A 72,089-nucleotide genomic window follows, 5' to 3' on the forward strand; every position below is an offset into this window, starting at 1 on the left:
GAGAATCGACTACAAGGATTTCGAGCCGAATAAGGGTCGCAAGTACAAGAATTCAAAGGAAATAGACCCAGCTACCGGAGAGCCACGCACAATGTGAAGATATAAGGCGCCTAAAGACTGTCATGAGATCTATCACGGCGAGCCTTATCTTCCCAACACTCTCGGAGACTTTATCGACTGGGAGTTTGATAATAAAACCGGTGAGGCCGTCATCCATTGCCGTGATCAGCACGAGATTAGAGTGTTTGACGAGCATGAGCTTATGGGTCTACACATTGAAGATGTGAAGAAGCTCTACAACAAGCCACTGGGAACCGTCGAGGACTTGGGACGTCAAAACACAGACCTGATAGTTGAAGCTTTCAACAAGTTCGTCCGCAGACTTGTTGAACTTCCACTAACAGAGGACGAATGTTTGGTTTACGACACCGACGGGTTTCAATACTAAAGACTAGAGGGAGATTGTTAGGCCCCGTTTTGTATGATTAGTCTTTTGTATTGTTTTGGTTGTGTATTTGGGCCGATTGGTCATTTTGTACGTATCTGGGCCACGGTCCATTGTAAATGAGCCCATTGGGCCTTAATGTAAATGAAATATACTTCTCATGCATGCCTCCCTATAAATAGGGAGCATGCCATGAAAAGAAGAGACTTTTGACAAAAACCAACCTCTTCACATACTATCTATCTCTCGGCTCTCTCTCTCTATCTATCTCTCTCTCTCTCTCTTTCCTTCTCTTCTAATAACCGAACATAAACTCTCAAGATCCGAGACCACTTAGGTGACTTAGTGTGATTTCCGCTAGCACTAAGTTTGGTTGATCCAAACACGTTGTTAGATCCACCTAACACGGGACCTACAATCAGCCCTACTATCAACGTAGCCAACCAGATTCTTTCTGACCAAGAATGGCTCAAGCATAGTCATTGTTTGTATAGTTGCGCGAAAGTATGTAAACTTTCATGTAAGAGATTAGGCTAAAGTGTTTTGTACTTTCAAATCAAATCCAGGCAAAAGCGTTGTGAATTTTCGGTCAAGAAAAACTTTGTAAGAGCAAAATTTTCTAAGAAAAGCCTAGTAGTGTCATAAGTGAAAGTTTGTAAAGTCGTTGAGCGAAACGTTGTATGGGTTCTTAAGGGAAACTTTATAAGGACGAAACCTTGTGTGGGAAACTTTGTAAGATTTCTAAGCAACACTATGTAAAATTTTTGCCGGGTATATCACACGAAAGAGAAGCGGTAAGCGAACGACGCAAGTTAGGGGTTAAAAGGTTTTACCAACGGCGACGACGACAACGACAATGATGATTTTGGCAAACGATGATGTTTTGCAGCGATGCCTTGTGAAGATGGTGATGTTTGATAAAGTTGCAGCGAAACACAGGTATAAAGGCGGAACTTGACCGGTGAAATTGAAAAAAACAATTAAAAGCGATGTGCAGCTTCGGAATATGGCTCGAGACGACCAAAACTAGCTGGAAATAAAGAGAACAACAACCGATTTCGCAAGGTTTGACAAATGATGATCCATCGCGATTGCAATGTAAATTTGAGGGTCAATGGCTGGAATACCAAGTAGAAACCCTTAAATGTGTGTAAGCAAAGTTACAAAGCTGTAAATGTGATTTGTATTGATAATTGTGTAATTAGCATTTACCAAGATAATGGTTGTATTTTTTTAAGCTGCCAATGATTCCTTCAAATAAGCTACCGGCAAAATTCATCACATCTGGATATACTCGTCAACTTTTGATAAGGGAAAACCCTCATCTAATGCCAACAACCTTGAACACTCGCCTAAATGCACGACTGTGTGGTGAGATAAAATTCATTCAGTTCAAGATTCCAACTAGTGAATGTCATTTACTCACATAGTCTCCCATAATCAGTTGATACCGCTGAAACTAAATGATAGGACAGGAATCAAACCTGAATCACATGAAACATCAAGTCTCTTTCTACCACTTTACCACCAGTTCATTCGCAAGATAATGGTTGTATACTGTAACCTATATTACAATCATCTTTATTCCTACCATTAAAACTAATATAATTTATACTATACTTTATATATATATATGAAAACACATTTGAGTTGTGAAAACCTTATGTAACATCGTTTTTTTTTGTTTTTGTTTTTTTTTTTTTTTTTGCATATGTAATATATGTTGTTACATTTAATACAAAACATCAAAAAAATTTGTTTTGCTATTTTTTAACATTTTTTTACTAATTTTTATATATGTTTTTAGGAGGGAGCAAAAGTTATATTTATATTTATATTTATATTTTTTATTAATTTTAATTATGGACCACAACATTCAAACTTTAATTAAAAACATACGGTTGAGAATGAGTTTTTATAATTTTCACAACTTAAGTGGGTTTTTATTTTAACCTAACCCTATATATATGGGAGGGATAATTTGAGAACCTTGTTGAGTTTTAAGAATTTAAGAACTTCATTATTAACCACACATTTAATTAATAGATTAGATTATGTGGTTGAGATTAAATTTGATTAAAAAATTAAGTAGGAGGGAGAATAAAGATGTACAGTGATTATACTAATTTAAAGGTTCGTTACACCTATGTAAAAAGTCAACTCGGTGCGTAAAAAAATCCGTAATTTTTCTACATACATGTAACCTACATATATTATGTATATGTAAAAAAAACTCAAAAACAAAAAAATTGTTACGTTGAGTTCTTAAAACTTAAAGTGGTTCTCAAAAGAAATCAATCACACACACACACACACACACACACATATATATGCTAAGTATAAAATGAAAACCCACTTAAGTTGTGAAAACTCTAGAAACTCATTCTCAACCACATGTTTTTAATTAACGTTTAAATCTTGTGGTCCATAATTAAAGTGAATAAAAAATGTAAATATAAATATTACTTTTTCTCTCTCCTGACAACATATATATAAATTAGTAAAAAAATGTTAAAATATAACAAAACATTTTTTTTTATGTTTCGATGTTTTGTATTAAATGTTACAACATATATTACATGTAACAAAAAAAAACGATGTTACATAGGGTTTTCGTGGGTTTTCACAACTCAAATGGGTTTTCATTTTAACCTTACTCTCTCTCTCTATATATATAGGCTAAGTATAAAATGAAAACCCACTTGAGTTGTGAAAATTCTAGAAACACATTCTCAACCACGTGTTTTTAATTAATGTTTAAATCTTGTCGTCCACAATTAAAGTGAATAAAAAATGTAAATATAAATATAACTTTTTCTCTCTCCTGAAAAACATATATAAAAATTAGTAAAAAAATGTTAAAAGTAGCAAAACATTTTTTTTTATGTTTCGATGTTTTGTATTAAATGTTACAACATATATTACATGTAACAAAAAAAACGATGTTACATAGGGTTTTCGCAGATTTTCACAACTCAAGTGAATTTTCATTTTAACCTTACCCTATATATAATTATATATATATATATATATATATATATATATATATATATATATATATATAAAATTATATATATATAAAAGTCGGTATATCTGCCAAATTTTGATAACTTTCATTCGTATGTCTTGCAACTCTTTCCTTCTTTTTATATATTGCCAACTTCTAAACATTCTCTTTACTCAACTTCTACACTCAAAATGGCAAAAGTTTCAACTATTTTCTTTGCATTTTCTATCATCATATTTATCGCAGGTTATCAGGCAAACTTATTTAGGCCCTTTTGATTTTTATGATTACCATACGTACGAACCGAGGGTCTCCCTGAAAGCAACCTCATAGCTTTGGTGTATTTTTCTTTTGATTTGATTCATAGTATATGGACACACTTTGTAAGTGTGAGTGTTCATGTTCATATTTTTCTCCACATAATCTTCACAGTAACCAATTACCGATTTTAATTAGTAAAAGTACCATATATATGGAACCTCGACTTTGCTAAAATCGATTTTCGGTTACATAGCTGGGAGAAATACAAGGTACATGAAGTCGCACTTTCAAAGTGATGACTACACTATACATCAAGTTGAAACAAGATACACTAGAAGTACAAAATTGTTTTCAAAATATACATAATGATATATACACAAACATTGGGTTAAATTGACTTGTTTTTCTCCTGTTTAAAATGCTTGATATACAAATGTTTGCTAAGGAATAAATAGCCTTGTTAAAAACTTATATGATTATTATTATTAATATTACTGAATGTGTCTCCATTTAATAAATTCAATCACATCTTCTCTTTACTTTTACTCTAGCTAAACTCCATTTTTCGAATGACATGAATAGAAAGCACGCCGGCAAAGATATGCGACAAGGAAAGCACATATTATCGGGGAAACTGTGGACTTGAGACGAAGTGCATTGATAATTGCAAGAGATTTGAGAATGGAGAAACAGGATATTGCCTCCAAGGTGAAGGGATAGTAATTTGCATATGCACCTATGATTGTACCAGGTATAAACCCCAGCTTCCGGCCCCTCCCAAGAAAGGTCAGCCTCCATCTCCTCCGAAAAGCGATAATCCGATGCTTCCTGGACAAAAGAATATTAACTGCACCCAGTGTGGAAACCCTTTAATGTTGTAGTTCATCTAGAACTATATGTTGAAGTTTGAAGAAAAAGACGATATAGAGAATAATAGTATTGATATATTTTTAGATGTATCTTTCATAGGAAAAGTGTACAATATAAATATATGCTCTTTTAAGCATGAATAAGGAAATGCAATAAAGTAATAAAAGGTTGAAATCCTTTTTTGATGAGATTTCAACGGTCTTCAATTTCCATAATTCCCTTGATTTCTTTGCTGTCATAATCTTCCAAAATAGGAATTGATGTCATATTGATCTTATAACTTTGTATTTTCTAACATTCCCCCTCAAGTTGAGTAGTGGGATCTCCGATGCTCAACTTGTCTACACAATTGGTAAAGATTCTTCCATTGACAGCTTTTGTTAATACATCTGCTAATTGGTCTTCTGATCGAACAAAGGGTAGCTCAATAATTCCAGCTTCGAGTTTTTCTTTGATGATGTTTCTGTCGACCTCCACATGCTTTGTGCGATCAGGTTGAACGGGATTCTTTGAAATTTGTATTGCAGCTTTGTTATCACACATGACCTTAATTGCTTCGGTCTGGGAAAGCCGATCTCAGTCATAAGTCTACGTATCCACAATACCTCTGCGATGCCTCGCGCAATCCTTCAAAATTCAGCTTCGGCACTGGATAACGCTACCACCTTTTGTTTCTTGCTTCTCCATGTAATAAGATTTCCGCCAACTAGTGTAAAGTATCCAGATGTTGATCTTTGATCGTCTTCGTCTCCTGCCCAGTCTGCATCAGTGTATAATTGGATCTTTAAATGTTTATTTGGCTGAAAGAGGACCCATGTCCCGCTGTTCCTTTGAGGTATTTGATAATTCTCCATACTGCTTCCATGTGAGTTACTTGAGGTTGATGCATAAATTTACTGACCACCCCAACCGCATATGCAATATCTGGACGAGTATGTGAGAGGTATATCAGTTTACCCACCAGCCGCTGGTATCTTTCTTTGTTTACCAATTCTGCTTCTTCTTCCATGAGGAGTTTGTGGTTTACCATCATCAGAGTGTCAACAGGCTTGCAATCGATCATCCTCGTCTCGGCTAGAAGGTCAAGAACGTATTTTTCTGATATATAAAAATCCCTTGCTTAGACCTTAGTACCTCAATTCCCAGAAAATACTTAAGTCTTCCCAAGTCCTTCATCTCGAACTCCATGAACAAATTTCTCTTCAAGTTCTTCATTTCTTCCTCATCGTTACCTGTAATGATCATGTCATCAACATATATAATTAAACAAGTAACAAGTTTACCTCTTTGTTTAAGGAATAACGTATGATCGGCGTTGCTTTGTCGAAATCCATATTTTCTCATTGCTAAAGTAAATCTTCCAAACCATGCTCGAGGAAATTGTTTAAGCCCGTAGATGGATTTCTTCAACCGACATACTTCCTTTGTCTTGAAGGTTTTCGTGAATCCTGGTGGAGCTTCCATATACACTTCTTCTTTTAACTCTCCATGTAGGAAGGCGTTCTTAACATCAAATTGATGACGGGGCCATCCTTCATTTGCAGCGATTGAAATAAGAACTCTGATTGTATTAATCTTGGCTACTAGAGAGAACGTCTCTGAGTAGTCAATCCCATAAGTTTGGGTATAGCCCTTAGCTACTACTCGTGCTTTATATCTTTCAATGGTTCCATCCGGTTTATGTTTAATTGTAAAGACCCAACGACATCCTACTGGTTTCTTTCCTGAAGGCAAGTCACACTTTTCCCATGTATAATTCTTCATTAATGCCTTCATCTCTGAATCCATTGCATCCTTCCAGTTCTTTGATTCTAGGGCTTGCTCCATAGAAGTTGGAATTTGTTCAGCGTATAGAAAAGAAGTAAATGCTTGAGCTTCTTTGGATAAGTTTCCTTCGGCTATGTTTGCCATAGGATATTTAGATGCCTTAGATTGTTTTTCTGGAGAGTATCGTTTAGGTGGGATTCCTCTATTGACTCTTGGAGGAAGGACATATCTCTCGATCGTTTCTTCTTGTATTACCTCTCCCTACTCTTCTTGCATTGTTGTCTCTTGTATAGGATCACCTTGTTCTTCTTGCATTGCTTGTTCTATTGTTATCTCATGGTTATTAAATATATTATTATTATTATTATCTTCATGCGAATTACTTACCTCAAACGTCAAGTCGGGACGATTTTGGGTAGGTACACTGAGTGTTGGTTCACTAGATTGCTGGGAAGCCTGTGACCCATCTTGGATACTGTGATTAACTTCTTTTGATGAAACCCATTTTGGGACCCATTTTAGCCAACTCAGTGTGTCATTGTTCACTTTCTCCTCTTGACCACTATGTTGGGATATATAAAAGAATTCGGTTTCAAGGAAATCACAGTTCATGGTGGTATACATATGACGTCTTTTTGGGCTATAACACCGGTACCCTTTTTGGTTGACCCCGTAACCTAAAAAACACACATTTTTCGGCACATGGGTCGAGTTTGGTTCTATTTATTTTGGGTATGTGGACAAATACTGAGCACCCAAATATTCATGGTTGCAATGTAAGAGCAGACGGTAGTTTCGTAAAATTCGAAGAGCTTGTAAGGGAGTTTTTAGGTCAAGAGCTTTTGTTGGTAGCCGGTTAAAAAGATAAGTAGCAGTAGCCAAGGCTTCAGGCCAAAAAGACTTAGGTACTTGAGATTCAATTAGAAGGGCTCGAGTTATTTCTAAAAGAATACAATTTTTCCGTTCGACAGTGCCATTTTGTTATGGCGTATGGGAGCACGACGTTTGATGAATTATCCCTTTGTATTGATATATTTTTAGATGTATCTTTCATAGGAAAAGTGTACAATATAAATAGATGCTCTTTTAAGCATGAATAAGGAAATGCAATAAAGTAATAAAATGTTGAAATCCTTTTTTGATGAGATTTCAACGGTCTTCAATATCCATAATTCCCTTGATTTCTTTGCTGTCATAATCTTCCAAAATAGGAATTGATGTCATATTGATCTTATAACTTTGTATTCTCTAACACTATAAGCAGCAAGAAAGATAGACATATCTAATGTTTAAACACCTGTATTTAAATTAAATTATTATCAATGTGAAATTTTTATAAAGATCTGGTCATTGGTTAAGAATGGCTCCTGTTATGTGTTAAAGATAATGAAATCCAATGTGAAAGTCAATACTAAATGGCTTTTGGCCTATCACACGGTTAGATAAGACTTTGTGTTTTCAAGTGACGAGGATTCAAGTCAATCTCGTTGTATAAAAGCATCATTTAAGGTGGATTTTGAGAGTTTGTGAGTAGCTATTCTTAAAAGTAAAGCATGCCAAACACAAGAGGGCAAACTCGATGCAAAAGGGTCAGGTCCGGGAGGTGTTGGGCCACTTGATCCTGATGTATCTATCATCATCGTGCATGTTATAGTAATGTTGGAATGTGTTAGCTTGATTATACTACAAGGACTGATGCTGTAATTTTCTATAGTTGCTGGTTAGTTTGGTTACTTAGTGTTAAATGCTTGTAACATCAGGGACAAGACTTGCAGATCTTAAAGGATATTGGTTGTTAGTCGTTAGAGCTAATTTGGGGATAAATAGACCTCAGTTAGGGTTTGTACATTTATTATGTTTTCATTCTGGTTCATCCCTGTAATCACTTTCGTTCTTCTTTTATCATCAGTAATACTTGTTCTTAATTTCATCTTGTTCTTGATTTCATCAAATACTGATTCAATTAGTTACAATTGGTATTAAAGATTCGTTCGCTCAATCCAAAAATGAATCAAATTCTCTAATCCGCAATTGTTGATCAAGATGGCTTCCTCGAAGTTCAGTCTTGAAAAGTTTGATGGTCAAAATGATTTCAGTCTATGGCGTGATAAGATGCGTGCTCTTCTGGTTCATAACGGGGTTGTAGATGCCCTGAGAGGTGAAGAAAACTTGCCAAAAGGTCTGAATGAAAAAGAGAAGAAGGAGATAATGGAAAAGGCACACAGCGAGATCGTCATGAGTCTCGGAGACCATGTGTTGAGGGAGGTGTCAAAAGAAACTACTGTTGCAAGAATTTAGGCCAAATTGGAGTCATTGTATATGACCAAATCCATGGCTAACTGCTTATACTTGAAGAAAGGGTTGTATACCTTTCACATGACATCTGCAAGACCCTGGAAAGCCACACAGATGAGTTCAACAAGTTGGTTCTTGATTTAGAGAATATTGAAGTTGAATTAGATGAGGAAGATCAAGCCATAATATTCCTCACATCCTTGCCTTCATCCTATGAGCATTTTGTGGACACCCTCATGTATGGAATGGAGTCTTTATCTATGGAGTATGTTCTTGCTGCACTCAATACAAAAGAATTAAAAATGAAGAATGAAAGCCAGAATGAGAAGGGAATGGACTGTTTATAAGAGGGAGGCCAGATCAAAGAGGTCAGAAATCTAAGGGGTTTGGAAGGTCTAAATCTAAGTCTAATTATTGATCTATGACATGGTTATTTGTTTAGGATGGAAAATAGTTGCGAGGTTTAACCATAAAGCGACACGTGTCCAGAATTTTTTTTATTATAGTAGGTAGATATATATATATATATAGGTGGATTAAAGTAAGAAGGGATAGTTTTCTAAAAAGAGTAAGAATAGATCTAGGCCTTTGGATATAGGATGTACGTAGTGGTTGAGAGATTCACAACCCATCCGTTATCTTCAAATCCATAATTGCACTAAAATCACTATCATCTCTCTTCTAATTTCAATTAAATAATATTTTTTTACCTTCATCATTACATTTTTTTGTTTCCTCCACTCATAGCCACTTTCAAATTAAAAATATTAAAAAATTATACAAGATAAACAGTATCTTTTCAAATATACAGAAAAATCATTACATTTTCTCTCTCATTTACTCACAATACCCTAAGCCACTCTCTACATTATAAAAATTTTCTCTCACAAAATTTGATGGATTGAATGTGAATGCTCTGAGATTAATAGTTTCCAAAATACCAAATAGTTTTCTAACTTCAAATTTTATGCCCTTCTTACCATATGATTAGCATAACCGAGTTTTTTTTTAATGAAACCGGGATGCTAGATAAACGTTTTTGTTTTTGTTTTTTACTTTTTTTTATTTTCGCATTTGTTTAATTTGGTTTTATAAATTTTATTATTTTTTTTTCTTCAAGGTTTTGTTTGTGGTCCAAATAATTCTAAAAGTTATTAATTTTCAAATGATTCTCACATATATATTTATATATTCTAAACTATCTGGTGATGTGGCTATTTATGTGACAATTTGTAAAGATGCCTCGCGTTCGTTCTAACAAACCTTAGGGCATCACCAATGGTCTGATGTGGCCACATTTTGAATTCCAAGCAAAACCCACATATTGGATGCCATCATTGGAGGTAACATATTCATTCGGTGGGTAAACTCAGGTGTTGGTAAAACCTGAGTGTTATGATGGTGAATCGATGTGAATTCGGTCACTATCGTTTACATTTGTTACGGTATAAACAACGTTGGTAAAATCCGAGCGTTAAAACTAAAAAAATAAATTCGTCAAATTAACATATGAAAAGAGTAACATATGAAAAAATAAAATTTTTAAAATGACATTTATTTGGTTGGTAATCCGGACGGTAGTAAAACCCAAGCGTTATTCCCGAGCATTGAGGTGATAACTTAACGTGAATTCGGTTAGTTTAGGTTACGTTCGTTACTATATCATAACTAAAACAAAAACAAAAAAACAAATATAAAATTTGAGTTGGCCAATGGGGTGGCGTGGTTCAGTAAAATTCGGCGAGTCTATACGAATTCGATATGTTTATATCACACTCATTATGGTGCCGGAACTAAAAAAAATTGGTGTTCGGTCGATTTTGATCACGTTCTTTGTGATACCGAAACTAAAACTAAAGATTAAAAACAAACACCAAGACGACACCAAAATTCTAATTCTAATTTATACTATAGTAATAATGGTCCGTTTCTTTTTGAGCTATATATGGATGCCAATTAGCCAATTTTGTGGGTTATCATTTCCCCACATTTTCTCTCTAAACTCCGTTGTAAATGTTTATTCATCTTCTTCATATTTTAAAATGACAAAAACGTTACCCATTCTCTTTGCTTTATTTTATATCCCCATCTTCGTTCTTGTTATCTCAGGTGCTTAAACGAACTCATTAATGTCTTTTTTTTAATTTGTTATTATTATATAGGATTTTTGCTTTAATTACATTCTTCTAATTTGTCTATAATATGCGATGATAAAATATCTCTCTATTATAAACATGATGTTAAAAATTTGTATTGAAACAGTTACTTTTAAGTGTAGCAGTGAACAATTTAAACCATGCATGCCAAAAATGTATGTTCAGAAAAATAGGTGAAAATTTATTTTTGAATTACTTTAAACAGATATAATTATATCATTATATGATATGCATATATAATTAATAATTTATAGTTTTTTTTCAAAATACCTGAAAATTTATTTTTGTATTATGTACATATAATTAATAATTTAAAGTTTTGCATTCTCCACAAACAAAGCTTCGTTACAAGCTAAAATGCGTTCAAATTGAAGCTAATTTGATGAGAAATTTTTGTTTAAAATAATTTGTTTGACAAATAAAATTGAAAGAAGTAGAAGTTGGGTTAAAATGAATCCAATACATAAATACATGTAAGTGAGCAACTTTCGAAATGAGCTAACTTCCTACCCTATGCTTGATTACACAAAATTCGGTTAAATGGGTTGGAAAGTTAAAACTTGTACATGCCCAAAATTCTGCCCTGACAACTTACAGTTTCGTACTGATCTGATACAGTCTTGGCTATTTTCTTCAATGTATGTTAACCAATTATGGGGTAGTCTCTAATTCTATCCTCGACAGGCGTAAATATTTGTGGGTCGTTTAAAAGTATGAGTAGGATAGATTGTCGTTAAAAAAGTAGTATATTAAATATAATTAAAACCATTTAATTGCAATTAAACACTATTGAGCAAATTAATTTTAAAGTTTTGGCTATGTCAAAATGAATTTATTTCCTTAAAAAACAGAAACCATGACGATGAAGTATTGTGACAAGGAAACCACATATTATAAGGGACAATGTGTTGAAGATAAGTGTGCTGATAACTGCAAGATATTTGAGAATGGAGAAACTGGATATTGCCTCCAAGGTGATCAAGGGAAACTACTTTGCATATGCACCTATGATTGTGTTAGGTATATACTTCCGGTGCCGGTTCCTCCCAAGAAAGGGCTGCCATGGCCTCCCCCAAAAATCGAAAACCCGACTCTTCCTGGACAAAAATATATAAATTGCACCAAATGTGGAAAGTGTACAAGGTTGTAGAATATTAGTAACAAGAAAGATGAGCATATGTAATGTTTAAACTTTAAACACATGTATTGAGACAAACTTATTATCATTGTGAAATCATTTTAAAGTTAGAAAAAATTTACATGAAGGAGTGGATAGCTAGGTGAGTGAAGGTTCATTAACAAAGTTATTATCATTGTGTTTAGTTTTTATTTTTTTTTCGGCTTGATATTTCAGTATAACTTTTGTTTAAGACGAAGTTGTATTTAAAATGAAGTTTTTTTTTATCGTAGATATATTGGATGTCGATAATGTATTGTTACCTTGACAAACCAAACCGATTACACTACATCTAACAGTACCTGATATAATATGTCGAATATAGAGCGACAACATGTCGTTGCAAATGGTTTTGTTCTGGCGAACCCTTTAGCTATGGCACGTGGTCACTATAGAGTCAACCTGATAGTTAATTTTTATTATTACAAATAATGAGTTAATATAATTAAATTTTGGTATTTACCGACGAAATTCGTTGCTAAAGGGTCATCTGATTGTTGATTTTTTTATTTAAAGAACTAATTTCTAGTAGCGACGACACATTGTCACGGACGGCCCAATGGATTTTTCTATTTAGAAATAAAGATTAGTTTAAATAGTTTTCAAACCTTTGTGAAGACGTCGTTTTTTTTTTTCGAACGGTGACTTTCTCAGTTAAGCGATATCACGACCGCTTTACAGCCCCTCCACCCCACTCAGGCAAGACTATGTTGACATTATGGGATCCACGCTGACATCCAAGTTTGGCTTAGCGTTCCCGGTAAAACCTAGTTGGCTCACCCTGCCCGAAGGCACGACAGGTTTTAATGCTCTGGGAAAATCCGGTCGGCATCAAGGATCGAACCCAGGACTACCGGGTCTCCCATCACTTGCCTGGCCAATTGAGCAAGCCCAGCTGGTTTTGTGACGACGTCGTGTAAAAAGTCTTTTTTTCCTATATCGTTTTTCTTATATTTATCGAAGAAATAGATAATAAGAAAACCATAAAGAGGCAACATGGTCGCATATTCTTTGTACTAATCAACGATGATTACAATATTGGATAACCCTATCATATAATTAATCCCGCCCAGATATGTTTGCAAATAAGATAATTGTCGTTTCAACATAGCCGCGTCTCTTTTCGAAAAACAGTTGAGTCCCCCTATTTTTTGTTCGATTCTCAAATCTCTAAACTTATGAAGTCTCATTTTTGTAGTGGACCAATTTCTTAACATATCACCGAGCCATTTTTTATTAACATAGTGAAATCTAGCTCTTATTGCAGCCTATGCTACTGAATCAGCTTCTTGATTTTAGTGTCAACAATTAAGAATTGTTTTCCCCTACTTGCTACATCAAAAACCAACTAACATGCTTATGATAAAAAATTAGAAGTTCTTAATTCAAATTGCATACTATAATTAATTGTAATACAAAAAAACAATCATCTTCGTCTTTATCTTCATCTACGATCAACGACCCACGTTTTTTGTTTGATTTTATATTATTAATCTCGGCATTCGTCTGCATCATGTTTTCATTCATTAGGTGGATAGTTTCTTCCATTTCATTCATTTTTAATACTTGGCAAATTGAAAATAAATAATCTCACATTTTGTATATTGGCTGATAATAAATTCACCTTTAAAAATCACTACAAACTGTCCAACTTTTCAACTATTTTTGTCTCAATGGTCCTCCGTTAAAAAACACTTAACGTCATTAAGTTTGTTCCGAGTTTCAAAACGATGTTTTAGGGCTTTTGATTGGAAGAATGATACAAGTCGAGTGATGTAAAACTTATCTTGAAATGATGGTTCAAATGGCTTGATTTTTGTTAATTAAAAATTCAAACACCTGAATTGAAACACTGTTTCGTCGTTTGGATCACCGCTTCGAGATAAGTTTTACATCATTCGACCCGTGTCCTTTTTCCGATCAAAAGTCTTAAAACATCGATTTGAAACTCGAAAAAAAAAAACGTAACGGCGTTAAGTGTTTTTTTAACGGTTGACCATTGAGACAAAAATAGCTAAAAGGTTGGACCGTTGGTAATGATTTTTAAAGACGGAATTATTATCGGCCAATACACAACATGTGGGATTATTTATATCCAATTTGCTTTAATACTTTATAACATTTTGTGTAATTTTAAGATTTTTTGTGTTGTCTAAATTTTAGCCCCCTAGCTAACAAAGCTCATTTGGTGTTGTCTAATTTATTTGGTTTTCATATCTATAAAATGCTAAAAGTCAATGTTTTTTTAGTAAAAAAAAAAAGGTGTATCAAAATGTTTATTTTTTTCTAATTTTCCTTAATTTCATAAATGCATAGCGTATGGTGGATAGTATAGTTTGGCTTGTTAGGGACTGAAGTGTTTAGATAGGTCTGGTTTCTTTTTATATCCGTCTAATTCATATTGCTAATTAGGTATTTATCCTAACATTATTGTCCAACAACATATGTGATGGTGATTCATTCTATTTGACAATATTAACATACGATTTCTACACGTGCTTTTTACGATTTAGTAAAATTAATAAGTTTTTATAAATTGTTTAAATGGAGTTCTTTCGAGTCAAAATATGTTGAATCATTGAAGTTGAAGAGTTTATAAATTTTTTTTTGTGTACTTTTAATAAAGTTACCCATTGTGTTTCCACGGGTTAACCAACAGATATAATAAAAATTGCAAGTATTAGTTGAACCGAGTAACTTAAATACCCATTATATAATGGGGAAAGTGAATACGGTGCTGTCATACACCTAAGCTTAGACGCAAAATCCTCAAAACTACGTAGTTTTGATAAAAAAAATCAATCAAATATCTCCACTTCCAATTTTATCTCCATTGAATGATAATTCATTTTTCCATTAATTTTGCTATCTGTTGTTCTTCTTCCCCAATCCCAAATCAACTTTATACATATCATCTATTTTGGTCACCATTTTAATTTCATAGATTCATAGTTCACACGATAGGAAAAACGATCTCCAATTGTTTAATAAGTGGAAAAGATTTGTTACTGCAATTTGTTGTTTTATTCTAATTATGAAAAATCAATTTTGATTAAAAGTTTCAAAAAAAAAAAGAGAAAATCTTCTTGCTGTAATTTTTGAACGTCCGCCGAAAATATTTAAATTCTTGGCTAAACTCCATCTTCTTGGCATCGAGTAAGGGAAAAAAATGTGTGATGCATCAAAGAAAGAGGAACTCTTCATATTGATTTTGGGAAAAATGAGCAGCGGCTAAATTTATGTAAAAAGGAATGAATATAAAAAAATGTTTCGTTTAGATTTTATGGGTTTTTTGTTTCTTTTTAATATCAAAAGTACGTAGTTTTGAGGGTTTTACGTCTAAGCTTAGGTGTATGACAGCACCGTATTTACTTTCCCCTTTTATTAATATATAAATCAGTTCCAAGATCTAGAAGTGCCCGATCAGTTTTGACATCTCCAATTTGAATTGATAAAAGTGGCACTCCCGGGTCTTGGAGTTTACTTGAGGTGGTATTATTCTCCACCTTCTCATCATCCGTGTTGGTCAATTTGGCATTTAAACATTTTTCACAAATGCAATTTTCACAAAAAGTTGATTCATTAGAGTTCGATTTCAATTCATTTTGAGAAATTGTATCCTTTTGACCAACACATTCATTCTCATCATTAACATCATTCACCACCGCCTCAACAAACTGCGGTGGTGACTCAACTTCAACACAAGTAATTTCAAAATGAGGTACAAGACTTACCGCGTTGATGTGCACACTGTTGCTCTTCTTCGAGCTTGAGCTGGCATGTTGCAGGTTTACTGTGGTATCGCTTGGTGGCTGACCCGCGTTCTTCTGAAATCTCGCCACGTCTGCTGCGAGATGACCAATCTGCTTTGACATCGCTTCTGCTGACTTGTCTCTCAACTCGAACTGTCTCTGAGTTTCCTTCTGGTTATCTGTCACAAGCTTCAACAATGCATCGAGTTTTGAATGAACTGACTCATCTGAATTTCCCAAACTACCCTTCTGTTGGTCCTGATTCTGATAACTCGACGAACTGTTACCCCGGTAACCATCTCTGTTATATCCCCGACTGTTATACTGACTGTTCGAACCACCCTGACGGTAGCTGCTCTGCTGTCGGTTCTGACTGGACCCCTGAAAGTTTGGGTTCGACTGGTTCGACGCGTTCCCGTATTTGAAATTCGGGCGATTCCTTAGGCCCGGGTGATAAGTGTTCGAATTGAACCCTTGGCCCTTGGACTCCCTGTACGCGTAACTGACTTCCTCCTCGTCGGGATACTCGTCCTCATCAAACTCAGGGCAATTTTCTGTCTTATGCCCCAACTCACCACACTCTACACAAACCGGGAACTTCACCCCGACTTTACCAACCTCTTTCTTTTTCTCTCGTCTATAAACCGCGAGTTCCCTTTCCAATTCCGCAATTCTTTCTGACTCACTCGAGGCTGATTTGACTGATCTGGTGACCCCAACTTTTCTACTTCGGTCTGCAGCTGCCTCTGCCTTGGAATCTTCACTCATAAACTCCAAAAATTCCCAATCATCTTCCTCAGGTTGATTCAACAACTGACCATTACACGAAGCTTTCAAATGCTTTCTGTCTTCATGTGTCAGCCCGTCAACGAAACACTTAACCAACTCCCACAACTCAATCTGATGATGCGGGCACTTCCTAATCATTTCCTTGTAACGAGTAAAGGTCTCGTGAAACAACTCACGCGGTAACTGTGAAAAATGTCTAATCTCCATTCGGGCCTCGATAGTCTTCGACTGTGAATAGTACTCGTTAAGTAAAACCTGCTGCATCTCGGCCCAGCTCTCAATACTGTGCATCGGTAGCGAGTTGAACCAGTATTTTGCTTTGTCTTTTAATGAAAACTGGAACAACCGCAACCGGACCTCATCTTGATCATAAGTACCATCACCAATAGACCCGCAAATAGCTGAAAAATCTGACAAGTGTGAATACGGGTCTTCAGATCCCAGTCCGTGAAAATGGGGAACTATGTTGATGTAGGACGGACGGGATTTGAATGTCGGTTGTCCCTGTATGTGAACCTGTGGGAAAATCGGTGAGGCACCATCTGAAATAGCTGGTCTGAACCGACTGTTAACACCCTGAACCGGAGGCCTGTAATTCCTTTGTCTGGCCCTCGGTTCCTCAAAACCTCCCTTGTTAACCTGAATCGGCTGTCTGCGTTCCTCCCGAAATCTTCTAATACCACCCTGATCTGGATTTTTGTTCCTCCACCTGTTACCTCTCACCCTAACCGGTTCCTCAACCTCATCATCTGTGTTTCTCAGCTCAAACCCGTCATTCCCCGGTTCTTGTTCCTCTTCATCTCCCTCTTCTTCGTCTTCAGTATGGATACTGGCATGGTCAAAATCTCTGATAATCTGATGTCGGTGACGAGGGGTATTGTTCGGGACTGATAGTCCGGGTCTATCAAGGTATCGGTTTCGGTTTCGGGATTGTTGGGCTGAATTTTGTGGTTGTGGATCGGTGTTTATTGGTGGTGGTAGGTCATTATTTGGTGGGTTCTTGTTATGTGGTGGGTTAGGCTCAGGTTGGAAAACATTAATTTCGGGTGGTGGGTTTTGGTTTTGGTTCATGTTCTGACCATCCATGTCTGGATGTTTGATCTGAGCTCGGTTCTGCCGAGCTATACGTTCAATCTCTGGCTCGTAAAACAGTAGGGAATTTCTTCCTGAATAGCGGGTGTGCATAAACCTGTTACCTGCACAAATAACACACCCTGCGTAAATGGGAAAATAAAACTAAACTAAAAATAAAAACAAAAACTAAATTAAACTAAACTAAACAAAGAAATCAATTAATCACAAAAACACTAAACTTACTAACTCCCAGGCAATGGCGCCATTTTGATGACCGTCGTTTGAGTCATGCAAAAACCTAATTAACATAAGCATCTAGGGTAAGTCAGGTATCGTATCCACCAGGAGTATGTGGTCAGTGTGAAGTGAAATCAATTTCTAAACTTATGAAGTAATTCAATTAAAGTGCTGATCACACTAGCAATTGGTTTATAAGTTGTAACAAGCAAGCAAGTAATCACGTGTTCAATCAATTAACAAAGACAAATCACACCCGGGAATCCAAGTAATTAACCTAACAGCAAACTCATGCAACTTAACAGATTAACAATCACTGATTAACACCGACTGACTAACTAGACAAACCTTAGGCATCAACGCTTACTAACACACGGCACTGGTTATCAGTCCCTGCCAGTGTGACTCAACTAAGGGAAAGCGTATGCTTCATCACATTCAACTAGTCAAAACAATCCTATAAGCAATTATCATAGCAACTGGCACAATAATCGTTCTGATCGAAATAAACCTAAACCGACTGAGTGCACAATAATACTAGACACCAATACTCATAGATTAATCAAAGATCATTACAATCAATTCATTCTAAATACATGAGAAAAACTGAAAGATACAATACTCTACATCCCGGGTATGACTCGAAGAAACTAGCCGCGCATCGGCATCTCTCGGGCCTCGGTTATGATCTGGTAGGCCATGTAGGACACTTAGAGATGATTGGGGATGATCGAGACTTGCTCTTCTGCTCTGGAAATCGCCTGGAAGGTGAAGAATGGCGTTTAGGGTCGTCAAGAACGTAATATAAAACAAACCCTAACTTTCACGATTCTGGGGACCATCGCGTAGCGCGATGGCCTCCTCTCCTGGTCCATCGCGCAAAGTCAACGCAGGAACTTACAGGGCATCGCGTAGCGCGATGCCCCACCTTCAACACCCATCGCGCTACACGATGGGCCTCTTTTCTCAGCAACTTCGTTTAACTGCCTCGGTAAGCGTGTTGGACATCGCGGGTCTTCATTCCATGCTCATGCAGGTCCAAATTAAGCGTGTTAAGTACCTGTGACCTGAAACACAATAACCATGTATGAAGTACCAAAGTTCCTAAAATAAACGAGTAAAACAAATACGTTAACACAAATAAATATGTACAAATAAACCGAACATCACGTACGTATGGTCTTGAAACTATATATTTTCAAGTATAAATATCTCATTGTCACGACATGTTCTTCACTCAACTAGATCGAAAATGGCAAACAATTCAGTTTCATACTTAGTATTCTTGTTGCTCGTCTGCGTTCTCGCAATCTCAGGTGATGCTTAATGATTCTTATTATTTCCTACTACTACTACTATTACTATTATTGTTATTATTATTATTATATTCAAATTTCTCATTGTTTTTATTGTTAAAAGAATGGAGAACAAATGTAAAACTTGAAGCTAATTCATATATAAATATCATGGGTGTTCACAGTTAACTTTAAAACCGTGAAACTATTTAAACCGGTCACCGGTCTGGTTTTATTTTCGATTTTTACTAAAACTTTCGATTTGTCGTTTCAAGTTTTCAAACCATAGTAAACAGTTTGGTTTATGGTAAATGCCAAAAACTGGCTGTGTGAAACTGGACGGGACCATATGATTGTATTTTATTTTATTTATTCTTAATATATTTCTATGTTTATTGAATACATGCTTTAACATCCTCATTCTTTGTTTATAGACAAATTTAGTACATATACTAGTTTTGAGGACCCACACATTGCGCCGAGTAGGGAAAAGCAACGGGACATGAACAGCGAGTTTAACGAAAGAACACTTTTAGTTCATAACTATTTGTGGTTCCTAAATATTTGACCGGATAAAAATCATATTGATTTGAGCAAGAATTCAAGTATGGATTTGAGAGAATTTTGTGAATCAGAATACTATCGTATGACCAAAGAACGATTATAAGGGTTTGGGTCCTTAACTGCCAAAAGCAGTTATCATGTATTAGAATTTCAAATACAAAATCATATGCTCATATTTGAATTTCGATCCAAGCCAGGGGCTACCACCCCTTGGACCTACTACAAGGGGTGCTGCCTCGGACCCCGCCCAAGGGGTGTTTCTTTCTTGGGACCCTCATTACAAGGGGTGTTTCGACCCCTAAGTATCAATAATATTATAAATTATAATAAGATCAACACGTTAATCTCTAATTACACTAACAATAACCATGATAATGAAATTATCTCAGCCTAAAAATTAACCGAAATCATAGACAAACAAAAACTAATACATGCAAAACACCAAAACCCACAAATCACCTTAAATTAAACAACTGAGAAACCGTCTACCACTACCTAAAATCGAACGTAAGAAACACAGCAAATCGACATACCTAAAAGAGAGACGATCCAAGAGTGCATACGATCTCAGAGACCATGAAGAAGAAGCAAACAGTCGATTAATCGCTTGTTGAAGGAAGACGAAGCGAGTTTGTACATGGTTGTTAAGGTGAGAACTAAAATTAAAACCTTAATAAGGATAAAAGGGTTGAAGTTTATGTACATTCAATAGAGCTGAAAGTACAATCCTATAAGCCATAAATTAAATGAATAGTGAAGTCGTGTGTAATAGTGTATAAGAAAGGTTACAATTTAATATATATTATATATGAATATAAATATGTAACTACATATTTAACGATCTACCCGTGCGAATCAAGTAGTGCACTTATATATACAAGTAGTGTAATTATGTGATTACATTTTATCGTGTAATTACACTACACTAAAATTACACTATGTTGTATATATAATAATTACACTACTTGATTCCCATAGTTAGCATGTTAGTTTAATTTGTATTTGATGCAAACGTTATAAATATAATAACTTTAAATTGAATTCCAATTCTATTAATTAATTGTGATGTACATTAGGTTTTTTAATTGACGTGTATCTTAGGTATACAATTCTTATTTGATGAGGTAGTGTTTATTCAATGATCTAATAGACATACACTGCATGCTAATTAATTATTTCATTTCAGAATTTGTAATCATGCATGCATACACAAAAGCATATACATCTTATGAAGCTTCAACCCTAAAAACCATAGAAGAAACAAACCGTTAGTAACAGTTTGGCTTGGTTATAGTTTTCAACAGCTCATTTTGATTTTCGGTTTTGTAAAATCGTTACTCACGGTTTAACCTAAATTTTGTCAAACAAGAATTATTTATATTATTTGAAGTTAGCTTTAATGATGTGAACAGAAGTTGCAACTGTGAAAGGAAAAAAATGTGAAAGGCCTAGTCCAAAATATGGCGATAAACCATGCAATAGCCTCTATGACACAAATATGTGTCATTTGAGGTGCACAGAAGAGAATAGTGCGTATGGAGATTGTAAAGAAGTCAAAAACAGCAAGAAATGCGTATGCTTCTATTATTGTTGGTAACAGCAGGAAATGCGTATGCAAAGACTTCAATGTTGTAGTTCATTTAGAATTAGCAATAAGAATGATACAAATATATATTAAGTTATTATCCTTACGAAGTTGTTTCTAAAGTTACAAATACATTCACTGGTTAAGGATGACTATTGTTATGTATTAAGGATAGTGAAAATCAAATGTCAAATGTGGTACCAAGTGGTTAGAGTAAAGCTTTCCGAGGGCCGTCTCCGAGAATTTATATACCTCGGCCGAGTCGAAATAAAAGGCTCGTAAACCTTAACGAGTAACCAAATATATAATATATAAGCTACTTTTTTTAAACGAGATTAAATTTATTACAATAAAAGTGTCAAATATATAGTAATAAAACCAAATAAAATAATAATTAACAACTAACCGATGATTCGTGAAGCTCTCCTAAAATTCTTGACAACAAATTGTTTGATCCGCTCTTTGCAATTTATATTATCTAAGATTTCGCTCTTGATAGCTATCATCGCCAATCCAGTAAGTTTTTCTTGGGACATTGTGGATCGTAAGTAAGATTTTAATAATTTCAACTTTGAAAAATCTTGTTTCTGCAGATGCCACCCTGACCGGAATAGTTAACATTATTCGATACGTAATCCTTGCATCTGGGAAATTTTCTTGGGTCTCGTTCGAATGCTTCAAAACGTCAGTAGGAATTCTAAATTTCATGGTATACAATGTGTCTAATGAGCTCAACGCCATATAAAGTTTCTGGCCATCAATAATCCGATCTTCCTTCAAACTTGAGTGCATTTTCAAGAAATTACAAGACAACTTAAGATTTTCATCATCAATGCGCCTCAAGTTACGTGGAAACAAAAAACCAGCTAATTTCTCATAATTTTTGTATTAATCAAATCTTGTCTTAAGAGAAGCAATAGCTTGATGAATAACATATAAAACATAATTTACTCTAAAAAAATTTTCAGGAGTAAATGAGGATCACAATCTTGGCTTGCTATTAATATTCTAGAAAGAAAAAAAGAAAAAAAAAACCTGCAAACCACAATCCACATGGTTCCGGTTGTAATTTATATCATAAATTTAAATTGTCACATAGCAAATTGTTTAAAAGAGGACAAACCCGATGCAAACGGCTTCCGCATGTGTAGGTTCGGGAGGTATCGATCCACGTGATCCTGACTTACGGGTCCTTAACTTGCATTTCAATTTGTACGACTCAAACATGTGGAAACAACTTGAAATTTCAGTCACTAAAATTATGCCGGTCATAGTGAATAGTCATATTAATCATTCATATATAGATAGGCATTCGCGACGGTTTGGTTAATTTTAATTATTAAATTGCCCTTTTTGAAATAAACAAGTAAATTGACCGATTTTCCCTCATGTACAAAACGCCAAAACACATAACCCGATTTAACGAGAAAAACAAACTGAGTTAGGGTTAAAGGACAAACAGTTTAATATTTGAAAATGTAAAGGTTAAACTAATCAACTTTAAAAATAAAGGACTACTAGTGAAATTTGGTACAAACAAACATGCCTCTTGTTGCTTTTTCCTTTTTCAATTTTATGATGGGCCGGTTAAATTGATACCTACATCATCACAAACTTTAATTAAGTTGCTGGCCCTATGCACCTATTTGAACTCGATGGCCCACTAGTAAAGAAAATAGTCAAAAAGGCAACAATTTCCTTTCTTAATTCACATGTACACCTTAGCATTTGTTATATTTTCTTATAAAACTTTTAATTGTTTCATGTAAATAATTAAATATGACCACACAATATTGTTAATTATTAACCTTAAGTGACAAAAGACTGGTAATTATAATAATTAGATATTTTAATCATATTAGCTCGTTGTCTTATAAAACCTTAAAACCTCATATGAACCAATTAATAATAATATTCAATAAAAGCATGCCTCAAAAGTATAAAGTATAAGAAATGCTTATACAAAAATAAGTATATTTTAAATCACATTGCTTAATATAAGAACAAGTATTGTCCACAGACACGACTTTTACTACTCAATGCTTTTTAAGTTTCCAATAAATTTGCTTAAGGTGATTTTAGAGATTTTGATGAGTTTTTGCAATGTAAAAATAACAATATAAAATACAGATAATAATGGGGTGGTGGCCCAATGATAGATACAAAATCTCTTAACATCAAGGTATTGGGTTCAAGTCTCACCACTAGCAAAAAAAATTTACCTTTAAAGAAAAAATCAAGATAACAAACCGTATTTCTTGGGGTGGAATCTACTTGGAATAAATTAACGGTAAATTATTAGTTTAGTGATCTGGTTGACATGACAATTTATTATGTAACCTACCAACAGATTAAGGTTATAATGAAAATTTTCCTTTTTCTTGATAAACAATCTTTCTCCAACCTGGTATTGACATCAATTTATTTATTTTACTTGTATGTTGAACTTGTTAAGATCATGTGTAGTGGTTCAAGTCCTTTATTGGCATTTTCTATCATATAAACGCCATGTCAGCATAGAAATTTTTAGCCAAAAAATAACGGAGTGGTTCAAGCCTCTTTCATGCCCCCTTCAGTCATTATCAAATAATAATTAAATACTTTTTATAATACTTTTATTCAGTTGTTTTCTAAATTAAAATGAAACCCAAAAATACTTAATAAAAAACATAAACTACTTCATTAAAAAATACAATGTTAATGAAACATAAAACATTTCATCCAAATTAAAAAAAAAGGCATATAACCAATAAAAATGAAATATTCCGTTTGTCACCATCGAAACCATATTTGTTTTTGATTCGTTCAAGCAATTTTAAGGTGATGTCATGTTTCGGTCCTGAAACATCGAGGATGGGTTTCGGCAAAATTTCATAGTCATTTGTCGATCTTTTTTTAGTTTAAGACACTCTTTATTTTTCATTCTTGTTTCAAGATCCATAGCCATTTAATAGATCACTTTCAAATGTTAACATGTCGTTTACCTTTTGATGATTGAGTCATACAGAAATTGATATGGGTGTAATTAATATTTGTTATCTTTTCGGAAAAAAATTGAAGTTCGAAAAATATAAATTCTCAAATGGTAATATGTTGTAATTAATATTTGTTATCTTCTAGAATATATGGGATGCATTTAACATTGCAACGGCAGTTTGTTGTTTCCAAAAAGAATATGGAGGCGTTATTTTAAAGAACGCCACAAACATTTAACCATCATTTAACGTCTATGTGTAATGGTTATGTGGCGTGTTCTAGCGTGAAATATGTTGTTTAACGCCCTATTACATATGGTCTAAGAGTGTATTACAATTAACAAGCAAACATTGATGTTGCGCTTGCAGTTGTTACTTTCATTGGTCTCTTTACCCTTGTTTGAAATACTTACGCTATAAAATGAGTGATTGATTTTATTAAATGTGCGGCATTATAATAATAGGACATATACATACATATTATATATATATATATATATAAAATATGTATACTCCTAACACAAGTTAGCCAACTCTTTGTTCGCACAAAAGCCTAGCGTATAGAACGTGCAGACAGTGCCACGTAACCAAGTGTTGGCTTAACACCAGAGCCTAGCATATAGATAGTGCAGGCCCTAAGTATAGCTTGTAGACGAGGATTTATCACAATTTGTGGGTCTTTACAACTCCACAAATGGATCAGTCTCAACATATGGGGTACGTGGGGTTTTACACACCGCGGGTACACCAACTAGCTTCACACTAATTTCTACCGGGAGCACTCACAAGACTAAAGACCAAGTTATCAAAAGAAGTGTTTCATCAACAAAGTGAAATTAGTTAAAAAGACTAATCAAGAAAAAAAATACTTCGCCTTAGTAATACTAAACCATTAGTTTACAACTAGTTTCATTTTCACCTGAGCAATACAACTAACTTATCTTCTAATGGCTATACTTGGGTGAATTAAAAAAGAACTAAGCACTATATTTTACTTTCATGTGGAAAACATAACAAAGCCTTTCTTTTTCTTTATAATATTGTATTTTATCCTTAATTAGTTAAGTTAATTATCTTAATTTTTATAAAAAAATATTTTGGAACGTTTATATTGTGATCCCAAGCTTCCAGGGTCATTCACAAGCCCAAATTTGAGAGAAAAATGTTTAAGAGTGAGAAAATGGGATGGGGAAGATGCCGGAGAAGGTCCCCTTTTATAGGTCAAAGTTAGCTAACGCATAATGCATTGCCATGCTTAAGTGAGCGCGATCGTGCTTGTCCTCTTGTCCCATCATCGTTGCGCGTCCTATCCTCCTTTGCAACAGTTTTGTCCCCGAGTGGTCAGGTGTGGCATTCGTCAAATTTCTGACTTGTATTTGTATTTGTTAACCCGACCTGTTGGGTCGTTTGGAGGTATTGTTGATTATCATGAATATAATATTCCCGACGTTTGATGTTCAACGTTCATTCAGTTGTTATTACATTTGATTTATGTACAAAACCTCGAGCTTTATCGTTAAACAAACTTTGCGGGTTAGATGCGTAATTATCCAGAAATCCTAAGTATAAATCATAAATCTTAATATCCTCAAAGTTCAAGGTTAAAAATGAAAATATATAAAACCTAATTTAAATAAAATCCCAAAGTTTAAGGGCTGTTATGTAAAGTTTAGTTTAAAAACCGTTTTAAAAGTTTATGAATCTTCAGGGGCCAAAATGTAATTATTTTAAATAAATTAAATTAACCCCAACTCCCCCCCCCTCCCTCTCGTTTTTCCGACGAGATTCCGGTCGCCGAAATCTGGTGCCAGAAAGTCCAGTTTGGCCATAAAACCCGTTAGTTGACCCAATTAATTAAAACAAAATCCTTAACCGTCGATATTATATTATAATTAACATATTAATTTGATCATATTAACCAATAACCGCCGTTTAATCCCGTAATTCTAGCCAGGCATAATTCACGGTAATTAACTCAAAGATTGATCATTTTGTTACAATCCGATTATAAATAGGACTATACCCATTCATCCCAACTCGCTTATACCTTTCAATCTCTCCTAAACCTCTCAAAAATTTTCAACTAAAGCTCGAGTTTATTGATTCGGGCGAGTTCCATTTCCGGCCATAAAAGATCTTTAACAGGTAATTAACTTATGAATAATACCAATTTTGACGAGGCAAACAAAACCCCTAAATCCATTTGATCGAACATGGAACGAATTCTTCAATTGGAAATCTAGGGTTCCTATTGAAGAAAACGATTCTGAAGCAGTCAATATAATTAATCTTTATCATAGCTTAAACGAATATCATCTTTAGTTCATATGGTTAATCTCTGGCTTTGTTTCACACGAGACCCGGGTTTCGGGTCTCGAAACCCGGGTCATGTTTTTAGTTGTTTTATTATTTACTCATTTGTTTCTGTTAATATATATAAATAATTGACACCATAGCCTTAACAGATATTGTCTCTTGATCAACTGGTTAATACACTAATCTTGTAGCATATGGACCCAGGTTCGAAACCCGGGTCAGACCCTTAATTTTTAATATATGTTTTATCTATTTATTCTTTATTAATTAATTATATTCATCTAAAAATCATAATAAAATTATAAAAATCATTTTTAAACTAAATAAATTTTTTATAAATTAAATATAAAATATATTTCACCTTTTACACTTAAAAACCGAACTTTCGTTTTCATAAACCATGAATTAAAAATCATTCGTTAATATTAAACGTAACTTTATTTCGTTAAAACATTAATTGTAATTTCGATTTGTAAATATTAGTTCAAGTCTTTCGAACGTATAAACTTCGTGTCCTTGCCGTTAAAATAATTATATCCTGATAATAACCAAATTACCGTTAAATCATAAATATTAATATAATAATCAAAAGCTATAAAATTAGTAAAATATTAACTAACACTCAATATAAGTTTATACGATAAATAACCTCGTTAGATTATCGATTAAGTCCCATATTTATATTTATCTTAGCTAGTGCGGATCGCCCACTTCAGCTTTTGTAATGCTTTAGGTTCTTTTGTCGTTTTCAATCTTTTTGACGCATTCGGATTACCTTATCACCTCAATTTCTAAGATGAGTTTCTCACACCCTCTTTTTAACGTTTTTACTACTTTGGGGGTAGTATATGTATTCTATCAAACTTCAAGATTTACGATTTTGCTTACAAACTGCAATTCATATCATGGACTTGTGTGCTTACTTGCTTATTTGTTATATACGTGGATTTCAAGTGGGTGCCTCAATAAGTATGATCATACGCCCCCTTTGCACTCAGGTCCATTTGTATCGAATGGAAAATGGACCTCATATCCAAGTACGTTAGTAGCCCCAACTGGAAAGGACCTTCGTTTATTCTTTACACTCAGGTCCATTGCATAGAGTGTAAAGAACCCTTACTTGCGCATTTCAAGAGTTTCATGGAATTTTAAGCTTTTATGAATTTATATCAAATTGTGGGAACTCACTAGCTATATTTATAGCTGACCGTATTTTATACATATGCTACAGGTAAAGTGATCATGGGATGAAATGATTTGAAGACTTAGTTCATTTAGGCTATTCAAATAAACAAATTATTATTGTGGTTGTTTGCTTGATTTGGTTGTGTATTGTTACATTTAAACCTGTGTTACATGATACTTTGAATGAATTAATGATATTATGGTCATCTAATAGTGTCACGTGTGTTTGAGCAATATGTACGTCGCACTCAGGCGTTTCCGTTTTAGTCGGGGTGTTACATTAGGCAAGCACACCCATGCTTAAGTATACACAATCGTGCTAACGTGACCTAATGGCCCGTCAGTCTTTTCAATTTGTCTTTTCTAAGGTTGTCTTGACTCTATGCATGCACGTGCTTAAGGGAGCATGACTGTGTCGTCTTGATCGTGTTTTATGAGGTTGTCTTGACTTTATGGATGCCCTTGAGGAGAGTCTGACTTTGACTCATGCTGACTCTGGGGACTGTGCAGTAGTGAAAACTATATTCTAAAATGCATGTTTTTTTATAAAACTGAACTCGTAGTAATGCTTAATTTCTTTTTCCTTAATATTTTGGTATAAATTTTGTTTAAAATGAAGTTGTATTCAGAATATATATATATATATAGCGAGAAGTGAATCCCATCCATTGATTTTGTTTGATCAATGGTCATGACTCAAAATAGCACTCTTGTAATTTATTTTCACCATTTTAATGAACTTTAATACTAAAAAGGATATGTTAGTAATTTTTATGTACCATCATTAAAAACAAATATGTAACTAATAATTGCTTAACTAGTCAATTAAATCTTCTCATTAAAGACACAATTAAATCTCTCTTTTGAAATCATTTAATATTTTTGGTGTACTATCATTTTGAAGGTTTACAAATGCTTCATCTAATCTTATGGATAATGAATATATTGTTATTTGCAAGAGTACAATGACGAAACCGGTAAAAACCTCTTGTATCCATATGAAGTGTAGGTACGTACGTACACACATACTTACATAGGTACGTATGTACCTACATCCCTACGTGTGTACGCCCCTACCTACGCATATACACACACACATAAGTAGGTGAGTACCTACCTACGCCCTATGTGCGGATATACCTACATGCCTACGTACGACGTGCGTAGGTACTTACATGCCTACATATGTACATACCTATGTAACTACGTAAATACATACATTCATAAAGGGTATGGCGTACGTACGAGTTTCATATATGTTGTGTAATATGTTTTTTTATGTGTCAATTTTTATTTCTAGCATGTCCTGTTAGATGCATGGGACAAACAAGAACATAATCAATAACCTATATCAAATTGATTTTGATATATGGCGTATTCTCAATTCAACCGATGGAATCAAACTCTCAAATCATACAAATACACATTAACCAAAAATTTAAAGAAATAAAAAAAAAAGCTAAGTTAATATAAATTAATATGTAACTCTCCATTAATTATTACCTGCCATATATAAAATAAACCATTTTTTACTAGTATACCCTTATCTATATATAAAAACAATAATAAAAGAAAATTTGTGATTGATTAAATTGACTTTTCGCACTTCTCGTAATAAGAAACACTTTTGAAATGAAACAAATATATATATATATACTAGATTTTATTCCCCGTATTACGGGGGTTGTTTTACATTATTCGTTTTTAATATTTATATATGTATATTTGGATTTTTTTTATTGTAAGAAAGTTAATAATTAATATACTTGAGGTTTGATGATTAAATGGTTTCACAAATAAATGATATGTTATAATCCGGTTTAAAAGCTATCTTGGTTTGGTGATCCCCATTACCCGTTTATTTTATTTATTATAAAATTGTTTCTTGATTATAAATAATATCTTTTTTTAAAATAAAATAGGATATTAATTTTTAGTATATTCCTATATTATAGGATTTTCATATCAAATATTTGATAAGATTATTTTTTAATATAATGAGATGTTATAACCCGTTTAAGAGCTATCTGGATTTGGTGAGACCTTTACCCGTGTTCGGGTAAAATGCGTGAGTAGCCTTCATTTACAAATAAAGTAATCTGATGGCTTGAGTTACATTTTTCGTTTTTTAATATTTATTTTTTGAATTTTAATTTTCTTTATTGTAAGAAAGTTAATAATATACTTAGTGTTTGATGATGAAAGGGTTTTATAAATAAATGATATGTTATAACTCGTTTAAAAGCTATCTGGATTTAGTGACCCATGACCCACTTATGTTTTTTACTATAAAATTGTTTATTAATTATAAATAATATCTTTTTCTTTTTAAATTGGATATTACATTTTAGTATATTCCTATTTTGTAGGATTTTCATATCAAATAATTGGTAAGATTAATTTTTAATTTAATGAAATGTTATAACCCGTTTAAAAGCTATCTGGTTTTGGTAAGATCCATACCTATTAATTTGAGTTAAATCAATGAGAGGCCTATATTTAAAAATCAAGAAATCTGGTGACTTCCATAAAAGGGGGAGCCACTACATTACTATAGACCAGATGTCATAGGTATAGCCTTTAATTAGCGATGACATACCAACACATTAGGTTTCATCACATTCTCTACGCTAAAAAGGAGAAAAGGTCGTCATAAAATGGGTCGTTGTTATAGTTAACCTTTTAGCGACTGCATGTCACTGTTATAGTATCTGATAGCTGTTTTTTATTACAAACTAGTAACCTACCCGGGCGATGCGTGGCGAAATCAGTGGGTAAAATTCGGGCGTTGTATTGGCGAATCAACGCGAATTCGGTCGGTATTAGCTACGTTAGTTACAATATCCGAACTTAACTTGAAAAATAAATTCACCATATTAACATATTTATAATAAAAAAACCAGAAAAAATAGTGGCACTCGTATAGCATATTATAAAAAAATTAACATATTCATTCAGTCGATAAACTCGACGTTAGTGAAACCCGAGCGTCACGACGTGAGTTGACGCGAATTTTGTCAGTAGTCAGTATTGATTATATTCGTTACGGTATAAACAACGTTGGTAACACCTAAGCGTTAAAACTCAAAAAATAAATTTGTTAAATTAACATATGGAAAGAGTAACATATGAAAAGAAAAGTATTTAAAACGACATTCATTTGGTCAGTAAAACCTAGACAGTGATAAAACCCAAGCATTATTCCCGGGCATTGAGGCGGTAACTCGATGTGAATTCGGTCGGTTTCGGTCACATTCGTTATAGTACCGGAACTAAATTAAAAACGAAACAAAATATAAAATTTGAGGTGGCATAGTTTGGTAAAACTCGAGCGTTGAGAAAACTCAAGCATTGTTGGTCATGGGCGTTGAGGTTGCGAATTTACGCGAATTCAGTTGGTTACCGTCATGTTCTTTACGATACCGGAACTAAAACAAAAAAAAATTTGTTTGGTTATGTTTGTTATGGTACCGGAACTAAAAAAATAGTGTTCGGTCTGTTTCTTTTACCTTCGTACAATAGCTAAACTAAAACAAGAAAAAACACTCGCGGACTAATACGGTGCCGCCAATTGAACACCAAAATTCTTGTTTAGACAATAGTAATAATATGATTTCTTTAAATTCAATTATGGTCTTTAGCGACATGTTGTCGTTATATGGTCAACCCGATAGATTTTTCTATATAAAAGCTATGATTAAGTATAATAGTTTTCAAACCATTGCTGCCAATAGGCGGTCACTAAAGGGGGGCTTTTTTTAACTTCTTTATATTTTTTCAGATTTTAACCAAACAAATACATAATTACATAATTTAAGTAATTGTAATACGAATCGTTAAATTATCATAACCAACTAATAATCGTATTTTTCATCGTCTTCGTCTTCGTATATCTTGACTCGACGATTCACATTTTTTTTACATCATTATAATCTAGGCTTGCTTCCTTATCACGATTTCATTCTTTTGGTGGATATAGTCTCTTCCAATTCATTTATTTTTTTATACTTTTCAAGATTTGTGTATTTTTAAGATTTTTTTGTGCCAGCTAAATTTTAGCCTCCTAGTCAGAAGAGGTAATTTGACGGTGTATGTTTTTATTTTTTTGGAACGACCAAATAAATAACGCCGGGTACTTCGTACGCGGCCCCCAATGGCTAAAGGTAGCCCGAGCCGGCCACGAGTCCGGACGGACGGAGCCCCTAGCGGTCGACCTATTGAGGGATTCCCCGGATAAAACCCGACCCACACGCCCGCCAAACGACACGAAAACAAGGAGCCGGTAAAACCGGATGAGATCAGGACTCGAACCCTAACAAGCCAATATGATCCCTCATATCTCTATATAAATTGGTGATAGTTTTTTATGTTTATTTTTTAAAATGCTAAAAGTCAATGTCTGTTTTAAAAAGAAGTAAAAAATAAATAAGAGTCGGTCAAAATGTTTATTTTCGTAACTTTCCCTAGCATAGTACATACGACAAATTAATTTGAGTAAGCTAAACAACTTATTATTGAAGGAATTAATTAAGGTTAAACTTACAAATTAACAATCTATATTGATAAAGAACTCAACCAAAGGGATGCATGGTGCAGAGTAGTTTGGCTTGTTAGGGACTAAAGTATTTAGATAGGTCTGGTTTCTTAATTTTATCCGTCTAATTCATATTGCTAATTAGGTATTTATCCTAACATTATTGTCCAACAACATATGTCATGGTGATTCAATCTTTCTGGTAATATTAACATACGATTTCTACACGTGTTTTTCACTATATTCTTACTTCTAAATGTGTTATATTTAAGGATGTGCACGTTTCAGTTTGGTTATTAGTATAAATTGAAACCTATAAAACTTTGAAACTAAAATATAAAACTTTGCATAACTAATGTTTAAATTTGCCAGCAATTAGCTTTATTTTTAGTAGGATTGGGTTTGCAATCCAAAAGGGGGTTGCGACGCAGCTTGTTGCCTGCGTACCTGCCACTTCATTGTAAATCGTTTGGTTGTTTATTAAAAGTTTAGTATTAAATTGTTATTTGTAATTATTAAGTAAGCTGATAAAAATGTCGGAAACTCGGAAAGTTGCGGAAAAATGGTGCATCGGAATCATGTCAAGAGGAATTTCCAATGAGTGTTTTCCCAACATGCACATTGTGTTGGATTGCCAGTTTGTGTTCTTTGTGACGCTTTTCCTACGAAATCTTACGTCGCAAGCCTATCATTTTTCTAGTATTGCTTCAGTACAAAAAAAAAATTTGGGTTAGTCCTTGAAAAAATACATTTTTATTTGTTCTTATAACTAGTCATGTGAACGTTATGTCTACCATTAAAATCTCATATTTTTGTTATAGTTTTTTACATGTTTCTTTTGAATATTCATTTTTATGAAAGGAAAATAAACACAAGTTTGATATGCAATTTACGAAGTTGTTACAGTGGTTCTTCACGAACTTACATAAGTTTGATATGGAAAAGATATGCACATGCAGAGGGACTTATTTCACACGTTAATAAGTGTATGACTAATTCATATATATATAGCATTTATAATTCTAAATAAAATTTTAAAAAATGTGGTTTTTATTATTTTTTTTATATTTACAATGCTAATTACCTTATAACTAAAAAGGTTTTAAAAAAATTTTAAAGTGCTTTAAAAATTGTTTAAATGAAATTCTTTCGAGTCTAACAATATTGAAGAGGGGGGGAGGCTCTTGCGGAAGCCGTGCCTGTGCTCCTCTGTTCTATTTTGAGGATCCGGCTTAGAGTTTAAGAGTTCATAATTTTGTTTTGTATAGTTTTTAATAAAGTTAGCTCTTTGTTAGAACGTAAATCCTCAAACTCAAGCCGAGCTGATCTCATGATCTTTGTAGTGCAAAATTCTAAGCATTTGACGGGCTATTTGTGAGCCCAAATTTAAACGTTTTTTTTTCTAGTGTAAATAGAAGAAATGATCAGGTTTTTGATTCCCTCATTTATTCGTTTTCATGGATTACAAACACATATAGAAAAAGTTGTGTCAGTTGAACGGAGTGCCTAAAATCCATTTCCTAGTTATGTAATTTTCATTTCCTGCTTTTGCTAGTTACATTAACATATAAAGCCGTTCGGAGAAGGAAAAAAAAGAAAAAGAAAAGAAAACCTGTAGTTAAAAGATAGATATCAAAAGATCTCTTGCTTGCAAAAATTCTAATTAAGCATAATTAACATATTAATTATTTTTATCATTTTTTTACAAGTGATCAATAATTCTTCATAATTTATGCATAGCACAAGAACGGAAAAGAGGTTTTACAAGAACATAATCCCATACGTGAGGTTTTTTAGGCATTTTGATTTTGATATGATTTACGTTAATTTGTTAAGGATTTTGGTCCAAGTTAACTTCCACACTTATGTTCTTGAAACTATAATTTTCTTTGTATAAATACCTGATTTTCACGCCGTGTTATTCACTCAACTCGAAAATGGCAAGCAAATAAATTTCGTACTTAGTATTCTTGTTGCTCGTCTTCGTTCTCACAATCTCAGGTGCTTGATCATTCTTATTATTTCTCGTTTTTTTTTACTTAACACGCTCATTTATCATTAAAATCAAAACGATTACAATAAAGTGGCAGGCAAACGGGCAACAAGCTGCGCCGCAACCCCCTTTTGAATAGCAAAACCAATTCTACTAAAAACAAAGCGTTGGGTCGTAGGAGACGACAAAGTACCATGAACGACACGCTGAACCCTGTTTAGAAAATTCACGGCCTCCGGGACCAGAAACCCAAATGTATCAAAAGCAAAAGGGAGAAACACATGCTGATTTTCTAAACAGGCTTTCTCGTGTTTGGCAACTTTGCCCGATTCGGCCTTCAACGCAGCCTGACCCACAACAAATCCGCGGTCCCTGAGCCCGACAAGAGGAGTCGCTGTGTGTTGTTTGGTCCGCTCATATTATTATCTCATTGTTTTTTTATTAAGAAATGGAGAAAACATGTAAAATTTGAAGCTTCATGTATAAGTAACAATAACTATTTATACTATTTATAGTTGATATTTTTTTATGTGAACAGATATTGCAACTGTCAAAGCAAAAATATGTGAAAAGCCTAGTAAAACTTGGTTTGGAGAATGCAAAGACTCAGACAAATGTGACAAGAAGTGCATAGAATGGGAGGGTGCAAAGCATGGGGCTTGTCATCAACGTGAAGCCAAATACATGTGTTTTTGCTACTTTGATTGTGACCCTAAGAAGAACCCGGGGCCACCAACAAAGACTCCTCCATCCGCAGGTGGCGAAGGAGACGCACCACCTCCAGGTGTCCCTGCCCCGCCAAATGGCGACCCTCCAGCAGGTGGTGAAGGAGGTGGGGCGCCTCCGCCAGCTAAAGGAGGCGGAGGTGGTGGTGGCGGTGAAGGTGGTGGGGCACCTCCTACTTAACCGAGAAAGTGCCACATGTTGAACATCGGGTCAAACCAACAACCTCAAATAGAAAACATTTATATGGTTATGAATAAGTAAATAAATTGTAATTTGGTTTGGATGTATAATCAAGCCTCATGAGTTCAATAATAAGTATAATAAATTTGCTTCCTACTTACATTTGTATGACTATTTTATTAATCAATTATGTTCGTATTTTTTATGATATATAAAGTTAATGATATTTCATCTAATTTTGCTACTAACTTTATAAAATTAGCAAATCAGTGTTTGATTAATTACCTTAGTTTGATCTATTTTGTTCACATGAGAAATACCTGGCTATAAGAAATTAGAAATACCCAGCAACATATCAGATTGAAGGTTGATCACGATCGAGTCTCAAGACGTGTAATCATATAAAATGATAACACGAAAGGAAAATAGAAATGAAGAAAAGAGAGAATTTTATAGCTCCATAATCAAAATCAAAATTACAACACAATGAAAAGCAAACAACCTAGATATTCTCACATACATATACGGCGCATATGTTATGCAGCGAATAGTATACGCGCCGCATAGCATATGCGCTCCCCTCCCCCAAGTTGGAGGTTGAGAAAACCCCAAATTGCGTAGAAGCTCATGAAAATGAGCGCTAGTAAGCTCTTCGTAAATAAATCCGCAAGCTGATCATTTGTCTCTGATACCATGTAATCATATAAAATGATAGCAAAAAAGGAAAATAGAAATGAAGAAGAGAAAATTTTATTACTCTGGAATCAAAATTACAACACAATGAAAAGCAAACAACTTATATACTCACATACATATGCGGCGTATATGTTGATTACCAACATATGCGCTCCCCTCCCCGAAGTTGGAGGTTGAGAAAACCCCAACTTGCGCAGAAGCTCTTGAAAATGAGGCCCTAGTAAGCTCTTCGTAAATAAATCCACAAGCTGATCATTTGCCTTTGATACCATGTAATCATATAAAATGATAGCATGAAAGGAAAATAAAAATGAAGAAGAGAGAATTTTATTGCCCTAGAATCAAAATTACAACACAATGAAAAGCAAGCAACCTATATATACTCACATACATATGTGGCGTATATGTTGATTACCAACATATGCGCTCAAAAGTCGAAATTTCGCAAAGCTTATATTTAGCATGAATTCTTACATAATAGATCAACTAAACAACCTATGTTTTAGAATAGTGCCATTGCTTTGGTTGTGCATAATGGTTGGAAAGAATATAAGTTTGACAAGAATCACAAGTTCAAATCAATATGGAGAATATATCAGTGAGTTTCATGTTATATCATTACCATCGTTATAAAATATGGTTTGATTATGTTTTCTTTCCAACCAGTTTTTCTTATGATTTGATTAATTAATTGGGTTTCTTTCCATCATCCTTTGGAGAAACTCGTGTCACCATGTCATTAGGGTGTGTTAATAACAGGACACAATGCCTATAATTGTAAAGTAAACTTAAAACAGGTACATTCCCCTAAAAGTGGATTCTGCTCTAATAGCTCCGCATAAATTAAATATGTGCATTAAGATACAAAAGCTTATTCTTCCACAACAACGAAAACACTTTTTCACTCTTTCATATACTAGGGGATTTCACTTGGAAAAGAAAATGTTCCATAATAAATCATAACTAATCTATTCTTTTTTTTTTTACCAGCAACTTCAATTACAAAACACTCTTACTGGTTAGAAAAGCCTAACCGGAAGGAAAAACAAAACCAAGGTCACATACTAAGTAACAGGGTTTCTTAACCACAGTATCCAATTCAAATTAAAATTACAATTACAAGAAAAAAGCCATAAATAAGAAACCGAAACAAAAGAATCGAAAAGAAAATCTTTCTTATCAAGTTTCGTACCAAAAATCGTCTCGTTTCGAGTATTCCAAATAAGCCACCAAGTAGTGAAAATAATCACCTCAACCACATCTTTTTTCTTCTTCACCCATCTAGACGGATCCAACCAATTAATAATGTTTTCCGGCACAAAACTGGTAGAAAAATCTAATTCCAACCAACGACCTATCACTTTCCATAACCTGGACACAATGAGAAACCCACCAAAAACATGATCCAAAACCTCCACCGAGTTCGATCAAGCAGGACAAAGAATGGAAGGAATATTCACACCTTTAATCGAAAGGTTATATCGAGTTGGTAATTGATCCATTAACAACCGCCATCTTAAAATGTTAACCTTTTTAGGAACAAATTTATTCCATCTTGTACGACAGAACGCATCTGGTAACTCTCTCCGATCAAGAAACATTCTAACACTTTTAGCCAAAAAAAAAAGAAAAAAAAAACTATTTTGTGGCAGCAAGTGGCGATGACAAATTTGAGGTAATAGTAATTACAACTATAAGAGGAACAACATCGGATGATTGATACGAATACGACAAAAGAAACGAGGCACGTATATCAATCTTATTAAAACGCATATATAGACCTACACGTGGCGTAAAACTTCCAGAAATCCATAAATCCTTGTGTCGAACATTCGCTAGCTGACTTCGGAATTTGTAAAAGTAATACACCGCGTATTGGTAGTGAGAAAACTTTTTGGGTGGATTTTTGACCATGGTATGAATTGTTTTTGTTCAATACGGGTGTGTATTGCTCTAAAGGTATCGTATTGGTCAAGCCAATACACATCGTATGGACTTATACAAGGCGTATTGTGATATATGTTAATCGAAATTTTTTAAGTGATTTTTGTAAATCAACTTGCCAAACGTCACAAGTGATCCCTATTAAGAAATTTTTTATTCATAACACAAGAAAGAAAATTGAGGTTTTTCATAACAATACAATCCCACACGTGAGGTTTTTTAGGTATGTTGATTATCTATGTTTATTTGTTAATTTTTTGTTCAACTTAACTTCTACGTACACGTATGTTCTTGAAACTATTTTCTTCTAGTATAAATAACTAATCGTCATGCTATACTCTTCACCAAAATGGCAAACAACTCAGGTTCATACTTCATTTTCCTTTTGCTCGTCTTCGTTCTTGCAATCTCAGGTGCTTAATCATTCTTACTATTTATTATTGTTGTCATGGCTGTAGAAGTCGCTACCCTACTAGAAAATGAGTCATTTCCTTGGGGTGGTTTTCGTTGGAAAGTTGCTGGAAAATCCACTTTATAACGATTTTACTACGAAAAAACTGTGGGAAAAACACATGTCGGAAAAATCATTCCCACCATTTTTTTTCTACAAAATTGATACAAAAGTATTGGTTGATAAGTTGGTTCAACAACTTTCCAACAAAGCCTATTTTATTTTCTATTTTTTATTTTTCTGTTTTACTACAACTTTTCGACAAAAGTAAAATAGTATAGATAGCATAAATAATTATATTGTTTTTTCAACTAAAATAATAACCATAGTTGATGAATGTATTTTTTTATGGGGTTTTGTCATAGAGGGAGCAACAATTTTTCAAAAAAAATGGTATTGTTGCTATTTGTTGCAATGCTATAGCTAAATCAGGGTTAGTGTTTTTAGTTGGAAATTCGTTTGAAATTTATTGGAGTTACATATGTTGGGAATTTCCGTTGGTATAAGGTTTTCTTCTAGCAGTGTCAGATGCTATGAGTTGCGAGTACTCGGTTTAGGCGCGGAATACTTGGTTGCCTAGACATAAATTTTTACAACAATGATTCTTATTTTTATTCAAATTTCTCATTTTTTATGAAGAAAAGAGAACAAATGTAAAATTTGAAGCTTCATATATATATGGGAAATTTCAAATGAGAACCCCTTTGAGTTTTAAGAATTCGAAAAAACTCAGTGTAACGATTTTTTTTTTCGAATTTTTTTTACACATGCGTAATATATGTAAGTTACATACACGTAAAAAAATTACATAATTTTTTACACACCGAGCCAACTTTTTACACATGTGTAACGGACGTAAAAGTTAGTGTAAACATTTACATCTTTATTCTCTCTCCTACTTTGATTTTTTTGCCAGATTTAATCTCAACCACATATTCTGATCCACCTAATTAAATGTGTGGCCTAGAATAGAGTTCTTAAGTTCTTACAACTCGACATGGTTCTCAAAAGATCCCTACCATGTTGAGTTGTAAGAACTTCATTCTAGGCCACACATTTAATTAAATGGATTGGAATATGTGGTTGAGATTAAATCTGGCAAAAATGTCAAAGTAGGACAGAGAATAAAAATATAAGTGATCACACTAATTTTTACGTTGGTTACACATGTGTAAAAAGTCAACTCGGTGCGTAAAAAATTATATAATTTTTTTACGTGTATGTAACCTACATATATTACGCATGTGTAAAAAAAATTTCGGAAAAAAAATCGTTACACTGAGTTCTTTCGAGTTCTTAAAACTCAAAGAGGTTCTCATTTGAAATCTCCCCTATATATATATATATATATATATATAACAACTAACAAGAACTATTTATATATTATTTAAACTTGACTTTAATGATGTGAACAGAAATTGCAATTGTCAAGGGGAAGATATGTGAAAAGCCTAGTAAAACCTGGTTTGGAGAATGCAAAGACTCAGAAAAGTGTGACAAGAAGTGCATAGAATGGGAGGGCGCAATGCATGGAGCTTGTCATGAACGTGAAGCCAAATACATGTGTTTTTGCTACTTTGATTGTGACCCGAAGAAGAACCCAGGGCCACCAGCAAAGACTCCTCCGTCCGCAGGTGGTGAAGGAGATGCACCACCTCCAGGTATCCCTGCTCCACCAAATGGCGACCCTCCAGCCGGTGAAGGAGGTGGGGCGCCGCCACCGGCTGAAGGAGGTGGGGCGCCTCCGCCTGCTGAAGGAGGTGGAGGTGGTGGCGGTGGGGCGCCTCCTGCTTAACCGAGAAAGTGCCACGTGTTGAGCATCGGGTCAAACTCATCCAACAACCTCAAATAGAAAACATTTATATGATTAATATGAATAAGTAAATAAATTGGAATTTGGTTTGGATGTATAATCAAGCCTCATGAGTTCAATAATAAGTATAATAAATTTGCTTCCTACTTACATTTGTATGACTATTTATTAATCAATTATGTTTGTATTTTTTATGATACATAAAGTTGATGCAGTATTATTTCATCTAATTTTGCTACTAACTTTATAAAATTATCAAATCAATGTTTGATTAATTACCTTTTTTTGATCTATTTCGTTCACATGATAAATTAAAAATACCCAACAGCATATCAGATTGAAGGCTTATCATGATCGAGTCTCAAGACGAAATTTCGCAAACTTACATATAACATGATTTCTTATATAATAGATCAATTGAACAACTTTTGTTTTAGAATAGTGTCATTGATTTGGTTGTGCATAATGGTTGGAAAGATTATAAAGTTTGACAAGAATCACAAGTTCAAATCATTATTGAGAATATATTAGTGAGTATTTTGTTATATCACTACCATCGTTATAAAATATGATTTGATCGATTATGTTTTCTTTCCAACTATTTTTTTCTTATGATTTGATTTAATTAGGTTTCTTTCCATTATCCTTTGGAGAAATTGGTGTCACCATGTCACTAGAGTGTGTTAATAACCGGACACAATGCCTATAATTGTAAACTTAAATAGGTTAGATAAGCCTAACGGAAAGGAAAAACAAAACCAAGGTCAAAAACCAAGTAACGGGTTTCTTAACCACACTACCTAATTCAAATTAAAATTACAATTACGAGAAGAAAGCCATAAATAAGAAACCGAAACAACAGAATCAAAAAGAAAATCTTTCTTATCAAGTTTTGTACCAAAAATCGTCTTGTTTCGAGTATTCTATATAAGTCACCAAGCAGTGAAAATAATCACCTCAACCACATTATTTTTCTTCTTCACCCATCTAGACGAATCCAACCAATTAATAATGTTTTTCGACCCAAAACTAGTAGGAAAATCTAATTCCAACCAACGACATATCGCTTTCCATAACCTGGATGCAATGAGACACCCACCAAAAACATGATCCAAAACCTCCACCGAGTTCAAACAAACATGACAATGGAAGGAATATCGTACACCTTTAATCGAAAAGTTATATCTAGTTGGTAATCGATCCATTAACAACCGCCAGCTTAAAATGTTAACCTTTTTAGGAACAAATTTATTTCATCTTGTACGACAGGACGCATCTGTTAACTCTCTCCATTCGAGAAACATTCTAACACTTTTAACCGGAAAAAAAAACTATTTTGAGGCGGCAAGTGGCGATTACAAATTTGAGGTAATAGCAGTTACAACTACAAGAGAGGAACAACATCCAGCTATGATGACGATTGCTACGAATACGATGGAAGAAACTACAATGTCAAGGTATACATATCAATCTTATTTAAACACATGTATAGATCTATACGTGGTGTATAACTTTCAGAAATCCTAGTGTCCGACATTCGCTAGCTGACTTCGGAATTTGTAAAAGTAATACGCCGCATATTGGTCGTGAGAATTTTTTTTTTGGGTGGATTTTGGCCATGTTGTGAACTGTTTTGGTTTAATATGGTGGGTATTGCTCTAAACGTATCGTATTGGCTTGGGTATCGTATTGGCCAAGCCAATGCACATCGCATGGGCTTATTCAAGGCGTATTCTGGTATAGGTTAATTAAAACTTTTTAAGTGATTATTTGTAAATATTCTTGCCAAACATCACTGTTCTTTAACAAGTGATCTATTATGTTTGGGATTGAGTTTGAAAAATGCTTATTGGCTTTTTCAAAAACCATTTTAAAAAATCAGGATTTGAGGCTTTTGTAAAACTGTTTTTTAACCCTTTCAAAAAGCTAAAATAAAAAAGTTTTTTATGATTGCCACACACATTTAAACTTATTGACTTTTTGAAAACACCAATAAGCCAATAAGCATTTTTCAAACTCAATCCCAAACATTTAGAAATTTTTTATGCATAACACAAGAAAGAAAAATGAGGTTTTTCATAACAATACAATCCCACACGTGAGGTTTTTTAGGTATGTTGATTATCTATGTTAATTTGTTAATTAAGGATTTTTTTTGTTCAACTTAACTTCCACACGTAGGTTCTTGAAACTATTTTCTTCTAGTATAAATAACTCATTGTCACGCTATACTCTTCACCAAAATGGCAAACAATTCAGTTTCATACTTCATATTCCTTTTGCTCGTCTTCGTTCTCGCAATCTCAGGTGCTTGATCATTCTTATTATTTATTGCTGTTGTCATGACTATAGAAGTCGCTACCCTACTAGAAAATCAGTCATTTTTTTGGGGCGGTTTTCGTTGGAAAGTTGCTAGAAAATCCACTTTCTAACGATATTCCTATGAAAAACTGTGTTGGAAAAACACATTGGATGAATCATTTACAACATTTTTTTTCTACAAAACTGATATAAAAGTATGTGGTTGATGAGTTGCTGCAACTTTCCAACAAAACCTATTTTATTTTATATTTTATATTTTTCTATTTTACTACAACTTTTCAACAAAAGTATAATAGTATAGAAACAAAAATAATTATATTTATAATTTTTTTTCAACAAAAATAATAAGTATAGTTGATGAATGTATTTTTTTATGGGGCTTTGTTATAGGGTAAGCAGCAATTTTCCAACGAAAAATGGTATTGTTGCTATTTTGTTGCAACGCTATAGCTAAATCAGGGTTAGTGTTTTTAGTTGGAAATTCGTTTGAAATTTATTGGAGCTACATATTGTAGGGAATTTTCTTAGGTAAATAAGATTTTTTTCTAGCAATGTTAGGTGCTCTGAGTTGTGAGTACTAGGCTTAGGTTTGGAATACTCGGCCGCCTAGACCAATTATAATTTTTTACAACAACGATTATTATTTTTATTCAAATTTCTCATTTTTTTCAAAGAAAGGAGAACAAATGTAAAATTTGAAGCTTCATATATAACTAACAAGAACTATTTATATTATTTAAACTTAACTTTAATGATGTGAACAGAAATTGCAACTGTCAAAGCAAAAATATGTGAAAAGCCAAGTAAAACCTGGTTTGGAGAATGCAAAGACTCAGAAAAGTGTGACAAGAAGTGCATAGAATGGGAGGGTGCAAAGCATGGAGCTTGTCATGAACGTGAAGCCAAACACATGTGTTTTTGCTACTTTGATTGTGACCCGAAGAAGAACCCGGGGCCACCAGCAAAGACTCCTCCGTCCGCAGGTGGTGAAGGAGATGCACCACCTCCAGGTATCCCTGCTCCACCAAATGGCGACCCTCCAGCTGGTGAAGGAGGTAGGGCGCCTCCGCCGGCTGAAGGAGGTGGAGGTGGTGGCGGTGGTGAAGGTGGTGGGGCGCCTCCTGCTTAACCGAGAAAGTGCCACGTGTTGAACATCGGGTCAACTCATCCAACTTCCTCAAATAGCAAACGTTTATATGATTATGAATAAATAAAATAAATTGTAATTTGGTTTGGGAGTATAATCAAACCTCATGAGTTCAATAATAAGTATAATAAATTTGCTTCCTACTTACACTTTTATAACTATTTAATTAATCAATTATGTTCGTATTTGTAAAACTTAATCATGTAATTATCAAACTCAAAATAATCACATATCTACCTAGGTGAATTTTCATTGTTTTATTTTGTTCACTTTATAAATATCAGGCTATAAGAAATATCTTGTCTCAAATATCATCGGCGTGTTTTGAGTGCATCTATAGATAAGCATGCTTAAGTGATAACAATCAACGACGCTTAAAGTAATGCTCAAATGTTACAAATCATTTCTGACAAAATAATATGCGGGGTTAAGTTAGTATATTTTAATAGGCACTGAATTCCTCCTGACAGCATAGAATTACAACAGCCCTGCCAAAAACCCATTATGGCTTCTTCTATTTCTTGATAAAGAGAAATATGACCGAGAGTGGTTCAAATATATATAAAGAATTTATTTTTTATATACTTCTTACTATTTGATATTGTCCAACATGCATTTTTCAAAAAAATTGATCTATTTAAACCATGATCATGAACAAATACATAACTATGAGTCATATATTTGTCTTCTATTTGTGTTATCTATTCAAATTTGAGGTTTAGAAGTTAAAAGAAAAGAAAAAAGAAAAGGTTATTCGGATCGATTTGTAAAATTTACGTTTGTGTTAGGAGTAAGATGCAAGTTCTAGATCTACACAACGTTAGAAGTAGACATTTGCAAATTGGGTTCAAAGAATGAGAACACGAGCTAGTGTCAAACCTACGGGTTGCATCGGTTACAAACTGGTTTTAATTTTTAAACCAGTTTCAGACCAAGTTGGGTGCTGGTTTACTGGACCTAAACCGTTGTTTCTGTACACCTCTAGTCGGAAGTCCACATAAATTGGTTGCAGTGAGGCCTAACCGCCACAACAAAGCCTACTTCATAAGCCCAGCAACATCATATTTAGAGGTGCACAAATCGGGTATTAACAAAAACTGGGTTCGGGTATGGAATCGGGTACGGTTATGATCGGGTATTGGAAAATCGGGTATTAGTATAACCGGGTCGGGTTCGGGTCCGGTATTGGCATGAAAAACCATACCCTATGTACCGGTTCCGGGTCGGGTATTGAACCGGGTTTTCAATACCCGGGTATTTGAATACCCTATTTTCGGGTATTGAAAAAACCCATTTTCCGGGTATTTGAATACCCTATTTCTGGGTATTAAAAAAACCAATTTTCTGCAGCATTCTTCTGTTAACGGGCCTACTTTGTTTTTTTATTAAAACTCCATTTTTTTGCATACAAACTTCAAAGTTCATTCAAACATAATTCAAACATATGTAAATAACTAAACAATGATATAAAAAAACATATATTTTATGTGTTTTAAATTGTTGTTTGATATATCAAAAGACGTTGCTCTAAACAAAATATCTATATCAAATATGTGCTTCAAAAAAGATTCATTGAAGAACGGCTATAGATCTGTGGGTAGCCACACAACCATTGTCAAGTGTCACACAGACACATGTGCATAAACACTAATATCAGGTACGCAAAAAAATCCAGTTCGGGTATGCAAAAAACCCGGTTCGGGTATGCAAAAAACCCGGGTTTCAGGTATAACTAGAACCCGGTTTCAGGTTTCGGGTATAACTAGAACCGGGTTTCGGGTATTATCGGGTTTATATCGGGTACGGGTTCGGGTTCGGGTTTCAACATTGAGAGTCATACCCTGTCCGTACCTGTAGGTAGAGTCGGGTTCGGGTATAAAAAACCCGGGTTTAAAAAAAAACCGGTTCTGGGTTTTTTTTTCGGGTCCGGTTTCGAGTTCGGATTTTTTGTGCACCTCTAATCAGATTTGAAGGTTGGTCATGAAGATAAAAATTTTCACACTATTATCTTATATAAATAGTCAACTTAAAAAAACTTATGTTTTAGAATAGTGCCATTGTTTTGATTGTACATAATGGTTGGAAAATTATATAAGTTTAATCACATATAAAATTAGGGATATTGGTTTTTAATACTTTTAACTTTCATTCGTTGGTTGATACCACTTTCAACTTTTGATTTGTTAGCCATCACTTCCAACTTTCACCCTATTTTTTCTGGTACTTTAAAAATGATATCGGTGCCCTCAATCGATTGAATTAAAATTTTGAATAAGATGCAGCGGAATACAAATCTTCGGTTACAATACACGACCACAAGCACAGTAGTCTCAACACCTCTATACAATCTAGCAGACTAATGATTCATAAACACAAGGAATCTAACCCTAGATTATATATAAAAACGAGAGAGAAAACAAAGCGTGTAAACTGAAAGATGAATGAATGAATGTCAGATGAAACGTAACACCCTTTTAAAATATCCTCAAGACTAATAGTTGCCAATTTGTTATAACAACCAAACCAGCCTCGAGGCATTTTTAACATCTACAAAACTGGGCCCAACTCAGCCCAATAGTCTACAAAACCCATAAGACCAGAAAGCCCATCAGCAACACGATCAGCAACACTTTAACCAGAAGCTCAAACTCCAAAATGAATATATGCAACAAACAAATAACAAGGATTAAAATAAATCATATACCATATAACACTATGGAATTGAAACAATAAAAATATTACCAGCTATTATTTCAACAAGTACTCCCAAACTTAACGAACCCTAACTCAATTAGTTTTCTTGCTGACATTGCATAATTTTTAACACATCTCTTTCGCTGACTTGGCATTTGTTTATGCTGACTCAACACTAACCACTCACCTCATCATCATCGTCGTCTGTCATCATCCCCTGCCTTCTCCTCTTTCTAGCCACAACTACTACACACCACCAAAACCCACCTTAACTATCACCCACCACCACAATCCACCTTTCTTCACAATTTCCACAACTTCAAAAACACACCCCTTTCTCTATCGGAACCAATAGCACACCCCAATCATAACCGTTGTGCTTTGAGAACACATATTTAAGAACACACCTTAGCGGCCACCACCATTGTCAAAAACCCTACACCGGAGAACCACCACCAAACCGAACTCCATATGAATTCACCAATGTTGTCGCCTCCTGCAACTCATGCTCACCACTACCAAACAACCACCAACACAAAAACCCTAAATTAGGAATTTATTTAGGGCCTCAACCCTAAATTGGGAATCAATTCTCGATTTAAGGGGGTGTTTGAGATTGCTTATATTCCCCTCCTTTTAACTTTTTAACTTTTGCGGAAAGGAGAAAATAGAAAAATGAGTTTGGATAAGTGAAAAGAACTTTAGATTTTAACTTTTCATTTAGTGTAAAAAAACTGATCTTAAGAAGTCGGGAATTTGTGACTTTTGGTGACTTTTGGGTTAAAAATGCATATGTACCCACATAAGCTAATCCAAACACTTTTTTTAAAAACTCCTTTTCTAAAGTCATAAGTTATAAAAGTCCTTTTGGACTAAATAAGCAATCCCAAACACACCCTAATTGCAGTGGCGAGGAGTCAGGCAGAAGTAGATGGAAGTGGTCTCGTGACAAATGTGGTGGTCTACGACATGGGTTCATCAGCGCCGAAGACGACGAGGATAGCTTCGTCCATTTGAGCAGCTCCGGTGTTGGTGAAATTAGGGCTTCAAATTAAGTGGTATACGAAATTAGGGCTTGAACTTAGGTGTTGCAGGTGGTGTTTGGTGGAGATAGTGGTGGTGGAGGCGGGTGGTGGCCGACCAGATGGTGGAGGTGGGTGGTGTTATATTATATGGAATTAATTTTTTTAAGGTATTTCCACATAAGCATGCCACGTGCATTAAAAAATGCCACGACAGCAAGAAAATTAACGAAGATACAATCTGTTAAGTTTAGGAGTGTCATAAACAAATAGGGTAAAATTTGAGAGTGTGGGTAACAAATCAAAAGTTGGCGGTGATATCAGCAAACGGATAAAAGTTAAGAGTATTAAAAACCATTATCTATCAAAATTATTAAGGAGAATATATTACTATTGTTATAAAATATGATTTAAATTTGTTTTCTTTCTAACTATTTTCTTATGATTTGATTTAATTAGGTTGTTTTTCATTATCCTAGTAATGCTTGTTACCATGTCACTAATTCGCTTCAATGTTATATCTTTAGTCACATTTGTAGATTCTGTCAACATAACTGGATGTTGTTCCTCTTGTCGTAGCTGCTATGACCTCAAATCCGTCATCGTCACTTGCTGGCCAAAATTTTTTTTTCTTTCCGTTTTGTGTGTTCTTTTTCCAAGATTGTATGTTCTTATTATGCTTACACATATTCATTATATTTTGTTCTATACAAAGTGTTTTATTTCTTCTCGCTCTGTCTAGAAATATGAGAGAAAATATTAGTTATGATTTATTATCATGTTATTATCAAAGATAGGAAGTATGATTTGATTAAGTTAGTAATTATACGCGTGTTATTTATATAAATAGCTTATCAATAATACATATGACCATACGAAGTTTTCATCATTTACAGAAATCGCATCTTTACATGTACAATTACCAAAGTTTGAAACATAATAATCTTATGTACTTGTCAGGCCAGCTTAGACCTCATATAGGGCTCGGCCGTCCTCAAGGACATGACTCGATAAGGCACAAATTTTTATATAAAAAAAGTTATATGTAATATATGTTTTTACACCTTTATTAGTGAATAGGACTGACAACGGCTAATAAAAAACACCAATAAGGGCCTAAAACTCTGAATAAGTTCATTAAACAATCTAATAAATGTTATTGGGTCTGAGCCTAGTAATAAAATCAACCAGCAATGAACAATCTGTTTTGAGGAAAAAATTATATAAGGGCCATTTATTAATACTCGTCTTTGGCACTTGAAATCTTGTAGACGGCCCTGGTACCTATATGAGTTTCATCAACGTGATATGACTGACACCCACCCTAACTAAAATACAATTATTAGATTTAAACATTAATCTCAACTTGATCACGTTGATTTATAATCAATACAGAAGGTAAACAGGCAATAACCTGTGATACTAGCTCTTTTAAACCACAAAACCAAGTCGTTTAAAAATAGCATTTATAGATCGTGTGATCATAACACTACGAGTCTTAAGAGTCTTATGATCTTAACTTTCTTTAGAAAGTAATGGAAGAAGACTGCACTGACTATACATAGAAACTATTGTTGACTAAACAATATATTATCCAACGTCGTGGCAGCACAAGACTACATGCATGGTGCCGCTAATTTTGAATGTGCATTCGGTGTCATAAGTGTTGAAATTGTAGGTTCTTGCTAAGGATATATGTTTGTCTTCCACGCATGACGTGCATACCAAAACTATAGATACATTTTAATTTTTTTATATCACTTGGCATCGTATGATTGGGCCACGTCTTATTATTATTATTATTATTTTGTTTTAAGTTGTCCTTTTAGGATATATCAAATGCATGTCAATGTAATTGAAACCGAACCGATTTATGTTAACTTGCCGTCACAAACGTTCAGGTTTTACTGATCGAATAAAAGTCATTTTAAATATGTTACATATTGTAACAAAAGCTATACGAGTATTCTGGGCATTTACTAATTTAATTATTGGGTTTATTGTCAATACCGTAACAAATTTAACCGACATCAACAAAATTTGCGTCGTTTTGATCATAAGTTGTATTTGTTATATATATATATATATATATATATATATATATATATATATATATATATATATATATATATATATATATATTAGACTTTTTTTATAAGTTATGAGTGCCGCTGCTGTTTTTTGCGTTAAGCGATTAATATTTTCATTTAAGTATTGGTATCGTGATGAACTTAATCCATAATGCCCCGTCATAACAGGTTGGGTATTGCTAGTTATTTTTAGAAACCCATACTGGTATTATATGAAAGGATTCACCGTATATAACTATTTACCTTTAGAAGTTTGAAATTGGTCCGCTTAAAATGCAATATATACAAGTTAGGGGTTATTTGGTATCTTTGGTGGCTAAGCTTTGATGAACATGTTGGGATGGGGCGCGGGTCAGACTCAATATATACGTATAAAAAATTCATAAATGAGGGAGCTAGACTCAAAATCTCTAGATGTAAAGGAGTAAATTTACACCGCATATAAAAATTTTGGAGGAAACAGGTAAATTCACACTACTTAGCAAAAGAAAAAACAAGGGCCAACCACAATGATACTTCACCAATGGGTAGCTTTTTAATGATTCTATTAAGATGTTACCTTTGAATTGGTAATTGGTAGAGCATGTTTAGTTTACTAAAAATATACCTCTTATGGGTAAGTTTTAGAAGTGGTGGTGAATCTTGGATGAAAATGTGAAAGGAGGGCTTAATAAGTATAAAATTTTCTAACGAGAACACGTAAATTTAAACTACTGAACAAAAGGCCGGGAGGAGAGTGTAGACCCATGGTTTCGGCCCCTTAATGAATAAAAGGTTGGCAAAGGTTTCTAAATTAATTCAAACAAAACATATTAGTCACTAAATTTAGCGATCTATTTATATGTTTCATAATCATATAAAGCCATGTCACTAATGATCGATGAAAATTTGTTATCGATCGGTACTAAATTTAGCGGCCTAGTAACCAATTAAGAGCTTGTAGATTGAAATCTATTTATATGTTTCATAATCATATAAAGCCATGCCATTTTAGTCACTAAAAATTACATTTTTTTAAACGTACGTTACATTTATCTAAAATTTAATTTTTTTAAGCTATCTCAGTATTTGAGTGAGTCTTTTTCAGACGAATATTAGCTGTTTATAATGATTTTGACGCTCTAGACCTGACTAATTCAAAAACACCATCAAAAAAGTCATTTTATACTATTGAATCAGAATACCAACTATAATAAATTACAAAGAATTACACTTAAGGGTATAAAATTATTATTTTAATAGTTAGGATAATATATTTTTTAGGAGCTCATTACCATTCACCAACATTACATTTATATTTTTTATTATAATTCAAACCGTGTATTTTTTTTAGTTAGATATTCATTTTACAAAGGGCATAAATATAGCTAAAGAAATATGAAAATACACTATTATCTTTTAGTGTCATATATCTTGAAGCTCCTTCTTCTCCTATAAATAGCCTCCATGATCATAACCTTCTCTTCACCAAAATCCCAACATTCTTGATAAGTTTCTTTTCTTTTAAAAAAATGGTGAACCGTTCGGTTGCTTTCTCGGCATTCGTTTTGATCCTTTTCGTGCTGGCCATCTCAGGTTATCAAATTTGTATCCGTCATTTGTTAAATTTGATGGTTTTTTATAACACTCCCTTTGTCCCTCTTTAAGTGTCATGGTTTGAAAAATATAAAGTTCAACGTAGATTGAATAATTATTTTTTTACTTACCAAATGACAATAATGTCTTTGGAAATTGGGTCCATAAATGTTGTTTATTAATACTAGTTTTGTGTGTTAAGGATAAACTTGTAAAATTGACTAATAAATTTTGAAAGTGCACATTTGTAATGGGACAAATAAAAAAGGAAATATGGACACTTTTTAATGGGACGGACTCTATTCCACCATGTCACAGTGGAATAGAGTGACGTATACGTTAATGGTGTTATGTGTTCTAAGTTTCTAACAAGTTGCAAAACGTGTAGATATCGCAAGCGTGAGAGGTGAGCTATGCGAGAAAGCTAGCAAGACATGGTCAGGCAACTGTGGTAACACCGGACACTGTGACAACCAATGCAAATCATGGGAGGGTGCGGCCCATGGAGCGTGTCACGTTCGCGGTGGGAAACACATGTGTTTCTGTTACTTTAATTGTAAGAAAGCCGAAAAGCTTGCCCAAGACAAACTTAACGCTGCTCAAGAGAAACTTGATGCGGAAAAGCTTGATCGCGATGCCAAGAAAGTGGTTCCGAATGTTGAGCATCCGTGAAAGGTTACTCGGGTTCTTTAAATAAAAGTTCTAAGATTAATAAAAATAGGAATAATAATAATAGAAAGTGTTCTAAGATTAATGATGTTGTCATTAGGACATTTTCTTGGTAGTGATATGTGTAATAAGGTGATGCTTTTATGCTTTCCATGCATAAGGGTTTATAACTATGTGTAATAAAGTCATGGCCTTCTTGTAATTTCACATGGAAGAAGTATGATAACAAGTATATAGTCTCTTCCATTTAATGGTAAAATGTTATATTACAAAAAATTGACACTAGTAGACAAATAACTATGGTTAACGCAGGAGTGGCTAATGGGACAGCAAAAACAAGTTAGGACTTTAGGTCTAAACCTGATTAAGGCCTCCAAGTCAAAAAAAAAAAAGAAAAAAAAAACTTTATATATAGATATATATATTATAATGGGTAAAGTAAATAAAAAGTAATGTACTTGTGTGATGGTAGGCTTGGTTATTAAAGTATAAGTTACGAGTTCAAAACTTGTAATAAGTAAAAAGAAATTTTCTCAACAATTGTGATGAAAATGCCAAAAAAACTTGTTTCGATTTAGGCTTTTACATTTGTTGAGCCGGCCCTGGTTAACGGACATCTCTATCTAAAATCCATCAGTGATGGTCACTACAGTAGTTATCAATGAAGGTATTTGGTAACATGAGCCATGGTAATCTCTTTGTCTATGAGATTAGCGAGAGATGCTACTGAGGGTTCACCGATGGATATTCTTTGTGGACGGCAAGTCTTATCGCTGATGGTAGTGACCGCTGATAGACAAAAGTACACTAATAGTTAGCTAAACACGCTAATATCCGATAACGAAAATATTGCCAAACAAATCACTGAAGTCTACAACTCGATCAAATATATAATACTAATATGTCTAATACTGAACAGAACGTGTAAACTGAACATGTATATAAATACTTATGAACTGATTAATACAATTGTATATTTATAAAATAGGGCATTTATAACTAAGTCACTCACATTTACATTGAATAATAAAATCTATAGCATCAAATTGTGTACAATGAGCCGTACAATTAAGGATTGAATTTTTACCCGATTGTGTGTGTGTTTTTTTATCCGAATATATATATTTTATTTATATCTATAATAATAATATATATAAATGAAACCCCTAAAATCTTATGTGTCGCGATGTGGTTTCTCCCTCATTTTATGAAAGCCACCAGATTACTTTATTTTTAAATGGAGGTCTTTCATTGATTTAACCCAAATTCATGAGGGTTTTACCAAAACCAGATAGCTCTTAAATGAGTTATAACATCTTATTAAATTAAAAATTAATCTTACCAATTATTTGATATAAAAATCCTATAAAATAGGGATATACTAAAATTCAATATCCAATTTAAAAAGAAAAAGATATTATTTATAATTAATAAACAATTTTATAGTAAAAAACATAAGCGGGTCATGGGTCACCAAATCCAGATAGCTTTTAAATAGGTTATAAAATATCATTTATTTATAAAACCCTTTCATCATCAAACCCTAAGTATATTATTAACTTTCTAACAATAAAGAAAATTAAAATCCAAAAAATTAATATTAAAAATTGAAAAATATAAAACAATTATTCTCTCAAGTCATTAGATTGCTTTATTTATAAATGAAGGCTTCTCACGCATTTGACCCGAATTCACAGGCAAAGGTCTAACTAAACTTAGATAGCTCTTAAACGGATTATAACATCTTATTATATTAAAAATTAGAGTTGAGTTCAAATAAAAAATATACTTTTACTAGGAAGGGAGGGGGGTATTTTAGTCAATTCCAATTAATACTTTACATCTCAAAAAAACCCACTCCTATGCCTATTTATTATCCTATAACTTTTACACATCTCCTACGGCTAAAATAACCCAACCGTCCGTCCATCATCCACCGTCACCGCTCCACTGCCGCCAACACCCTGGCCGGCATCGGCGTCGGCTCTACTCCACCACCGGAAACATGGTGATACCGGATATGGTGGTCAACGTGATGGATATCGTGGTCAGATAGCAACCTCCGACACCGTCCTACCACCTTCAACCTCCGTCACCTGCAACCTCCATCACCGCTCCCAAACGACCAGATCTGAATCCACCGCAAACGAGAAAGTCGTGTCTTTCCTTGTTTTCACGATGAGAACCCTTGGCTGACGCCATTGTGTTTAATCACAATTATGGTTTTGTTTTTGGGGTGAAGGGAATGGCAGAAAGGTGATGACAGCAAAGATCTTAACTAGCCATTGTATTTCTAAACCACAAGTCTATAAATTGTGTTTTACAAGACACTGTGTTATTTATTATGAAAAAAAGAAAAACACAATTTAAAAAAATATTATATTAAAACATAATATTAAAAAACACAATAAAAAAATATCATGGTAAAATACAATTAAAAAAAAACACAATACTAAGACATAATTTAAGAAAAACAACACTATAATAAACCACAATGAATAAACATATTTTGGTAATGAAAAAAAAAACACAATTAAAAAACAAAGTTAACACACAATGAAGAAAAAACACAATGTTCAACACCTATAACATAATACATAAAAAACCTATTAATTTTTTTTTTATATATAGCAATATGGTACTCATATTAAAGAAACAAAAGCCCTCGTTATTATGGTGGTTCTTTTTTAAAAAAACAATGTCATATAAAAAAGTTATGAGCGTTTTAAATTAATGGGGGAATTGGCATGTGACTTGCATGTGGAGAGAGAAAGTAAACAATATGTGTTATTCCTTTTTTACCCTTTTCTTTATTTTATCTTTAGTTTTCTCTCAAATTAATCTTAACCATTCAAATCTAAAATCAATGGATAAGATTATTTCTTATCCTTCCTACAAATATCATACTTCTTATTTTAACTTGACCCTTAAAAATTAATCTAATCAAATATTTGACATGAAAATTCTATAAAATAGGGTTATATAAAAAATTAATATTATGTTTTATTTAAAAAATATATTATTTATAATTAAGAAACAATTTTATAATAAAGAAAATAAACGGGTAAGGGGTATCACCAAAGCCAGATAGCTTTTAAACCAAATTATAACATATCATTTATTTGTGAAACCATTTTATCATCAAACCTCAAGTATATTAATTATTAACTTTCTTATAATAAATAAAATTAAAACCCAAATATATATATATATATATATATATATATATATATAAATATTAAAAACGAATAATGTAAAACAACCCCAATAATACGGGAGATAAAATCTAATATTATATAAAACTGAAAAGTAATTAATACCGAACGAAACGTGTAAACTGAACATATATATAATACTCATGAACTGATTAATACAATTGTATATTTATAAAATAGGGCATTTATAACTAAGTCACTCCCATTTTACATTGAATAAAAGGATATGTATACGATCTATAGCATCAAATTGTGTACAATGAGCCGTACAATTAAGGATTGAATTTTGACTCGTTTGTGTGTGTGTTTTATCCCAATATATTTTATATTATATAAAATTGAAAAGTAGCGATTAAAAACAGAAGACAAATGAGTAGCAGGCTACGCCGCTATCCCCTTTTGAATTGAAAAGTCCAGTCTTTTAAAAACTACAGTGGCAGATCTTGGAGTCATAACATTACTGTGGATGACCCGTTGAACTCGGCTAAGCAACTTCACCGTTGAACTCGGCTAAGCAACTTCACAGCTTCAGACGCGAGGAAACCAACAGTGTCAAAAGCCAATTAGTTGGGATTAAAGACAATGTCGAGATTGTGATTTAAAACATGTGTTTATCATGTAATTGTACTGATTAAAAAAAGGTACAAAATGTTTGGAAGTGAACATGTTATCAGTAATAAAATTGAAAATGGATCGATTTTGAGCTTTTGACAACATAGGCCTACAATAATATGTGTAGCATAAGCCTATGCCTACCTGAATTCCATACGATCAAGACTCTATACTATATGCAGGCCCTTATGCTGGAGGTCTACGTTGACTCGTTGTAGGCTATGTTGCGGTCAGCATAGCCAGCACTGGTTGGTTAATTTTGAGATTTTTCATGTTTTGTAGGGGGAACTTGTGTGTAATGTATATGTATATCTTATACGCTCGTTATACTAACTAGTATTATCGGCTTAGGTGAAGCTCCCGAATGATTCGAGGAAAGTTAAAGATCAAGTGTTCGAAATTGGACATCAAAATACACACCTTCAAGTTGAACTTCTACTTCTTGTTTATGTTTGATCGATAGAATGAAGTTTCTATGTTGCGCGCTCAAAAGAAAAGAAAGTTTTATATTGCTCATAAGAAAATTTTAGGACCTATTTTTCGCACTAAAATTATAATAAAGTATTAAATTTGAGGATGTTACCACTCGAAAGTAAAAGAATACATGTTTAAGATTCTCCTATAGTTTTGATTGTACAATTATATAAGTTGGACAAGCATCACATTTTACATATTAATCTGTGACCTAATTTCATATCAATATACTATTGGAGATTGGAATGCACAGATGTTATAATTCACCTATCCAACCGAAAATGTCAACCAACATGATTGACACCCTATCAAAAAGACCTTGTTAAAACACAATAACGCAAAATATTAATATTTACGTAAAACGAGTAATAGATTGAACCTGTGCGATTTATTTACATAAAACGAGTAATAGATTGATTTTGAGACAAATTAAACCGATAACGATATAATGAAACCGGAGTCCTGGGTTAGTTACTCAGTATCAGAAACAAAGTCTTTTAAACACATAAAAATATCGATTCAAATTCCAATAAGCGAAAAGTATTTGATTATTTGTTTGTTAATTCTTGACCCTCGAGTCTTGTGATCTTTAGTTTTCTATATATAAAAGTTGGGAAGAAAAGTTGGAATGGACTGACTATATAGAAATTAGCGTTGACTAAATAATACTACGTGCATGCATACTGTTACTTCCGCAAATGTTGAATTTATTTGTTCTTGCCAAAAGATTTGACTTCCATGTACATATTACGACATACGAAAATATGAAATACACGCACTTGTTTACTTACTATTTTTAGAAAATTATAGATATATGTTTATTTTTACTTTTACTCATACAACTCTTAAATTAATTTTATCTTTTCACTTTATATATACAACAACTAAATTTTATCCTCTGTATTTAAAGGGGTTGTTTTACATTATTCGTTTTAATATTTATATATGTATATTTGGATTTTAATATTATTTATTGTCAAAGGTTAATAATTAATATACTTGAGGATTGATAATTAAATGGTTTCACAAATAAATGATATGTTATAATCCGGTTTAAAAGCTATCTCGGTTTGGTGATACCCATTACCCGTTTATTTTTTTATTATAAAATTCTTTCTTAATTATAAATAATATTTTTTTTAAAAAATAAAATAGGATATTAATTTTTAGTATATTCCTATTTTATTGGATTTTCATATCAAATATTTGATGAGATTATTTTTTTAATATAATGAGATGTTATAACCCGTTTAAGAGCTATCTGGGTTTGGTGAGACCTTTACCCGTGAATTCGAGTCAAATGCGTGAGAAGCCTTCATTTACAAATAAAGCAATCTGATGGCTTGAGAGAATAGTTGTTTTACATTTTTTTGTTTTTAATACTTATTTTTGGGATTTTAATTTTCTTTATTGTAAGAAAATTAATAATATACTTAAGGTTTGATGATGAAAGGGTTTCATAAATAAATGATATGTTATAACCCGTTTAAAAGCTATCTGGATTTGGTGACCCATGACCTACTTTATGTTTTTTACTATAAAATTGTTTATTAATTATAAATAATATATTTTTCTTATTAAATTGGATATTAAATTTTAGTATATCCCTATTTTATAGGATTCTCATATCAAATAATTAGTAAGATTAATTTTTAATTTAATGAGATGTTATAACCCGTTTAAGAACCATCTGGTTTTGGTAAGACCCATACCCATGAATTTGGGTTAAATCAATGAAATACCTCCATTTAAAAATCAAGCAATCTTGTGGCTTTCATAAAAGAGGGGAGCGACCACATCGCAACACATAGGATTTTAAGGTTTTCGTTTATATATAATAGATAGATATCTTTTCTTTTTAAATTGGATATTAAATTTTAGTATATTCCTATTTTGTAGAATTTTCATATCAAATAATTGGTAAGATTAATTTTTAATTTAATGAGATGTTATAACCCGTTTAAAAGCTATCTGGTTTTGGTAAGACCCATACCCATGAATTTGGGTTAAATCAATGAGAGACCTCCGTTTAAAAATCAAGAAATCTAGTGGTTTCCATAAAAGGGGAAGCGACCACATCGCGACACATAGAATTTTTGGGTTTTCGTTTATATATATTATCTATTATACATATTTGCTTATTCGTATAGCTAGCTATAGGGTGTATACGTGATGAGTGTGAGTGAGTAGTGACCGTCACGTAGTCGCTACATTGATAGGAGTAACATGAAACTCAGGATTAAGGATGTATTCAAGACATTTTCCAGAGAATTGATCTATGATCGATTCTGTATTTTTATATTAACTGCAAATTAAAATATATATTCCGACAAAACTGAATCAAGCGAGTGTAAACGATAATGTGATTCGTATTCTTTTAAGCATTACCTTAATCTAAAATTTTAAATACCTAATAATGCTTACAAGCAAAAAGAATTGACACAAAAAGTATATATATGAAGTAAAAGTATATATATGAAGTTTTACACGTAGTTGAAGTGAGTAAAAATATTACTTCAAAAAAAAAAGCTGTGATATAATATATTTGTGGTGTGACCAGTGACCAGTATATGTTTTATTTCTTTATCATAATTCAAACCTAGTATATAGTTATATATTTTCATTTTGGCTAAAAAAATGTTTAAAAAATACATCATTATCTTATAGTGTAGTTATCTTGAAGCTCCTTCTTCTCCTATAAATAACATCCATGATCATAACCTTCTCTTCACCTCCACCAAAACCACAACATTCTTGTTCCTTTTGTATTAAAAGAAATGATGAACAAATCAGTTGCTTTCTCCGCGTTCGTTTTGATCCTTTTCGTGCTCGCCATCTCAGGTTATCAAAAGTTTTTATCTATCATTTGTTGAATATGATGTTATTTAAATTCTTTTATGGTTTTATGTGTTCTAACACGCAAAACGTGTAGATATCGCAAGCGTGAGAGGAGAACTATGTGAGAAAGCTAGCAAGACATGGTCAGGCAACTGCGGAAACACGAAACATTGTGACAACCAATGTAAATCATGGGAGGGTGCGGCCCATGGAGCGTGTCACGTTCGTGGAGGGAAACACATGTGTTTCTGTTACTTTAATTGTCCAAAAGCCGAAAAGCTTGCCCAAGACAAACTTAAAGCCGCTCAAGAGAAAGTTAATGCGCAAAAGCTTGATCGCGATGCCAAGAAAGTGGTTCCGAATGCTGAGCATCCGTGAAAGGGTCGATTTCTTTAAATAGAAGGTTTTAAGGATATGATTATGAATAAAAATAAAGAGTATGATGTTGTCATTAGGGCAGTTTCTTATTAGTGGAATGTGTAATAAGGTGGTGCTTTTATGCTTTCCATGCATAAGGGTTTACAACTATATATGTGTAATAAAGAGAGGATCTTTTCAGTTCAACTATGAGAAGTTGTTCAATTTATTATTCGGTTTTGCTTTTTCAACCTGTGATGGCAACTCATGCTTATAGGCATGCCTCTTAATAGTCCATTTGTGTTCATATGACATACGGGATTTCAACTGTTCATTGTTAGTTTGATGCTCGAAAATGGCGCGAACATGTTCCATGAGGAAACTAGCAACTCGTAGAACATTCCCACTAACTTGCCTATGACTAAGAGCTCAATGGCATCCATGTTAATAACAGCTAAACTTTTGTGTTGAAAGTAAGATTCAAACTTATAACAACAAGGGTCGCAGAGTCTTCTTTATCCCAGTTAATTTAAGTGGATTAAATGGCCACCGTCATTAACATTAGGTTTAGAATCAACATGGTCTCAAAGTGGACCATAACTTAATATAAATTTTTTATCATAGTTTTATTTATCCCAGCTAATGACAATGGACCAAATGGCCACTCTCATTAGGTTTAGAATCAACATGGTGTCAAAGTGGACCATGAACTTAATATGAACTTTAAAGTGGACCATGAACAATTTGTCAAGTACTTTAGATGTGAATTTCAGATTTAAAGATATAAACTTAATATTTCGGCTTGTTAAAGTAAACGAATCAAGAAATGAGCTAACATTCTATTATTGTCTTGTTTCCTATATTTAGGAAGTTAATTGTATAAACTGACATCAATATAATGATATATTTTACAAGTTATATTCACATGCACGAACCTCTTACGACATCAATGTAGTTGAACCGCAAATATGATGATATATTTTACAAATTATATCCACATGCGTGAACCTCTTACAACATCAATATAGTTGAACCGCTTACAATTTGACCCCTAGATTCATCATTGTATCGGTCAGACTTACATTCTTTGTTTTTTTGCCACCTATCGGTTTTGTATACTACTTTGTATGATTAAACATATTCGTAGCTCTAGTTAGATCAAACAATCAATATTTTAAAAGTTTGCTCTAAAAGTCGTTTCATGCAAGGTGACTAAACATGAGAAGGCTTGTCATGACAGTCAACTTGTATTTATATCTTTGGCTTTTAATGCTTTTTGTTTCCTCACATCTGAAGCTATTTGGCCGAGTTCAACGGGTCTTGCATAGTAATGTTATAACTTCAAGATCTATCAATGTAGTTTCCAAAAGATTGAATTTTCTAATTTAAAAGGGCTTTCGGCGCAGCTTGTTGCTCGTTTGCCTTCTGTCTTGTTGTAAACATTATATTTTATTATGTAACTAGAAAACTTTATCTTTAATTTTTATTTTTCACAATTTATCATTTTTTATATATTTATACTGTTTTATTTTAGGGATTTTTACATATTTCTCCTTCCTAACCTTTGAAATTACATATTTCTCTAAAATACAGGTTTTTAATGCAAAATGTACAATGCTCTTTAAGCATGATTTGGAAAAATATGTAATTTAAAAGTTTAGGAAATGTATAAATGCCTCTTTATTTTATATCTAAATGTCGATTAATTTTATATTAACTAAATTACTATAGAATGTACGTATACTAAATATATCACTTTTGTATAAACACTCGCGTGTCGCGTGTTTCAGTTGGGCATGTTTGTGATTTGCTTTTCTCCTGGGTCTAAAATACATTAACTAAGCTCAATTTAATATATTTGGGCCCACAAATGATCTGCAAGAAATTAAATGTTTTTTGTTTCTTCGAAATTATTAACCAGCGTTACGAGTAATAACCAAGTTTTAAAATTATTTAAATTATATCACTCGTGTATTTATTGTTCAAATTGGATCACTAAACCTTCAAATTGAATCATTAACAAACTTTTTTTCGTCACGGATGAAATGAAGGAGCAAATGTGGGAGTCAGGGTTTCCAATATATGTAATTATATTGAACAATAAAAACAAATGTTAATTGTATTATAAATAAAAAATATCTAAAATCCACATTACTAATCCACAACATCAAAAAAAAGAAAAAAAAAAATTTTTTCTAATTGAAAAAAAAATGCAAAAAACACATATTAAAACCTATCTGCATATACTATTAAACAAAACATTCTTTCACATGCCATTCAACGAAAGCAGCCAACTAATACTATTATTTATAAAATTACTAAAAAGTTACAATATAACTTTAAATTTTATACTAAATAAGGTTTTTAGATATTTATGAATTTTTAAATTTTATTTATCAATATTTATATCTTACGAATCCATAAGGTATGTAATATGTTATTATATATTATTAAAATTTAATTTTTTGTTACATTTTTAACCACCTGTATATTAAATAGGCTATATCCTAATCTTACTAATATATTAAAACAAGATGATTCTCTCCACATGTTCTTATTCTAGCTTATCCACATAGGATTCCATGTAATCACATTTCCATATCAATGATTTTCACATATTCTCAATTATTTTTAATCCACTAAATTAAAATCAGCATTCCAATTTAATTCAATTAATTCTACAATTAAATCTATTTATTCAAATTAATGTAATTAACTCCATGATTAAGTCTATTTATTCCAATTAACCACCTTGTCAAATTCTTTTTAAGTTTCTGTTTTATTTAAATCTATTTATTCAAATTAATGCAATTAATTCCATGATTAAGTCTATTTATTCAAATTAATAACCACCTTGTCAATGATTTAATTTTCTCTTGAGGAAAGAAGAAGAGCCGATGAATGATGATCAAACCGAATGTTCTTTAAGTTTTATTTATTTATTTATTAAGAAATGACATGAAAAATGCTATAAAAATATGAATATCTCTGAAAATTATTTATAAAAAATACTCTAAAAGAAAAAAGAAAAAAACTTTCTTTAGAACAATTTAAAAAAAATTAAATAAAGCTGTTTACAAAGAGATTTTTGAAAACTTAATGTGATACAGTTTAAAGCTGGTATGTATTTGTAAACTTAGGTTTCAATTAATATTATAAAATCTTTTACTAATATGGTTTTTTATTTTTTTTCAGGTCTAATGATTCATTTATATTATATTATTTCTTATTCATTGCATTGTTTATTTATAAAGTATTTTCTTTTTATGTTATAGACACAGTTTAACATCTTTTGTAACATCTAATGGTAAAAATCTTATGTCAAATATTTGTGTTGACTGAATGCGTAGTTTATATTTTATATTGTTTATTGATATGTTTTTCACCCGTGTGTAACACGGGTTATTATCCTAGTAACTTAAATATAACATGAAATTTAAGCAATTAATATATATATTAAAAGGGGGATTTAATACCTCTCACAAAGTTACTATTTAATTTATTACTATTCATTTTTTTTTTGTTGATATTTTATTAGTTATAACCACTAAATTACTAGCCATAATTCCATAAATAAAAAATACGGTTTTATTTCTTTTATTTTACTTTTTATTCAAAGAATTAAAGTATTTAACAAACTATATTTTTAACAACTTTGGGCAAGTGTCGGCTTTACATGTTTTATTTGTCGGCTAGACGATTTTCTTAAACTTTGCTTCCATATTTTTTATAGTTCGTCTTTACAATGACCGAAACTTTTTTCATGATTTAAAAATATCCCGCCATCGCATGGTTTTATATCCGCATTTCAACGCTTGATACATCGCCTTTAAATTTGGCTTACTAATTTATGTTTACGAATTTGTGTTGGTGCCGCTGATACTAACCGAATTTATGTTGGTTCGCAGCTGTAATGTGCCGGGTTTTTTCTTCTACATATGAATATTTCTTGCATTTTAGCATTGACGGGTTTATTTCTTTTGTTTAGTTTCGATGTCTTAACTTGATATAGACTGACTTTAGCGTCGACTTGCAACAAGTTTATGGTTGAACGTTTTACTTATATTTTCTGTTCAATTTAACAGTTAAGTAAAAAAGTGACAAAACAATAGTTTTAATAAAATCATAGCATAACGGTCAAAATCGCAAGAAACATAATCCAGCCGTCACAAATACTACTCAACAAGAAACCCATAAGACTCGAACCAAATCTCATTATCATCTTATTATTATTATTATTATTATTATTATTATCTTGACTAGAGGTAATAATCTTCCACACCCACTTGCTCAATTTCACCAATTTTCATATTCTTGATTGATCGTATGCTCAAACGGTAACAATATTCTTGATTTGAAGTTTATGGGTGTAATTAAGGGTGTATTGGTTTAGATCTGGTTGTGGGTTGTGTTTAATTTGGTTGGTTTTAGGGTTTTGAGATGTGATTTGGGTTTAAATTGTTTGGTTGATGATGAATCTTGATGAATTAGTTATCAATCATGGATAAGATTTTTGAAAATTTGGGGGTTTTTGAAGTTATTCGGTTACTTGGATTGGTTTTCGGGTGCAAACGAACTGAGCCAAGTTCGAGATTGGCTCGTTTTGACCTACGAGAGTTCAATCTCGATTCTCGAGCTTGGCTTGTTATGAGCTTTGTTTTTAAAGCTTGAGCTTGGCTCATGAGTCCTTTTTTTTTTTTGAAGCTCGAGTTCAGCTCATGAGGCGTTTTTCAAGCTCGTGCTTGGCTCAGTTCCACGTAAGAGAGCTCAAGCTTGAGCTTGGCTCGTTTCAATCTCTGTTTCTAAAGCTCTACCTCGGGCGCAGCTCGTTTCAAGCTCTATTTTTAAAGCTGGAGCTTGGCTCGTGAGTACCTTTTCTTTTTTAAGCTCGAGCTCGGCTTGTGAGTCGTTTTTTCAAGCTCGAGCTTGGCTCATTTCGACTTACGAGAGCTTGAGCTCGGCTCGTTTCGAGCTCTGTTTCTAAAGCTCGAGCTCGGCTTGTGAGTCGTTTTTTCAAGCTCGAGCTTGGCTCATTTCGACTTACGAGAGCTTGAGCTCGGCTCGTTTCGAGCTCTGTTTCTAAAGCTCGAGCCCGGCTTGTTTTGACCTCTATTTCAGTCGTTTTTTTTAAGTTGCTTGGCTCGTTTGTTATTTATTAATTAACTTATATACTTTTTAAATTATTTTTATATATTTTGATTTTTGGTTGACGATGTTGGGTTTGATTGTTGGTGAATTATGATTAATTAATTATGAATGGTGGATTAGTTGCTAGTGTTTGTAGTTAGGATGTAGTAGTTAGTGATTGGTTGTTAGTTATATGAAGTGTAATGTCTGTTTTTGGAACCCTAGGTTTTTAAAAATTTGGGGGGTTTTTTGAGTTATCGGCTTAATTGGATTGTGCTCAGGTGTAAACAAGCCCGGACTCGGCTCGTTTTGACTTATGAGAGCTCTGTTTTCAAAGTTCTTGCCGAGCCAAGTTAAAACGACTCACGGGCCGAGTTTGAGCTTTAGAAACAAAGCTCGAAACCAGCTGAGCTCGAGCTCTCGTAAGTCAAAACATGTTTAGCTTGAGCTTGAAAAAATGACCCACAAGCCAAGCTCGGGCTTTAGAAACAGAGCTCAGCTTGCTTTGAATTACGAGAGCTCGAGCTTGGCTCCTGAGTCGGTTTTTTAAAGCTTGAACTGGTTTATTATTTTTTAATTATTTCTCTCTCTTTTTTAGTTTTATATATTCTGAGAACACCTTAACAATCCTAAGCTCAGCTCGCGCTCTGCAGTACCTTAAACAAGCCAAAGCTCGGCTCGAGCTCGGTTGTGCAGTGTGAATTAATACATAGAAGTCCAAAAGAGTTGAAACTTAAAAATGCACTAGGCCCGTTAAGGCTTGACGAGCCTAAACAATCTTTTCATGCAAGACTTGAGCTCGATAACTACAAGCTTTATTCAAGACTCGGGCTCGGCTCATTTCGAGCTTTTTTATTGATCCGATCTCAATTTACTCACAGGCGGCTCAACTCGACTCGCTTGCACCCTTACGTGTTCTCGATTTCTAGCATTTTGGAGTCTAATGTCTGTTTTTTAAAAATTATTTGCTTATTTGGATTGCGTTTATGATTTAGGATTTTGCGGTTAAATTTCCATGGAAGGTATCGGAACTGGTAACGGTAACGGTACATCCGCAGCAACACTGGATCAATGGAGGCAATTTACGAGGCTTTTTCAGTACTATTTGGATAAAACAACTCCACACGCGACATATAGGTGGATCGGGACTGCAACATTAGGAGTTTTGTTTGTGTTGCGTATTATTTATGTTCAAGGGTTCTACATTGTTACCTACGGTCTGGGAATCTACGTACTTAATTTGCTGATCGGGTTTTTGTCACCGTTGGTTGACCCTGAAGTTGACCCGATTGATGGCCCGCTGCTGCCTACAAAAGGGTCTGATGAATTTAAGCCGTTCATTCGGCGTCTGCCCGAGTTTAAGTTCTGGTAATTATTTCACACTTTCACATAGTTATTTTAATATGTCAAGCTCCTGTTATTTTAACCCGGATTAATTTCATACGTATCTTTATAAAAGTTCAAAATTTCATAGATATTCTTATTGTTTTCGTAGTATCATGTTTAATGTTTAAAAACACTAAAAGATCGTATTTATCAATTCCATGATTTAAAAATAATAATAATAATATTAATAATAATAAAAAATAAAAATTATAACAGTTTGTTTTGTTGAATAAACAATTAAGAAAACAATGTCATACACTGTTAGAAAAGTGTAAAATGTCTATAATGCACCTAACTTTAAAGCTGTTTGCCACATCTAGAGGTGTAAATTGACAGAAATGCCCTTGCGTAAACTCATAGTTTTCGAGTTTCGACAGTTTTTAAGGGTTGATTCTTTTGAGGAGAATTATGAGAATTTGCCACTTCACTAGTGACAAAATTTTCAAAGTCAAGGACATTTTTGTCATTTTACAATTATTCCATATTTTATTTTTGCCTAGAATTCACAAACAAAACTGCCATATGTGGGATGGCCATAGTTGGGCCTGCAAACGAACCGAACTGCGAACTGTTCGTGAACCGTTCAGCGGGAAGTTCGATTATGCTCATTTATTTAAAAAATGAACAAACATCAACAAAAAGTTTGTGTTTGTTATGATAAACGAATGAACAAAAAGTTTGTGTTCGTTTAATTAAACGAACGAACATGAACACATGTTCGTTCGTTCATTTATGTCGTGAACGAACATGAACACATGTTCGTTCATTTATTCGTATATGTTCATTTATGTTTGTTCATATATGTTCAATCACGTTTGTTTATCTTTTTTCAATTGTGTTCATTTATGTTCGTGAACTGTTCGTTTAGATTTTAAATAAACGAACGTAAACGAACACAAACATGTTCGTTTTTTAAATAATCGAACATGAACACCAAATATTTGTTCGATTAAGTGTCCGTGTTCGTGTTCGTGTTCGTTTAAAGTTAAACGGACACGAACATACCTTTGTTCATGTTAGTTCGGTTCGTTTACAGGCCTATCCACAGTTAAGAGATGTTAATTAACCAAGAATCTCATTATGCATTTTTTTTATTGTTCGGTTTAAAGGCATGCCATCACAAAGGCGTTCATCATATCGATCCTGATGACGTTTTTCTCCATGTTTGACATCCCTGTGTTCTGGCCAATACTTCTTTGCTACTGGCTTGTGCTGTTCACCCTAACGATGAAGCGCCAAATCATGCATATGATCAAGTACAAATACGTCCCGTTCAACATCGGTAAACAGGTCTGCAACCTGCATTGTCTATATATGCTCTTTTCTTTAGTGTCACAAAGTTAACTTAAAACTTGAACGGTTTTCTAACAGAAATATGGTGGTAAGAAGTCGTCTTCAGCGAGTAGCAGTGGCGTTGGATCACGAGCTGATTGAAGACGGTATTTGTTTATCTATTTTTATTATCAAAATGAAAATGTAGTTAGATTTGAACGGTTGATGCATATTGGTTTATCCAGCCTGGGTCGCCATTATCAAACTTAACATCATTTCTGTTTTAACTACATATTTCATGTTGCACAAAACTTTACAAAACCCGAATTGTCATGTTAAAAACTTAACGGGACATAAATACTAATTGCGAAAAGATTGTAAAGGAACGTTGCGTGTTTATATTCCCCTGAAAAATCAATCTTGCTTGTATAATTTTGCAGGTACGTGTTTGCATGTCTATTTCTTCCTTGATAATGATTTGTCTGCGAAAAGATAACCAGTGTGCTATGTAACTGCACCGATAAGTAGGAACCTTTAGTTGATCGGTGTCGACCGGTGTCGACCGGTGTTTCAGACCCAAACCGGTTCCTACATGTACCGGACCCGTGGGTACGACCTGGACCTTCCAGCACCTAAACCGGAAATACCCGATCAAAACCAGACCCGAACCTACCCAAAACCCGAAGAAAACCTGGAAAACCTGGTCAAATACCCGATTATACCCGGAATCAGTTCTTATCTGACTTGGTTTTGACTTTTGTTAACCATACCCTGGACTGTCGGTTCCGGTTCATGAAAATACCCGGTTTGTACACCTTTAATTGTTGGTATCTTAAAATCTGCCTAGTGGTATTGTGATTAGTTTCATAATATTCTTATGTCACACATGGGTAGAATTAGGGATGAGATTGGTACTGTACCAATACCGATTGGTCCCGGTCTTGAAAATCACAAATTTTTGGTACCGGTACCAAAGGTAAAAATTTCGGGAAATACCGGTACCGGTCCCGACACCGAACCTCAAAACTTTGGCACCGATTTGATACCGACAGTACCAAATCGGTACCGATTTCGATACCAGTACCGGTATTAACCGGTATCAGTACCGAATTTGCTCATCCCTAGGTAAAAGTGTTCAGTTTATGAGTATATAATGCGTCGGTGAAAACGCACATGTCATTCATAATTGTTCCTTTGAGTGCTGGTGTGATTTTCTAACATGATATGAATCTAACACTCAATTCGCGGGTTTAAGCTTAGTCTAGATGTTTTTGGGTCGGTACAAGGTCATAACCATCCATAAATGTATTTGTATTCCTATGAATACGTTTAGCTAAATGAAGCATTTGTGGGTCAACATGATAGGATCAACGGTTGACTTGTTTAACCAATTTAGTTTTAGATTTAGAACATGTGTATTTAGTTTTAAATCATTATAAATATCGTGAATAAGACTTAGCGTAGAAAGACATAAGTATCGCATAGAAATATCGAAAGAAAACACAACAATTAATGTTAGAGCGTATTGGATGGCCATTGAGTCCGACTAAAATATAGTTGTAAAGGTTGTCAGTGGGTAGAAGAACATGAGGGTAACAGGAGTCAAAAGAAGATTCACATCGACAATCGGATGAGTTAGGATCGTATGTTGTGGGTCTAAGGTTTAAGGGGCATGGGCGGAGCTTATTGAGGGCCAAGGGTGGCCCCTGCCATCCCCCCCCCCCCCCCCCTCTTTTTTTTATGCAGTAGTGTAACCAATTTTTCGCCACAAAAAATGTATATGTACTGTAAATTTGCTTGTTTTCAATCGAAAATTTGACCCCCCCCCCCCTCGTTCATGAAAATTCCCGTACAATTATAGTTTGGCCCTTTCGGTGTTTCATCCAAGCTTCGCCATTGACTTCAAGAGTGCTAAGTGAGGGATATACTCACAAGTGAGCTTGGAAGCAATGGTGGTAAGGACCGCAAGTGAATGCTCGAGGTAGAGACCAAGGGTGAAGCGAGAGAAGAGCTACTTGATGCAAAGTGTAGGAAAAGAACAAAAATGATCCAAGGTGGGAGACCAAGGATAGAGTGGAGAAGTGCTGCTCGACGCGAGTTGCAAGAGAAGCATGCGAATGCCCAAGGTAGAGATAAAAGAATGAAAGGTTGATAGCGGTGTTTGGACGAGAGAAGCGAGATGAGAACATAGAATTAGTTGATTTGATGCAGTGAAACAAAAAAAAAATCATAACTCAAAATATAAATCAAAAACAAAAAACTTAAAAAAAAAGAACTAAAATCGTTCCTAAAAAGAAAAAAAAAGCCTCGAAACATGTTCTGATCTGTTCCGACCCTGACCTGTTCTGAACTTCTGACCCAAACCAAAACAACCATTTTTTTAATTGACCCGTTCTGACCATAACCCGTTTTAGCCCATGACCCGTTCGACCCAACCCATTTGCCACCCGTAGTACTGGTGATACATAAATGGATCGACTTTTGTAATGAGCTATTTTAAACGAAATAAATAAAAAAAATAAAAGTAATGTGGTGTAGTGTAAGAGCATGGTCAATGCTTCCATAGCATTGATACACAACTTATTTTCCTATAGAAATTGTTTGTTTATATCACTTTCAATACAAATTTTAATGGCTTCACATTGTTAAGACAATTATATTCATACAATTCAATTGAGGAAGATACATAGGTAACTCAAGTCTATGAGGCCATTCTCGTAATCGTCTGTATATATGAAAAACATTACGTTGTTTGCACCTTCTGCCTTCAGTCAGCTTCTCATTACATATGGTCTAAAGGAGTGGCGGGCCCTTTCATTGGGCGTTTGGAAATTGGAATTGCTTATTTAACTTCAAAAGTTATTTGTTTGTTTTTTGTTTTTGTTTTTTTTTTTTTTGGTTTCAAAAATGCTTATTGACTTATAACTTTTTTCATGAGGAGTTTTAAAAAAAAAGTGTGTAAATTTGTTTTTTGGTGGTAAAAGCTAATATGTCAATAAGTTGTTTTTTAAAAAGTGTTTGAATTAACTATTCATGTAAAATGACAAAAAAAAAGACATTCTTTTTTCATTTAAAAAATGTTTGGAGACTGTGAATGGCGTAAATATTTTGGGCAGTAATTGTAGGGTAATTGGTGGGGGTATATTGGTAATGTTATGTTTGAAAAACCAAAAAAACTATTTAAAAAGTTAGGTTTTTGGAAAACAGCTTTTTAACAATTTTAAAAAAGCCAAAATAAAAATCACTTTTATCAATGTCAAACACATTCTTAACTTATCGGCTTTTTTCAATAAATCAAAAAGCCATTTTCAAGCTCAATCCCAAACACTCTTTGTTTTTACTGGTTTCCTATCATAGAATCTTTAAGACCACATGCGCAACGCAAGTTAATCCGTTGGTTAAAAGGATATAGTCATGCCCCGTGATGTTATAGTAACGGGTTCTCATGGAGTCATGGTTACAAAAATAACCATATTGTTATGTTGGGTCTAATCCAATTTAGTTGCTAGAGAAGTAAAAAGTGGTCCAAAATCTTTTTACTTTATGCATGCAACCTCCTAAAGGTTTATTTTTAAAATTTAGATTATCTTTAAAATAATTCAATGTTTTTTTACTAAAAATAACACAAAAAATGAGCATAAAGCTGTTTGTGGGACAAAGAATACATGCAAGTTCATAGCATGAAGATAATCATATTATATTCAAAGAAAAGCTTAGTGAAAGTATACATATGTATAATGAAGACTGGTTCACATGCTTGAAATTGGATATCTTCATTGGTAATTTTGATGCTGTCATTCTGTTAATGTAAAGTGAATAAATCTAAATATGTTCCTGTTGATGTGGGGCTAGGGTCAAAAGGTATTATGGTCAATCACCATCAAGAAAACAAAGGGAATCAAGAAAATCTTGTTGTGAATAAGGTCATATCTTCGCGTCTTTTTCAACTTATGGCTTGAAAACGATAGAAAGATGCCGCTATTAGGCAACCAAAAGATCGAGTTTGCGCATTTTTAGAGATATTAAGATCTAACGTCATGATTAACGTTGTTTACCAGCGAGTTTGGTAATAACTATAAAACAAACAATTTTTAAAAAAATGGGTCAGACAGGTCGGGTGGCGTGAATAGTTGTTTAAGCTCTTAAATTTTATACATCTCAATCAAAGTTGTCTATTTTGGTCCCATAGGAGTTGTTACTGTCATGGCTGCAGTTGGCTCATTGCATTTCAATTTAATTCATCAAAATATGAACATTTTTCACATTTAAATTTATATTGTATTTTTATGTTCTTGCAAGTTGCACTTTCAAGGCCACTTGTGATTGTTATTAAGCAAAACATTACCTTAATGTTTACAACATAAGATGATAAACTGAATTCTTGTTATTGTTTCTTGAATCCTTACATATATTATATGTATGTATATTTACATTGCAAAATGACTAATTAAAAATTAGTAAACATTTAGATTTGATCATGACAAAAAGAATTCTTCAAATGGATTTACAACTCCATCTTCAAATGGCTTCCTTCATATGAACCTGAAAAAAAAACATCATAAATCTAAAAAAAATGAAAAAATCATGGTGCTAAAAGTAATTGACTTTTCTTCAAAGAGCATATATTGCAATGTTGTTATAACAAGACCGATCATCAAACAATCCGTCTTACTCGGCCGCCAATTAGACTAAACTGGTTTCGAAAACCAGATGACCTCATAAATTTTTTAAACCTAAACCATACATGTGTGTATTTGTGTGTGTATGTCTAATTTTTAAAGATATAGCACATGATTTTTTTGATCTAGTAATTAAATTTTGAAAAGAAAAGGATATAGCTTGATAATTCAGTCCAAACTACTGATCCGGTTCAACTGGTCGGTACCATATCCACATCCCAAATAAAAAGTGACTAAAAAGTGCTCAACCGAACAGCGGTGCCCTATTCGGTCCCAAGATCATTAATACAAATAACTATCAGTGGCAACCCAAAGTTAGATATTTTTGAAAGAAGCCAATTAGATATACCTAACAAGCAACTTCATTGGTTAAGGGTTCAATCCCTGTAGAGTGTAACATTTCATCGTTTCAGAGTAAAAAAAAATTTCCTTGGTCCAAAAATGTGAACTTAATTTGACCAACTTTTTATTTGATTTTTGTGGGTATATACGTAATTCTATATTTGTATTATCACATATGACA

General features: G+C 33.4%; 5 protein-coding genes across 5 annotated transcripts in view; 4 read left to right on the plus strand and 1 right to left on the minus strand.

Moving 5' to 3' along the window:
* Positions 1–19,082: 19,082 nt before the first annotated feature.
* Positions 19,083–35,183, plus strand: LOC143577768 (anther-specific protein SF18-like). Its single transcript, XM_077061503.1, has 2 exons — positions 19,083–19,146; positions 34,816–35,183. Exons 1-2 carry the CDS (start codon positions 19,083–19,085, stop codon positions 35,181–35,183), a joined length of 432 nt encoding a protein of 143 aa, XP_076917618.1.
* Positions 35,184–38,172: 2,989 nt separating this feature from the next.
* LOC143577773 (anther-specific protein SF18-like) lies at positions 38,173–40,069 on the plus strand. The gene is made up of 2 exons (XM_077061507.1): positions 38,173–38,236; positions 39,690–40,069. The coding sequence occupies exons 1-2, from the start codon at positions 38,173–38,175 to the stop codon at positions 40,067–40,069; spliced, it is 444 nt and encodes a 147-aa protein (XP_076917622.1).
* Positions 40,070–42,330: 2,261 nt separating this feature from the next.
* Positions 42,331–43,538, plus strand: LOC143577774 (anther-specific protein SF18-like). Its single transcript, XM_077061508.1, has 2 exons — positions 42,331–42,394; positions 43,174–43,538. Exons 1-2 carry the CDS (start codon positions 42,331–42,333, stop codon positions 43,536–43,538), a joined length of 429 nt encoding a protein of 142 aa, XP_076917623.1.
* A 21,689-nt stretch (positions 43,539–65,227) lies between these two features.
* Positions 65,228–67,144, plus strand: LOC143577775 (protein RER1A-like). The gene is made up of 3 exons (XM_077061509.1): positions 65,228–65,597; positions 66,725–66,905; positions 66,987–67,144. Exons 1-3 carry the CDS (start codon positions 65,245–65,247, stop codon positions 67,047–67,049), a joined length of 597 nt encoding a protein of 198 aa, XP_076917624.1. The 5' UTR covers positions 65,228–65,244; the 3' UTR covers positions 67,050–67,144.
* Positions 67,145–71,272: 4,128 nt separating this feature from the next.
* LOC143577778 (transcription factor bHLH63-like) overlaps positions 71,273–72,089 on the minus strand; it is a 2,705-nt gene continuing 1,888 nt past the window's right edge. Inside the window, exon 7 of the mRNA XM_077061510.1 lies at positions 71,273–71,429. Within this exon, the coding sequence (XP_076917625.1) occupies positions 71,392–71,429 (38 nt within the window). The 3' untranslated portion in view covers positions 71,273–71,391. The remainder of the gene's footprint in view (positions 71,430–72,089) is intronic.

The sequence above is a fragment of the Bidens hawaiensis genome, unplaced genomic scaffold, assembly GCF_021521415.1.
Source record: "Bidens hawaiensis isolate Kalapana, Puna unplaced genomic scaffold, B.hawaiensis_p1.1 tig00028801_1, whole genome shotgun sequence".
NCBI lineage: Eukaryota > Viridiplantae > Streptophyta > Magnoliopsida > Asterales > Asteraceae > Bidens > Bidens hawaiensis.

Coding starts and splice junctions, on each gene's coding strand:
- LOC143577768 (XM_077061503.1), top strand. CDS start 19,083: ATGGCAAACAATTCAGTTTCATACTTAGTATTCTTGTTGCTCGTCTGC. Junction 19,147..34,815: donor CTGCGTTCTCGCAATCTCAG/GTGATGCTTAAT, acceptor TTATGTGAACAG/ATATTGCAACTGTCAAAGCA.
- LOC143577773 (XM_077061507.1), top strand. CDS start 38,173: ATGGCAAACAACTCAGGTTCATACTTCATTTTCCTTTTGCTCGTCTTC. Junction 38,237..39,689: donor CTTCGTTCTTGCAATCTCAG/GTGCTTAATCAT, acceptor TGATGTGAACAG/AAATTGCAATTGTCAAGGGG.
- LOC143577774 (XM_077061508.1), top strand. CDS start 42,331: ATGGCAAACAATTCAGTTTCATACTTCATATTCCTTTTGCTCGTCTTC. Junction 42,395..43,173: donor CTTCGTTCTCGCAATCTCAG/GTGCTTGATCAT, acceptor TGATGTGAACAG/AAATTGCAACTGTCAAAGCA.
- LOC143577775 (XM_077061509.1), top strand. CDS start 65,245: ATGGAAGGTATCGGAACTGGTAACGGTAACGGTACATCCGCAGCAACA. Junction 65,598..66,724: donor CTGCCCGAGTTTAAGTTCTG/GTAATTATTTCA, acceptor TTCGGTTTAAAG/GCATGCCATCACAAAGGCGT. Junction 66,906..66,986: donor CGTTCAACATCGGTAAACAG/GTCTGCAACCTG, acceptor GTTTTCTAACAG/AAATATGGTGGTAAGAAGTC.